Raw genomic sequence first — 72,089 nt, forward strand, 5'->3', positions numbered from 1 at the left:
TTCTTATGTAATGTCAATATTCAGTTGTAACCCAATAAAGGATGCTCCTAAAGCCATAACTTTATATGAGGCAAATTGATAGAATTTCGTTTATGTGTAAAACAGTTATCCAATTTCATTGAGTGGGATAAGATTAAAATATTTCCTTGACCAAATATACATTGTGGGCTAAGTCTCTATTTGTAAAGCATAAATTAGATGCGCAATAAAATAGACACCATCCCCACCTTTTCCAAGTTCACCATCTAGGCGACAGACAAGTAGTTCTACTGGTCCCCATAAATCTGTAACGAACGTCATGTGATCAAATGACCAACATAATGACACAATAACTAAAGTGAACAGACTGCATGAGACCAATAAATAAATAAATACATGGATAGATACATTAATAAACAAACTAATAAATAAAGTAGTTTTGGGGTGTTTATGGAGCGTGAAGCCTTTTGGTTAAATGTTCGCATCATTTGCAAGGTCTAAGGTTTGATAAAAAGAGACGGTTGATTGAAATGGCGTGTGCTGGGTTGACGGGAGCCAGCGAGGGACAAAGCCCCGCGAAGCCATGGCCACTCGAGCAATTATTCCTCCACGCTGAATTTGGATTAGTGCAATGGAAAGAAGCATATGTTTGTCCCGGGGCGATAGTCCCCCCGGCTGCCTTCAGAGAATGCAGGGAGATAGAGAGGCAGAGAGACTGAAAACTAGAATATAAACTATATTAACCGAGAGGGGAAACATTAACACAATTTGAATCCCCTCTTTTTGTATATTTGGGAGACGCAAGCCCATGAAATTAGTCGACCTCCTCTTTTGACAGGTGAAGGAAACGATAGGCGAACAACCGTGCATGAGAAGTCATCACACCACTAACATTAAGATACGATACCAAAGTAAACACATGCCCAGATGCTTCCATTCTCTCTAAAAGATGACGCCATATAAACATGATATTATGTTAACCTTACCGAAACATAATCAAATATCATAGGATAGTATTGGTCTGAAAACAACAATGTCAATGTTCATAAGCCATCTAGTTGAAATATTGTCTTTTGTTGTTAAATTCGTTTTTGTGGACATAAATAAATTGGAAAATCTAATTCTGGGTAAATGCTGAGATTTTTTTATTTACATTAAATAATACATCGGTGGCGTGGCCTGTGCACATACCAATAGGCCTAAAGTCAAATGAAACTTTTGAAACATTGGGCCTATATCTCTGTGTGTGTGTGTGTGTGTGTGTGTGTGTGTGTGTGTGTGTGTGTGTGTGTGTGTGTGTGTGTGTGTGTGTGTGTGTGTGTGTGTGTGTGTGTGTGTGTGTGTGTGTGTGTGTGTGTGTGTGTGTGTGTGTGTGTGCGTGTGTGTGGTCCCAAAGCTGTCACCCCAAGAATCATTAAACACCTATCAACATTTCTGAATGACCCATATTGCGTTGGAAATATCGAATTTTCCGCTTACTCAATAGTCATTTTGTTTATTCAAAGTCAGTTAATGTTTTCTAATCGATTAGCTGATGTCTCAAGTAATCAGGAACGATTTTGTGGAGTCCATGACCTTTCGTGGCTTTTCAGGCCCGGCTTGCACAGCGGGGTGAGGTCAGTGGAGAGGGGGGTGGAGACCGAAATGAGGTTTGATGTCAGACTTGACGACAATTAGCCATTTTGCGCTTCATTGCAAACACGGAGTCACATAATTCGATTGCACCGGTCCCGGTTTCAACTGTCATTTGAGTGAACCCTATATGCATAGACCACATTTTTCTCTAGCCTATAGGCTAGGCTACTTGTCGAATGTCCTGCAGTTTGGAATTCGTAGTTAACAAGAGATCAATAAATTAGCAATTTGATAAACAGATGTGTCCATGCAGGAACTATAGTAAATTAAAATAAATAAACACATTTGTACATGGTAAACTCTCCAAATATTGTATATACATCGTTTGCATGTTGCATATGGAACGTTATACTGCGTGCACGCTTGACACAACAGGTTGTCGGTTCAGAGGTCAATATAACGACCCTCGAGGTTCCTTGTGAAGGCTATACAACACATGGGAAAACAGTATAGAATTTCATCGAAACTGGTTCAAAGCCATAGTTGCACTTGATACATTGCGTTTGTTAATCTGATGCAATTACATTCAAATGCAATTTTCATTATTTTAGGCCTGCGTTAGACTATTATTTCATAATTGCTCCGTTTTGTTAAACCTTGAATTTGTATTTGGGGCCAGTTACATTTGAATGGTCGATGAAATACATTATGTTATTTCTTGCATTAACTGGAATCGAAAAGGAATACATGCGCGCGTTGTATCTCTGCATATTCGTGTATAGCCTATGCAATCAAGGGTGCATGGGAAGATCTGATATCAAATATTTGTATATATATTTTACCATTTAAGAATAGGCTATTTAATAACAACTCGGGAACAGTACACAGCAGACACACGTATTAATTATTATAGTGGAATCAAGTGTAATTGATGTAGCTGAAACCAGGGGTTACGGATTGAATTAGACATATTCAGTTGGGTATTGCTGACTGGCTGTAAAATTGTCATGCCTCTTCGTTGTTGTAAATTACTTTAGCTGTAAGGAATTATGTAAAAGTAGTTCTACCTGTTTAAGATCAAATTATGGCAAAATGTAAATGGAATGTTTGTATCAACGGAAACAAACGAAATAAATACATATATATATAATTTTTTTTTACTTAACAATTTTTTCCAAAAATGGGGCAATGGCATTTAATGTATCATCCCTTGATAGGCAGGCCTATAGCTTAAACATGCTTTCGATAGCTGCCATTGTGATAGATCATTCAGGCTATAATGCGTTCGTTTCGCTCTCAAAAACTGTTTTCATTTATTAAATAACATTAGCATTAATGACACACGTAAGGGGCTTCCTAATACAAATGAATAAATAGGCATACGATTGTTTTCCTTGTGACTATTTTTTTCTATGGAAGGAGCAGCCGGGTATTCCTCTTTATGAGTGAGCTATTGTGCCTGGGGTTAGGATCCCACACACAATCTGAGATGCAGCCAACATAAACAGCCCTGACAGACTATGGCTCGCTTCACCTGCTACAGCACTGCATCGCAATTATGCCAAGGACATGTACAGCTAGGCTTCATTCACCTTATTTGAAAACAACTGCTTCGGAATGAAACAGACTGTCTGGGCTAGAGAAAGAGAAGAGAAGAAGTCGCTCAGTAAATCTCTCTCCACGCCACAACATCAACACGCTAGAACGCTTTCGACTAGAACCTGACAGTGAGAAAGAGACTAGAGCGCAAACATTGGATATTCATAAACATCCACCGACTCCACTCCATGCATCAGTATATATTGATTTCGAGGTGCATGCCATCAATACACAATCAAAACTCAATTTGAATTAGGTTATGTAATGCAATGTTCCCATGGCCTTTTGCACGTAAAACAAGGCTGCATCTGGTGTATTAGCAGTAGCACACGTGATCATCTACATGGATATGACTTAAACGAAGCCTATGGCTATACCGTGGAGATGTGACCAAATATAAGAGATATCCACATTCCGACTTATTTGTCATATCAATTAACTTAATGCAGTTGAAATAAGTTTTATTCCAACTGAATGCTGTCAAACAACACCAATAATTACAGACAGGCTAGTAATAAAACAATATTTGATGCACGTCTTTAAAAAAAACACACAAAAACAGAGTGGTAGGTGTAATAGCCTTCAACACAGCCGTGTAAATCTCACTGATTTTAAAGAACGGTTTCGCTTGAGGGCTGGCGCTTCACACACACATCAAACACCAATGTATTCATTGTTTTCTGTGTCATTTGGCACGGTAAAAAGCTCTGCTGCGGTTTTGAATGATCCTGTGCTATGAACTATGAGTTGAAAGTATATATATATATATATATATATATATATATTTTTTTTTTTTTTACTTACTATTGCCTACTTGAGGGAAACAATGGGTTCAGCTGCTTATTGCAAGGAGCAATTGTCAGGGGACAGTTAAACTCAATTACTGTAACCGTGCTGAATTTTAAAAAACTGCCAAGAACGAAAATACACCCGGGCGTATATCAACCACTGAATAAAAAAATTAAAAGATATGAATACAAATCGACATGAAGCGTATCAAATATTTATTTTTTTCTGGGCAACAAAGGACTATAATACATTGACAGACGTGGGAACTATTGCCAGCAGAGGTCTATGCAATACAGCTAAAACCGCCTCCGATTTGGACGTACAAGATATCAGGTGGTCCCAAATGTTTGGAATTACTTCGAACATAAAAAAAATAATTCTAAAGACAATATCCATTTATTGCTTTTATGGTGCTTCAAGGGAAGAACAAGAGGTGAGACGTATTCTGATTGGCACAACACATAAAGTATTGTGTAAAAACAAGGAAGTAGAAACACAAAATAGTTCTCATCAGGATATCGCGAATGCTCTTTTCAACAACAACAAAAAGAACGGAATGGAATAAGGATGATGGAGAGAAATGATGGTTTATTTCTATTACATTTGTTCACTTGCTTCAATGTCGCCTCAACATGCTACAAGAGGGCTGAATTGAAATATCCCAGAGAGAAAAATACCCCAAACTTCTGTTTTCTAAGAACCGTAAAACCACATGAAGAACTAACCGAATATTTAAACCCACTAAAACAGGAGGCAACAGATAAATAAAAAAGAAGTTTCAACAGACGCACCATATTTACAATTCCCATTAAATTACACATAAATCAATATATACATACATGAACACAGATTCCCTTATATAACCGTGAATCGTGTTGAAATACAAAGTTCAAGTTGGTCGCTTGGAGTGAGAGTCTGCAACTGAAGTCATGACATGTAACTGTGGATTTTTCCAAGAATATTATTCACAATACTGATAGGAATTCATCCTCTTTTAGCTTCTTTTTGTCATATGGCTACAATCATAAATTGAGATATAATGGTCACTGGATTTCAGTCCGTTGCAGCTCATAAAAAGAGGGAGCAGGCCTACATAAAAAGTCCTCCATGTGGCAGAGACCTTTCTCTCTCTGGAGCGGTTCCTTTGCGCCTTTCAAATTTTTTTTCTCTCTCATTAATTATTGTGGGCATCTTGCACGTCGCTTCCCGAAAATCCAAAGTTGAATGGTAGTAAAAACATACATGTAAAATCATCGCGAGATCAGGAAGTGGCACGTTTACTTGATCAATAGTATCTATATGTATTTATAATATTTATATTGGGCTTTCAGGTGAGAATCACTTTCTGTGCTTCTCGTCTTTGTCTCCTCCTTTAGTTCCGCTGTCTGAGTGACTGTTCAGGTACATTTTGTCCATGGCTTTAATCGCCTCCGTCAGATAGTTCTGGAGAGCGGTGAGGGCCGCGCACATGGCCGGGGTCCCGAATCCGTGAGAAATTAGACTGAAATGGGTCAAGCAACTCTGAATCCCTGGCTCAAGAATAGGTTGTGGTCGAGAATTCCCCAAGGGCGTACGGTCCTGGGAAAGCAGGTCTGTGAACTCTTTGCAGATTTGCCTAAAAGGGGAGACAATATATGTGTTAATTACAATAATAATGCCAGTCTGCCCCTAATATTAATTCGGGATACGAGAGGTGGCCAAAAATCCTATTAATTTATATAATTTATATAGTTGGTAGCACAGCATTAGTGTGGCCTATGGCATATTTGCTCAAAGTGACATAGGCTATAGGCTATAGTGTGATAGGCCTACTATAGTGTCGAAATGTTTTAATGCAGTGGGGAAAGGTTATGTTGGAGTTGAACCAGCTATGTGTCAATGCAATCCCAATCACAGCAAACACAATGGTTGCGTGTGGATGAGGCCCGCTCAATCGACCCACCAATGACTCCTGAACAGCTAATCATGGCTACCCGGACTATTTGCACTGCCCCCCCCCCCCCCCCCCCCCCACCCACCCCATCTTTTTACGCAGCTGCTACTGTTAATTATTTATGCATAGTCACTTTAACTCTACCCACATGTACATATTACTTCAACTACCTCAACTAGCCGGTGCCCCCGCACATTGACTCTGCACCGGTACCCCCCTGTATATATAGCCTCCCTACTGTTATTTTATTTTACTTCTGCTCTTTTTTTCTCAACACTTTTTGGTTGTTTTATTCTAATTTTTTATTTAAAATAAATGCATTGTTGGCTAAGGGCTTGTAAGTAAGCATTTCACTGTAATGTCTGCACCTGTTGTATTCGGCGCATGTGGCCAATAAAATGTGATTTGATTTGATGACAGTACACTCCAGCTTGGATAGGCTAATATAGGGCCTATTCGTCCACGTGTTTTATTCTATGCTTACGCACCATTGCAAAAATGTTTGGCATGAATCGAATGAAAAAAACAGTTGGGATTTAAAATTCAGTAAAATATTAGTTGACAGGGTCGAATTCAAAAAGTGTTTGTTCACTGAGCATTTTATCGCGTGCATAACGTCACGTGATGACTCATCCCGCGCATTAGAAGTTAAAATAATTTGACATTAGTCGATACATTTGTATCCAATAATTTGTTGGGCCAGTTGTAACGTGTCGCATTTAATTAGTGGGGAAAAAATACTACAATGTAACCCAAATAGCAAGGCCATAAATGTAACACTAGAAATCCATGTGAAATCTATACAAAAGCCTACAAAAAAATCTACCACGACCATCCATTTGAGTTTGTGTTTGCAAACACTGTCGATGTAAACATGAGAATGACTTGAAAACATTTTTTGGGGACATACGAAATGTGATAACATAACACTTACTTCGTTGCCAATAACATGTTTTTTCTTTGGACTTGTTCGTTTGGGTCGGAATGCTGACGGTTTGTATATTCAGCTACTGCCTTGGCTGGAAACTCAGTCTCGCACACGTAACCAAAATCTCTGGCAAGATGCACCGCTTCGCCTGAGGAGGAAAGAATGGTTTGAGTGTATAATATATTGCTCTGAAATGGTGACATCAAATATAGACCAATTAACACTTCCACTTAACACATGATTCATCTAATGAACGTCCTCGGCCAAAGAGAAGGCCTTCTCTTCGTATCAATGTCTAAAGCAGAAGGCTATATAGAACCTGTAGCATTCCTTCTATCACATTATGGAACAAAATTAAATGTTATTAATACAAGTCAGGCCCCATACGTCATTTTGTGAGAAGAGTTAAATATCAGGGAAACAATTCAAAATGTCATAAAGATCGTCATGCATAACACCATGTCATTCATTAGCCATCTCTAAACATTATTGAAAGTCCAGCAGATAATGCAAAATAGGAAAGCAATTTTAAAAGGCTATATACGTAAATCTCGCTCCTACATACTTTAGCTTTGAGAATTATAGGTTCATTCCATTGAGGTCTGGCTTTTCTGTTGATTTTGGTTTGAATTTCCTGAAACAGTTGGGTTTTTACTGCGGGGCTTCCTGACATAAACCTCAACTCCAGAAGAACGCATGCCCGCCAATTAGCGTCAAAGCTCAAGCCCAGTAAACTCATTTGTCGTTTCCATAAAATGGAGCGGATCATAAACAATAACAGCACTTCGGAAAAAAGCATAGTCTCTTCACTAAATAACCGAGCACCTTCACCCCCCCCCCCCCCCCCCCCCCCCCAAAGAATCATACATTTGTTCAGCCTCATTACCATACATTACCACATTTCAATGAAGCACAATGAATATTGCATTCACTCTTCGGCTGTAATGATTAACAGGAACCAATGAACCATCCCAGGCTTTCACCTTTAAAACCCACAGCTCACCAAATACCACCGCACTGAATAATACGGTTCAACTTTGCAAGCAAACTTGATTTATTCAATAGCAATGGCATCCTCACAGTACACCATAATTGACTAATTTATATTATTTAATAGGCTCACAACATATAGTTCCTCCATAGGTCCGTTCCACTTCCATGACAAAGAAGGAACGAGGCCAGTGTAAATAATAGTGACTAATATCAGTAGCAGTATCCTAGGCCTACTATTATTATTACTACTAGCCTACTAGTACTAGAATAATAATAATAAACGCCTTATAACAACGTTCATGACAACAAGCCACTATAATAAATCAATATAATAAATCAATCGATCCACTTTTGCCAGAGGTGAAACAGCTCCGCACTCCCGCTAGACAATAATTAAGCAAATGCCCATAACCCGGCGTCAACAACGAGCCTAATTCATCTGGCACAAACTAGGCCAGCCAGGCTAACCGACTCCTACCTCAGAGTGTGGTAGCCTTAGGCCCATGCACTTTTACAAAGAGAAGATTGCACACAGGTAGGCTAAATACACAGGTCAATGTTGCGTAAAGCCTCTAGAATCATTACCATCATCCTCTCGCTCAAAAATACACAGGTATCCTTCATGCATTATTTGTTTGCAAGGCAAAGTCTGCCCAAATTACACGGATGTACTGATTTCGAATGTTCCCCCTGAAACCGTTCAAAGCACCTGCTATCGCCGGAACCGGAATTCAGAAAATTTACAATGCAACTTACCTTCGACTAGTGACGTCAGCAGGGTAACGTTTGCGGCCTTGCGTCTACCTGCAGGTAGATTTAATCCGATTTTATCCAATTTCTCTCTGAGGGACCTTCCGCCGTTCTTAGACTTGGCTCTGTGACAAGAAAAAAAAAATAGTTTGTATGAATAGGCTAATTTATAAAATGGCATGTTTCATTTTTTTTCAACCCTCATTGGACACAATATCTGATCCAAAAATAGTTGAATGAATATTCATGTTATTAATCATATTATTTAATCAAAGAGATAGCTATCTTGTTTAAAAAAATAACAATGCCATTTGTTTCTTCCATAAGCTTCTGTAACTATATATCGGTGTCTATAGGCCTATTTGTGTGTGGATATAGGCTATGCATTGTCAACTCACTGTCACTGCTTTATTTGAGTAAATACACAATGTACACCCAAAATACTGGCTTTGCGTCTAGCTTGGAATCAATAGACCGAACATTACAGTGGTTTACTTTTGGTGTAGGCCTATGTGATGTGCTTTAACAAGTGTTATAGGATTGAGGGTAGGGCCAAGAGGCCTACATTAATTTGTGGGCTATACATTGCGAGAAAACAAATTCAGTGCGTGCATAAAGTTAATACGGAATTTAACAGTCTGTCGTCTGGCCTGTTTTAAATGCAGGTGTCACGCTTGGTCGATTTTAATTATTCCTGGGATAAAAAATGAGGAGAGACATTAAAGTCCGGCTCACCTTCTCAGTACCCCGCCCAGCAGTGACGCGTTGAGGCACTCAGGCGGCGAAAGTCGTCTCTGCACTTCCGCCACCGTGACCTTGTACTTTGATGTGGAGCTGAGCAGAGACAGGCGACCCGGAACAGAGCAGAACACTTCGTTGGGGTTTACCACACCGCCAAAAAGACCGTCTTTATTTATCCCAATGGCGGAGACATTGTTGTTCTTGGATAAAGAAACTGGACCTAGGGAACACAAAGACCAAGTTCAGTGAATCTCATTCAGTGTAGACCCTTAACCATATGAGATTCATATCAAACGCATTGTGGGTGTAGAGGCTTACACATCATTTAAACAATGGGTATAGAGTAGGCTATGACAGGCCAAATAATAATGATACTATTCACACGAATATAATAACACCTTATATTAACAGGCCTAATAATAATATATGTATTGTTTTCTCATTGGTGTTATTAGGCCTCTGCACAAAGGGTTAGCCATTGCTAAAAACAATTGTATCGTATTGCAGGCCTTGTTATAGGCCTATAGACTCAATATTTGTTTAGGGTAGGCTATCTATAAAATTTGACCTCTGAAACATGACACATTTTTGAAGACTCGCGCACACTCTATGTTGCAATAGTACAATACACACACATCACGCTGAGAGAAGCTGATTTTCAAATATCCATGGTCCCCCAAAAAATACAGTCGCGCGTGTGATTTCACTTTGCAAGGGTTACCGTTTTGTGTGCAGTAACCGGAGACAAAGGGACTAGCGCTTTTGGATAGATCACTTGTGACATTAAGAGCTCACGGGAGATTAATAGAGACAATAGGAGCTAAACGAACTCTTGAGATTACTAATATAAGAGCCAATTATCATGCTGATGCGGAAAGAGCATCTCTCAAGATTCATCCCCAGCGCATCTAATTTGACTTGACAAAAGACTCCACATGGCGAGAGGAGTAACATTCAACCTGACCATGAAGTAGGCCTCACACGCCCGAAATGGTCATATAGTATAGGAGAAAACAATTGAATTCACACGCAATTATGCTAGGCCCATCTATATAATGCAACACTGAACGCATTATTCAATAAACAACCACAGCTATGTAAAACACTGATGGAATGGGACTCTATAAATGGTTTAGAGACCTTGCCTATTTTTGCAGGCTAAGATTTTTTCCACCTTCATGCAGGATCTGGTATTTTTTCTACATTTTAGTCATTTTAGCAGACGCTCTTATCCAGAGCGACTTACAGTTAGTGAGTGCAAACATTTTTCATACTGGCCCCCCGTGGGAATCCTTGTATCATCCTGATACTTAATACATACGGCATTAACAACTGCCATTTTAGATTTGCTCCTGCAGTGCAAAGAGAACTGCTCACTGGACACAGACGTCAGTTCAACATTTGGTTGCGTTGTCATCTAACGTGAATTCAACGTGAAATCAACATAAAATGTCATTGGATTCAGGTTAACTTATTTTCAAATCCAATCAGTTTTCCACGTTGACATCATCGCATAGATTTGTTTTGGTTGAAATGACGTGTAAACAGCGTTGATTCAGCCAGTTTTACCCGGTGGGTTGCCTATATGACTATAAACGATATCGAGCGAAAAAGATGCAACACAATAACAACGATAGGATACAGCATAGCCTATATAGGACATATTCTCATCTCACTACTTTGAAACGCTGACATTGGCCTTCATCGATTAAAAAATGTGCAGTTAGTTTGATGCACTCGAGCTCAGGTAATAAAAAACACTGCACATGAATTCACTTCAGTGAAGCCCTAGCTACCGCACGGAGCTCCGGAGCAGAGTGGTGTGGTGTGCAGCTTGTGCAAACATGCATGGCATCTCGAAGGAAATTGCTTACCTTTTTTAATTACAGTCTGATCTGGGATGTGAATTCCTTGATCCTCAATATGCTGCAACACACACATGCACAAACACTATTTAATAAAGAATACAATGGAATTAATCTTACATGTCATGCTGTTTGTAAAAGGCTGGCTTGTAGCCCACAATCAGACAATATGGGTGGCCTATAGGCTACCTGTTATTATTTTCAATAAAGGGGAGGGATATTGTCTATAGCTGTTGGGCAGCGTGCGTGGTGCACACCAGATTAAACAACGAAGCTCTGTCACCCTATAATCGTGACCTCGTTCCATCCACAGACTGGCTACTTACGAATAACTATTAATTGTATTATGAATAACGGTGGTGTTACACACAGTGCACGCTAATTGGAGATTAGGCCTTTGTTTTCGAAAAAAACAAAACGCTTCCTTTACTTATTCGATGTCTTCGTATTATCTGCTGAGCGATGGAACTTCATCTAAAACATGGTGCTCAGTTAGTGCGCCTGCATCTGCCAAACTCCCGAGTGGACTATTGTATTATTGCTCACAGACCCCGCTCGTATTCGGGCTTGAGTGAGTATTTTCAATGAGCACAATTAAATTAAAGATGAAGGGAGGATATCCAGAATCAAGTCAAAAAATGACAGGGAATATGAATCAACAACCGTGGTACATCATCCATTTTGTGAGAGGGGTTTGAGATCAAATTATAGTCCTCAGAGCTGCAGTTTTGATCTGTTTGTTTAGGGTAAGTGTTGTTTATAACACTATGCATATTTTCAGTGGAGGGAGGGGGTCAACAAATTATCCCCAATAAGGCAAATAACGTGCAAACACAGCTAGAGAATATAGACTGAATAATCCATGCAAGTAGGCTTGTATAACATGTTTGACTCGAAAGTCGTTTGTAAAATCAAATTGCTGTTGATACATTCATATAAAAAGGCATCTGTCAATTAAATTCAATTATGGACATAATCTTTTGCTATTTCTGCATTTATAAAATTGAGTCATAAAATGTAGGCCGTAACATTTAATACAGAGCTGCCAATTTAGAGCAGCAAACTATAATAGAAGTCTACGCGTGTAATAATAATTTCAAAATAATAATTATAAAATAATAATAATAACAATTATTATGATTATAATAACAATAATGTGATAGTAATAATGTAATAGTAATAATAATATAATTACCAAATAATGCTGAATTACCTGAACATCTTCTAAAGAGTGAGGTATTCCATGGATTGGGATAGAATCTGAGAGTCCCGTATCGATTCCGTGGCCCGACGGCAGGAGCACTTCTCTCCGGTACTCCCTACAGAGCTGATGGGGCAAGCCGCGGTGCTGGTGAAGCAAACTGCTTTCCTGACTCTGCCTCTGACCCGGCCAGCCAGGGTGCTGTGGCTGCGGCTGAGCGTGCAGGGAGTTGAGGGAGTAGGGGTCGTTGACGTGCGAGTAGGGGTCCTGAGACTGGGAGTAGATGGGCTGGTACGGCGGGGGGAAGTATGGTGGTTGGAAGTCGGAGTTTGGGGTATGGGAGAGCGGAGGGGCGCTATACGGAGACTGGCCCACGCCTCCCAGCTGAGGTAGCCTGGCAGTCCCATTGCTGGTACCGTCGTGACGATCCTGCAGGAAAAAGGAATCGGAGAAATTAAACCTATACACCAACCCTCCATTTTACCCGTTTTCACGGGGACTTTTATGGACTGTCAACTACCATTAGGCCTATTGCATGTGTATCCAAATTCGTTGGTTGAAATAAAATCAACTATGGGCACTATTGAATTAAATCAGTTCCCTGTTGAACGGAGCAATACTAGCCTAATAATAATGACAGTAATACTAAAGATAGCAATAATAACATTGATAATTACTGTAGGCCAATAATACATTCGTATTTGATGGTTTTCGAAAAAAAAAATATGAATAGGCCTACAGTTGGAATATTTCGATACTGAAATAAAATGTGAGAGCAATGTTGCATCCTTTTTTTTGTTGTTGCTTAAATTGTCTGTATGATATCTTAGCAAAACGATTTGATAAAAAAATTCAATAATCGGAGTCTGAATGCTGCACGAAGTATAGGCCTATCACAGTCTTTGCCAAGGAGTCCAACTTACCATCGCGGAAAAACTGTGCACTAACATCTGCGACGATTTTCGAGCGATTCAAAATATAATTTTCTGAATAAAACGACAAAACAAGGAAAATGTACGAGCAAACAAAATAAAGCCAGCAACAACACTATTGAAAGATCACGGAGCCCAATGTTCAGATAAGCACCACCGAAGAACGATAATCCATTAGAATTTGGTTAAATTCCCACTGCCTTTCATTCGATTCTAAAATGCAGTGTTTGGTCTTGCGGATTTACGTTTAAAGTTTATTGTGTCCCTGTTCCGTCTTCTGGCTCTATCACTGCTGTTCCTTCGCTTGAGCTCTATTAGCAAAGAGCTGCTTCTTCCCTTGGACTCCTAATAGCAGATATTCATGACTATTAATATTAGGCTACACGAATTCTTAATAAGGGTAGAATGGTCGGAAATCGAGCGTGAACAAGGAACCAACTCGAGGCAGAGTCTGCACTAAATGACGTCCATTGAATGAGGAATCAGTATATCTAATCAGAGACGAGGAGAGAAAGAGGGAGTGAGTGAGGAGGAGAGAGAGAGCGGGAGACAAAAAGAGGGACATTCTCTTGCATCTGACGAATCAGAGAGGGGGGGGGGGGTTTAAAGGTTCGAGGGCAAGCAAAAGTGAAAGAAAGACAGAATGAAGGGGTGACCAGAGAGAGAGGAAGACTCATGGAAAGAAACAATGTGCACCTCTGATTCGTGTGAAAATCCAGCAAACGCTGAGGGCATCTCGGCTGGCACATTTCTACTGTTCAGAGGGCGGTTGTCTGCTCGCCCTGTCCCTTTGTTTTCCACTTTAGATTCCGACGCCTCTCGTTCCATGGCCCTTCCCGAATATCTCCAATGAATGAATCCTCGGTTATTCGACTTCAAACTACGCCAGCCGAGCTAACTTTAACTCGGAGCAAATATATTCCAAAGTTTTCATACGGATAACGCACCTCGCACGCTTATGAAATCCACTTCCCCTACTAACCTATTTGTACGCGACCGTTTTGTCAAATCAGCGAAAGAGTATCCATTATGAAAACACGGTGTAGTTAACATTGATTTCTATTAACAGAAACAGGTACGTTACCCTTAAATTTAACTTGTTTGAGAGAATCACAAATTCAAACACGTGCAGAGAAGCCCACAAGCCCAGCGTTTCTTCCCTGCTCTTGACGTGCCTTTATTCCTTCTCCAGACCCGGGCAAAACATGTTCAACTGGCTGCACCACTCCTAAACAACTCCCTGATATGACTGTTCAACTTTCTGTGTATGCTATAAAAACAATCACTCAGCCTGTGCACAAGCTAAGGGCTCGAAATGCACGACTTATTTCATAAGAATATTAGGGATAGGCATCCCATAATGTTTTATAAATGTAAACACATTATTTTAAACATACCTTTTCGATGACAGTCAGCTAATGCATGTTGAGTATGTCTCCCTAAGTACATTCTCTTACATTCTATGTAGGCCTACATTTAACATATTGTTCAGCAATGATTTTTGATGAGTCCTATTTTACACAATTTCGTTTTAAATTATATAAACATATGTGTCTCTGTTATTGCCTGTGCTTCGGGTTTGACATGTATTACTCTACTTGCTTGCTGTGAAAATGTATGATTATTACTATTAATATGACTGTTATGATGACGATGATGATTATTATTACAATATTTGCACTATAAATATTGAAACTGTAAAATGTATATTTTTACACATTAAAAACTATAATGAGTCCGTATCAAAATAGAAACATATCGAACATATGAAATAAACCAGTATGCATCTTTGTATTCTTGAATTAAATATGTTTCCAGACAACTGCCAAAACAATCAGAGATTTTGACAAAATACAAATAAAACAGTACGCCATTAATGACATGAAAACTGCAATAAATAAAATATGAGCCTCTTACCTCGTAATCTTCATATTTTATATTGTCAGTTAATTTCCAAAGCATTTTCATGGGTTGTGGTGGGTATTGAGAGCGCCTTTCCTTGTTTTACACAGTGAATTGTGCTCTAGCTCAAACTGTTTTAGGTCAACTTGTCTGTCTGCGCTCTGAGATCTCCCTCTAATGGTGGAAGTAAAAGGCTCGCGCACCACTGTACTAACATTCGCATTCCCTCATTAGCATATCAACAGCCGCTTGGTGCCCATTTGCCCAACACCAATGGACAACACAGGTAAAACTGGAGCGAGACTTCACATGTATTTACTTCTCCCACATTCATCATATACAGCACGAACTGAGCGTACATTTTGTAAGCATTAAATATGACAAAGGCAACAACACACCCCGCACCCAGGCAGAGGTGTCAACGTTCATTATGATGGCTATTATCAAACAAATAATTGGATAATACATGTTATATCTTATATTAATATGCTTCATTTTTCGTGCATATTCCTTTTTAACAGGTGTTGTTTCATAAGAAAATGTTTTATAAAACAACCTCATAAAAACAAGTTCCATCATCTCACACAGACATAGCCTAACATATGGTATGATCGGTCTCTCTGTATCTTCAACTTGTCCTGAAGAGCGTGCCACACTATGCCAAATACTCTCTGTCTACTATTCTCTTAATACCTGATTTTCGTAAACTGTTGTTTTAGACCTATTGAGACCATGAGAAGCTATTCTGTCACTGTCATGCAAAAGAGGGACCACTCTAAAGTAGGTATACAGCTCCATTGACGACATGGAAGAGCGCCGTTTTTGGAATGTAAATAATTAACACAACAAAACAGCCTGTTTAATGTGAATGAAGGTCTAAAGTATTTGGGCTCATGCCCGTCGCCGGCGAAGTCGAGCACCAAGGGTTTCGGGTCAAGAACCAGGTCGCCAACTCCAGATTACCATTTTTGGTGGGGTACCTTTACAACCAGTTGTTATTAGAGAGAGGGCCCATGAAACTAGCTCACAATGACAACTATCGTCTAGGTAAAAGTGCCTTAGAAATCGTAGGATGTGTATGTGTGTGTCTGTGTGCTGCGGTGTTGCTTTTAGAGGCGGTGTTCCTTTGGAGAGTGAAACCTAAATGCTCAATCTCGCCATGGCTTGTGTTACCGACCCCAGTTTCACCGCGTTAGAACGTTCTGTTTTAAAATCTACATTAAATTATTATTTTAAAACCCATTGCATTAGGCCAACATTCATCTACACAGTAATACATCGATCGGATAGATTTGTTTCGAACTTTGAGATGACAAGAACCACAACTCCTAGGCGAGCTATGATTTTAGTATACGTAACTTACCATCCCAGAGTCGAATTAAACATATATAATGAAAAGTTGGAGAATCTTATGTAAGACTGTGCTATGTTGATAGATTTTGTTTTCACACTTTAAAACCCCCCAAAGCAAAGCGAAACTTAATGTGTGAGCACGGTGCTTTCAAATAGATGTTTACTGTTCACACATTCCATATAGGCTATTATTTACTTCTTTATAAGGGACGGTTTTCTATATTCTTAAATTGCTTGAGTGGTATAGCCTACGTACAATGCATCATGTTAAACCTACTTTCCCAAAGTTAGCACAACAGCCAACACAGTATTGTTAATCAGGCGTAAATGGAAACATTATTAACGTTTGAGGAAAACTAACACTGTACAAGTGAAAATAATTTAAACTAGGCCTATAGAATATAACTTTATTAATATTTAGGCTAAAGATAGTGCTACTAATTCTACAAGGAAACGTTTATGGCAATGCATTTCCCAATTGTGGCCATAAATTCGACATATTAGCCGAAACTCCTGAAGTATGCTACACATTCAATAATACGTTTGTCTTGAAATAAACAACACATACCTGCCAATCCCCCATTTGGCCAATTATTGACATCATTTTTTCTTCAATCTGTCCGGATATGGTAGCTCGCACGTCGTGTAATGTCATTGAGCCTTCGGTCCCTAAGCCACTTTTAGCTTTAACCTGTGGTGAACGAGATCACCTCACCTGGCCATAAAAACCGTGTGAGCCACCTGGGGGCGCATGCGCAATGGACCGGGTGTGTAAACCTACCTGAAATAGAGGTAATGGTCTTTCGTGAATTTCCATTTGGGTCTCACTGCCTTGAACATATGGAAGAAAAGGGTACAACAGCAACTTTTTAATATGGGCTAACTGTTGTGGATAGGCCTACTCAGCGAGGTCAACAATATAATTTGCATGGCATTTTGACAATTTCTAGATGTAAAATACTAAACTAAATGAAAAATCTATATCTTATTGAATTACAACATGTCAATACGTTGGCTCTGTCAGTTGGTTGTAAAATATATATTCACCTAAAAAATTTAACTAGGATAAAATCTGATGCTTACTGTAACATCATTACTTATACACAATCTACCAGATTCCCTTACGTGCATTGGGGTCATGGTTTATTTATCATCTGTTTATTTCTAATACATACTTATGTAGACTCCTCGGGATAAAAATTAATGAACTCATCTCCACCAGGCACACAAAAAAAAGAACAACACGTGCGCGCGCGGAGTTGATAACGAACGTATTTTCTTTCAAGTTCTAACCGAACACATGTCGACTCTATCTATCCTTGTTGCGGTCAACAACATGTTGGCATTGCACTGTCAATTGCAGAATGGAAAGATATATGGCTCGAGCAATGGTATGTTATTTAGCTGATATAAATATGATAAATAAACCATAATAACAATTATGCCATGTCAAATTCAACAGTGAATTTTAAGCTAGGCCTATATAGCATACTTAAACAACAGGCCTTTACTTCTGAGCATACTTTTCCTAAGAAAACACAGCTCAGTTTGAAATAGACAGTCACACAATTTAAAATGCACTATTTTAAATGACATTCCCTCAATGTTTGACTTCAAAGACAATCGATTTGAGAATAATAGAAGTACAGGCAGGAATACAGATTAAATAGAACAATCTAAAACATAGTTCAGAGCAGCAAGGTGTACTGGAATACTGTGCACAGGAGCGCTGCAGGTGTGTTGTATGAGTTCTGGACAGGATACGTTTCCATGTTAATATCCAACCTGTTAGTCTAAGGGTTTGGTTTCAACCGCTAGCACCCCTATCACTTGCCCCCGGCACAATTTCCGTTAAGCACCACAAAACCGTGCAAGATGCTTAATAGGCAACGATACTGAAACGACTGGTTGCACTTTTTGGGGATTGATATATCTCACAATTTAGCAAGGGTAATGCGCATGTAATGCCTCTTGCCAATAACAACAAAAATGTATTATCATATTTATCATCATCAGTAGTAGTAGTATTTCAGATGTTTACTGAATGAAGAGTTTTATTCTAAAGAAATAATCTACTTCACAACATGACATGTCATAGAATGTTAGAGAAACGCATCCATCCTCGAAGTTAATTCTTATTTAGTGCGTAATTATTATTTACCCAAACCTTGGCGCATAACTTTATTCATTATCGAACAAGTGAGAAGGTATGAAATACTATGCCTTATAGCTAAATAAGAATCAAATGGTTTGAAGCACTATAAATAAGGAGTAAAACAATTTACACAGAATTAGCCAATATTATATTCCTGCACTCATGTGCTTCAAATTTAACCAAGCAAATCTATGGAGAGGCCTCTCACATAATGTTATGAATTCTGTAGTTACAGTGGTGTACTTACCCTATGAATTTCAAGTGATGAAACAATATTTTTTTTCAAATGACGATCTCCAGAAGAACAAATTGTTGTCTGGCGCCATCAAGCGCTAAGAGAAAGAAGAGCACTGCAGAAAGCCAAAGAGTTTCCAATTCAACTGTATTTGAAACCGAATGTATTGTGTGCAAAGGGCATTCCAGTAAGAAATAGTACGCCCAAAGCCTAGCAGGTCAGTGCAGAGCACTTCACTGCAATGATAATTTTGTTTAATGAAATAGGCTATACGCCAAAATTACCTTTATATCAAGAATACGCTTTAATTATTCCCTATACTCGAATTAAACACATATTGTTTTTAATGTACCATTTCGTCTCATCCTAAAACCCTTCATAATGATAATAATCTCAGATTTGGCCCAGTGTTGCCATTTGTGGATGCCAGACAGATACAATCTGAACACAGACATCGGCAGGCATATACCTTAATTGATCCTCTTGCGCCATCTTTAGGCAGAAATCATACAATTTAAAGGGATTCCATTTCCAATGCAAACTAAAACGATTTCCCACTTGGCTGTAGGCCTACTGTAGTCGATTGACCAAGGCCTCGTTTTCCCAGAGCCTTGGTAGCGTTAAGATCGTCGTTAGAGCCATCTTCAATGGTATCTTTAGCAGTCGAGGTGTTTCTCAGAGCGTTAGTAACATGGCTCTTAAAAACCTTCCCACATCTACGAAAAGTGCACCGTTATAGGCTTCTTTTCTGCTTTACCTCACAAGATATCATTCTAAAACAACGTATTTTGTGTGAATGGGCATGATCATAAGATGAGAAATGTTTCATTTGGGTAATGAATAGGATCTAATGTAGGCTGATATTTGAAATATTTATTGTAACATTTTGTCAAGCTTAGTTTTATCCCAAGCTGAATCTTATCTGGTACAAATTGGAAACTATAAATGCCAAGCCATTGTCAGAGGTCAGCCTAAGAAGAAGGATACAGCATGACTGCTATTCAGCACATTGAAACATGAAACCTGTAAGTCTGTGTTTACACAGGCAGCCAAATTATTATGTATTTTTTTCTCACTAATTGGTCTTTTGAACAATCAGATCAACTCTGAAAAATAGCTGATGTGAAAAGATCTGATGTGATTGGTCAATAGACCAATTAGTGGGAAAATTCTCAGAATTGGGCTGCCTGTGTAAATGCAGCTTTATAAGTTTCAAGTTTAATTGTCACATGCACAAGTACAGTGAAATGCCTTACTTGCAAGCTCTTTTCCAGGGCTATACACAGGGACAGTTCTAGGGTCAGTAGCTATACACAGGGACAGTTCCAGGGTCAGTAGCTATATACAGGGACAGTTCCAGGGTCAGTAGCTATACACAGGGACAGTTCCAGGGTCAGTAGCTATATACAGGGACAGTCCCAGGGTCAGTAGCTATACACAGGGACAGTTCCAAGGTCAGTAGCTATATACAGGGTCAGTTCCAGGGTCAGTGCCAACACCATTTTACTCTATGTGCACTAGGTTCACTCTACCTGTTGGTTTCAGAAACACTTAAAAATGAAAGGATGTCACTTTGGAAAATATAATAATTGGGGGTACATGAGATATGAGGCCATAAACTGCTAGGCAGGCTATGTTGCGCTCTGACTTGCACTCTTGTGGGATTGCCTTACTATCTAACTTGTTACCCAACCGACACATTACAATGTACTGAAGAAAATCAAATATATTATCTATTTTAAAATGGGAAACATTGTAGCAACATCAGGGCAATTAACCATAGTGTTCAACTGAGGAATTCAGCTGGGACAGGCTACATTGTTGCCAGAAGATAATGACCCTACCGTTACGCTTGTTTACACTGAGCTGCACTGGGGTCTTGAACGCAATCATGGTTACAATAAGACACTGTGGAGACTGCATGAGATGAGTTGGAAAATGTACCTCAATGCAGGGATGGGATATGCCACTGTACTCCAAAATGTACCTTTATCCGCACTGCTGCATCGATAAGTTTGAAATACTGATAGTTTTCTAGGAAAACTGCACTTTTCGTCCTCATGCTAGCTAGCATTAGCCACAGTAGTTATTATGGAATGGCATGTGGTGTTGAACAACAAAGGAGCTGATTGGCTGACACTGCCATTACATAATGGTTGAGGTGGCTACTGCTAGCTAGCATGAGGATAAAAAGGGCAGTTTTCCGGAAAACTAGCAGTATTTCAGTCTTGTTGATGGAGCAGTGTGGATAAAGGTAAAATTGTGTACAGTAGTATATCCCATCCCTGCATTGAGGTACGTTTTCTGACCCATATCTTGCGCCGGCTCAACAGTGTCTTAATGTAACCATGATTGCGTTCTGACCACATTGCAGCTCAGTGTAAACAAGCTTAACGGTAGGGTTGGTATCTTCTGGCAAGCTACATTGTATCCAAGAGAACAGGGGTGTATTCATTATGTCTTGCAAGGGAAACCGTTTACCGTTTAAGAACAAAACAGAAGCAAATGAAACAGAACCTACCTGAATTTGTCCAACAGAAACTCTTGTTTTAGTTGCAAAACATTTTCCCTTTGGAGTAAAAGGAGGTTTTGCAAGCTGTATGCATTAGTGGAAACCAAGACTGTTCTCAGGGCAGGTCTGCCGGTTTTGACTAGCAGAAGTTACTTTTCGTAACAGGTTAGGAGAATGAATGTGGAAGGTTAGGAGAATGAATGTGGCAGGTTAAAATAATTAGGTTAAGGTTAGGAAAAGGCTTAGGGTAAGCTAAAATGCTAAAATTGTCCCTGATCAAATCAAATCAAATTTGATTTGTCACATACATGTGTTTAGCAGATGTTGTTGCGGGTGTAGCGAAATGCTTGTGCTTCTAGCTCTGACAGTGCAGTAAATAATAATAATAATAATATGCCATTTAGCAGACGCTTTTATCCAAAGCGACTTACAGTCATGCGTGCATACATTTTTGTGTATGGGTGGTCCCGGGGATCGAACCCACTACCTTGGCGTTACAAGCGCCGTGCTCTACCAGCTGAGCTACAGAGGACCAGTAATATCTAACAAGTAATATCTAACAATTTCACAACATATACCCTATACACACAAATCTAGTAAGGAATGGAATTTAAGAATATATACATATATGGACAAGCAATGACAGAGCGGCATGCACTAAGATACAGTAGAATATTATAGAATAGAATACAGTATATACATATGAGATGAGTAGTGCAAGATATGTAAATATTATTAAAGTGATTAGTGTTCCATTTCTTAAAGTGGCCAGTGATTTCAATAGGCAGCAGCAGCCTCTAATGTGCTAGTGATGGCTATTTAACAGTCTGATGGCCTTGAGATAGAAGCTGTTTTTCATTCTCTCGGTCCCAGCTTTGATGCACCTATACTGACCTTGCCTTCTGGGGTGATAGCGGGGTGAACAGGCAGTGGCTCGGGTGGTTGATGTCCTTGATGATCTTTTTGGCCTTCCTGTGACATGGGGTGCTGTAGGTGTCTTGGAGTGCGGGTAGTTTGCCCCCGGTAATGCGTTTGGCAGACCACACCACCATCTGGAGAGCCCTGCGGTTGCAGGCGGTGCAGTTGCCGTACCAGGCGGTGATACAGCCCGACAGGATGCTCTCAATTGTGCATCTGTAAAAGTTTGTGAGGGTTTTAGGTGCCAAGACACATTTCTTCAGGCTCCTGAGGTTGAAGAGGCTCTGTTGCGTCTTCTTCGCCACACTGTCTGCGTGGGTGGACCATTTCAGTTTGTCAGTGACGTGTACGCCAAGGAACTTGAAGCTTTCCACCTTCTCCACTGCGGTCCTGTCGATGTGGATAGGGGGGTGCACCCTCTGCTGTTTCCTGAAGTCCACAATCATCTCCTTTGTTTTGTTGAAGTTGAGTGAGAGGTTATTTTCCTGGCACCACACTCCCAGAGCCCTCACCTCCTCCATGTAGGCGGTCTCGTCATTGTTGGTAATCAAGCCTACTACTGTTGTGTCGTCTGCAAACTTGATGATTGAGTTGGGGGCGTGCTTGGCCACGCAGTCATGGGTGAACAGGGAGTACAGGAGGGGGCTGAGCACACACCCTTGTGGGGCCCCAGTGTTGAGGATCAGCGAAGTGGAGATGTTGTTTCCTACCTTTCACCACCTGGGGGCGGCCTGTCAGGAAGTCCAGGACCCAGTTGCACAGGGGGCGGGGTTCAGACCCAGGGCCTCGAGCTTAATGATGAGCTTGGAGGGTACTATGGTGTTGAATGCTGAGCTATAGTCAATGAACAGCATTCTTACATAGGTATTCCTCTTGTCCAGATGGGATAGGGCAGTGTGCAGTGTGATGGCGATTGCATCGTCTGTGGATCTATTGGGGCGGTAAGCAAATTGAAGTTGGTCTAGGGTGACAGGTAAGGTAGAGGTGATATGATCCTTGACTAGTCTCTCAAAGCACTTCATGATGACAGAGGTGAGTGCTACGGGGCGATAGTCATTTAGTTCAGTTACCTTTGCTTTCTTGGGTACAGGAACAATGGTGGCCATCTTGAAGCATGTGGGAACAGCAGACTGGGAAAGGGAGAGATTGAATATGTCTGTAAACACACCAGCAACCTGGTCTGCGCATGCTCTGAGGACGCGGCTAGGGATGCCGTCTGGGCCGGCAGCCTTGCGGGGGTTAACATACTTAAATGTCTTACTCACGTCGGCCATGGAGAAGGAGAGGCCACAGTCCTTGGTAGTGGGCCTCGTCGGTGGCACTGTGTTATCCTCAAAGCGGGCGAAGAAGGTGTTTAGCTTGTCTGGAAGCGAGACGTCGGTGTCGGCGACGTGGCTGGTTTTCCTTTTGTAGTCTGTGATTGTCTGTAGACCCTGCCACATACGTCTTGTGTCTGAGCCATTGAATTGTGACTCCACTTTGTCTCTATACTGATGTTTTGCCAGTTTAATTGCCTTGCGGAGTGAGTAGCTACACTGTTTGTATTCTGCCATATTCCCAGTCACCATGCCATGGTTGAATGCGGTGGTTCGCGCTTTTTTTTTTGCACGAATGCTGCCGTCTATCCACGGTTTCTGGTTAGGGTAGGTTTTAATAGTCACAGTTGGCAAAACATCACCTATACACTTCCTGATAAACTCAGTCACCGTTTCAGTGTATTCATCAAAATTATTTTCGCAAGCTACCCGGAACATATCCCAGTCCGCGTGATAAAAATAACCTTGGAGTGTGGATTCCGATTGGTCAGACCAGCGTTGAATAGTCCTTAGCACGGGTACTTCCTGTTTGAGTTTCTGCCTTTAGGAAGGGAGGAGCAAAATGGAGTCATGGTCAGATTTGCCGAAAGGAGAGCGGAGGAGGGCCTTATAACCAGCCCGGAAGTTCGAATAACAATGGTCGAGGATTTTAGCAGCGCGAGTACAACAGTCGATATGTTGATAGAACTTCGGCAGCCTAGTCCTCAAATTTGCTTTGTTAAAATCCCCGGCTACAATAAATGCAGCCTCAGGATATGTGGTTTCCAGTCTGCATAAAGTCCAGTGAAGTTCTTTGAGGGCCGTCGTGGTATCGGCTTGAGGGGTGATATACACGGCCGTGACTATAACCGAAGAAAATTATCTTGAGAGATAATACGGTCGGCATTTGATTGTGAGGTATTCTAGGTCGGGTGAACAGAAGGACTTGAGTTCCTGTATGTTACTACAATTACACCATGAGTCGTTAATCATGAAACACACACCTCCGCTTCCCGGAGAGTTATTTATTCCTGTCTGTGCGATGAACTGAGAACCCATCTGGCTGGACCGATTTCGACAGAATATCCCCAGAGAGCCATGTTTCTGTGAAACAAAGTATGTTACAGGCCTTGATGTCTCTCTGGAAATAAATCCTTGCCCGGAGCTCGTCGAGCTTGTTAACCAGAGACTGAACATTAGCGAGTAGTATACTTGGAAGCGGTGGGTGGTGTGCGCGCATCCTAAGTCGAACCAGCAGGCCGCTCCGAGTGCCTCTCCTGCACCGGCGATGTTTTGGGTCAGCCGCTAGAAACAGTTCAATTGCCCTGGGGAGAGCAAACAAAGGATCTGCTTCGGGAAAGTCGTATTCCTGGTCGTAATGCTGGGTTACCGCCGCTCTGATATCCAATAGTTTTTCCCGGCTGTATGTAATGATACAAAACACTTTCTGAGCTAATAATGTAAAAAATAATACATAAAAAAACAAAATACCACAAAGTTTCCTAAGAGCTAGTCGTGAGGCCGCCATCCTCGTCGACGCCAGGTACAATGTGTTATGATGCGACTCAAACATACTTATGTATATATAGTGTATGTGGACACCCCTTCAAATTAGTGGATTCGGCTATTTCAGCCACACCCATTGCAGAGAGGTGTATAAAATTGAGCACACAGCCATGCAATCAGCCATAGACAAACATTGGAAGTAGAATGGCCTTACTGAAGAGCTCAATGACTTTCAACATGGCACCTTCAAAGGATGCCACCTTTTCAACAAGTCAGTTAGTCAAATTTCTGCACAGCTAGAACTGTCCCGGTCAACTGTAAGTGCTCTTATTGTGAAGTGGAAACATCTAGAAGCAACAGTGGCTCAGCCGCGAAGTGGTAGGCCACACAAGTTCACAGAACAGGACCACTGAGTGCTGAAGCACATAAAAATCGCCTGTCCTCAGTTGCAACACTCACTACCGAGTTTCCATGGCCGAGCAGCTGCACACAAGCCTAAGATCACCATGCGCAATGCCAAGCGTCAGCTGGAGTGTTGTAAAGCTCGCCAGTGGACTCTGGAGCAGTGGAAACGCGTTCTCTGGAGTGATCAATCACACTTCGCCATCTGGCAGTTTGGGATGAATTTGGGATGAATTGGAACGCCGACTGCGAGCCAGGCCTAATCGGCCAACATCAGTGCCCGACCTCACTAATGCTCTTGTGGCTGAATGGAAGAAAGTCCCCACAGCAATGTTCAAACATCTAGTGGAAAGCCTTCCCAGAAGAGTGGAGGCTGTTATATCAGCAAAGGGGGGGAACAACTCCATATTAATACCCATGAATTTGGAATGAGATATGACTTTTGGTCATGTAGTGAGTCTGGGTGTCAACTAACTCACAACAGAATCGGCGTAATCAATACACCCCAGCTTAGCAGTTGGCCAGGCTCTGTCGTAGCCGGCCGCGACCGGGAGACCCATGGGGCGGCGCACAATTGGCCAAGCGTCGTCCAGGGTAGGGGAGGGAATGGCCGGCAGGGATGTAGCTCAGTTGGTAGAGCATGGCGTTTGCAACGCCAGGGTTGTGGGTTCGATTCCCACGTGGGGCCAGTATGAAAGAAATAAAGAAAATAATGTATGCACTCGCTAACTGTAAGTCGCTCTGGATAAGAGCGTCTGCTAAATGACTAAAATGTAAATGTAAAATGTTTGTTGTAGCTTTCTAACATATTTAACAGGCACATCGTGGGAGAACTCTCCCAATATGTAGTCAATTCATGACTTGCTACATGTGTATCATCGCCATGTGCCAGTCGTTCTGCAGTGGGTGTGTAGCGAATGGCGATAGTAGCCTAACATTCCCTCTCTTTCATTCGTTACATATTCTTGAATGACTGATTCGTTTGGATATGGATATGCAGCACTCATTGCATCCGGAGGAGTGATGGGCTATGTCAAAGCACATACGTTTATTATTGTGCCATCGTGTTAACCCAATTGAACAGAGTAAATTGCTTTTGAGTCAAATGGATTGCATCATATTTCCAGTCTTGTGACAATGAACTGGTTGGTATATGTGTGTGACAATGAACTGGTAGCTCGGTTTCCACTCTCTCCTGTAGGTCTTTTGGTGTCTCCAGGCAGCGTTCCCTCCTTGGCTGCAGGTCTTCTCTTAGGGGACCTAGCTGGGGTTGGTGCCTACCAGATATCGCAAGATCCTGAAAATATTTGGGTGTCTCTAGGTTAGTAAACCTGTGGTGTTGTCCCTCAGTGTTTTATGAATGTATTCCTCGGTTATGGTACAGTTTCTGTCCCATTTAGACACCCTAACCAAGTGTGCATGCATACGTCTCATCGCCCAGACCTCTCTTGATCACTACTGACTTCTAGCTACTCATGATAATTGGTTTTACAGTAGGCCTACTGTATTGAGTAATATCCCCTGTATCACACAGTCACATCAGGAGCCATGGCAGCTGTGATGGGAAAGAGATTCTACGGCTCCAGGAAGATGATGCCTGCTGGAATGATGGCAGCAGCAAGGTAGCCAATCAACTCCTTCCTTTTTGTTTCAGGAGTAGGTAATGGGAATGAAGATGTTGTCATTACATGTTACAAAAGTTACAAGAGGTAAATGAACGGTTTCTAAGATGGCCGGTGTTTATTTATGTATCTATATAAGCGTAGACTGCCATCATACATAATACAACTGAAGTCAACGCTGCTTTAGCCACTGATGCAGTAAATGGCTCCTCAAGAGATTAACATGAGTGATAAACCTTTACAGAAGAATTTCCTAATTACATTTCCTTTGAGTTTAGTAATGTAAACAAAAGGCTTACAAATAATAAAAATAGAATATATAACTATATTATAAAAATCTAGAATACAAAATTCACCAAAATTCAAATATTATCTTAAAATAATTAAGAGGCATGCCATATCTCGGCATTCAACGGGTTTCAGGACATGATTGTCTATGAGGGATACTTTAGAGCAGGGTTTCTTAAACTATGGGTTGGACCCAAAGTGGGCCCTGGGCACGTGAGAGGTCGGTCGTGAGTTATGAGAATACATCCATAATCGTATACAATTTCTTCTTAAGTTGGAGGACGATTTGAGTCATGGGAGGATTGCAATTTCTCATTTTGGCCTCGAGCTGAAAAACGTTTAGAACCCCTGTTTTATAGCAACCATATCAGCCTGTCAATCAGCAATTACAATAGATAGATCTGTCCTCCTGGCAAATGTCTTGTGTTCATACATATGATGCCAGTATACAGATGATGCCAGTATAAAAAACATGTATTGAAGGCATAGAAATGTCTCTCCTTGTACATCCCTGTACATGTTATTTTTTGGAATAATACATTGGAGGCCTTTCAGAAGTACATGCACTGGAGGGCAGTGAAGTTCAGAGCTACAAAGGGTTTCCTTCTAAGTGCATATCAGACTGTGGCTACACCTGTGAGTTGGGTTTATAGCTTCTCTTGGTGCACTAGCGATTGCCTAGTCTAGTCAGGTTGCCAGAGGTTTTCCCCAGGGCTGAGTAGCTCTGGCTTTCCATTTGGGGCCTGTCCGTCCTCCTCTTCCAGCCATCATAATATGAAAATAAAAAAAGATCTGAGTGATCCACATGCTGAATTTACGATACCATAGCTACAGGACCCCTTCTATAGGGCCAGTTTTCTGGACACAGATTAAGCCTAATTCTGGACTAAAAAAAGCACACCGGAGAATTTCTGTTGAAAGTGCTTTTTGGTCTAGGACTAGGCTTAATCAGTGTCCTGGGAAATTGGCCCATAGTGTGTCCTTTCCAGCCTCAAAGTAACTCTGAGACAGACATCCATGGCAGAACATCCACTCATAACAATGCATCAAAATGGCTCTCTTTAATGTCATGTAGATTAATATTAATGTACAGTGCATTCGGAAAGTATTCAGACCCCTAGACTTTTTCCACATTTTGTTACGTTACAGCCTTATTCTAAAATGGATTAAATAAATACAATTCCTCAGTAATCTACACACAATACCCCATAATGACAAAGCGAAAAACGGTTTTTAGAATTTTGTGCACATTTATTAAATATCTAAAACAGAAATACCTTATTGACTTAAGTATTCAGACCCTTTGCTATGAGACTCGAAATTGAGCTCAGGTGCATCCTGTTTCCATTGATCATCCTTGAGATCTTTCTACAACTTGATTGGAGTCCACCTGTGGTAAATTCAATTGATTGGACATGATTTGGAAAGGCACACACCTGTCTATGTAAGGTCCACAGTTGACAGTGCATGTCAGAGCAAAAACCAAGCCATGAGGTCGAAGGAATTGTCCGTAGAGCTCCGAGACAGGATTGTGTCGAGGCACAGATCTGGGGAAGGGTACCAAACATTTCTGCAGCATTGAAGGTCCCCAAGAACACATTGGCCTCCATCATTCTTAAATGGAAGAAGTTTGGAACCACCAGGACTCTTCCTAGAGCTGGCTGCCTGGCTAAACTGGGCAATTGGGGGAGAAGGGCCTTGGTCAGGGAGGTGACCAAGAACCCGATGGTCACTCTGACAGAGCTCCAGAGTTCCTCTGTGGAGATGGGAGAACCTTCCAGAAGGACAACCATCTCTGCAGCACTCCACCAATCAGGCCTTTATGGTAGAATGGCCAGATGGAAGCCACTCCTCAGTAAAAAGCACATGACAGCCCGCTTGGATTTTGACAAAAGGCACCTAAAGGACTCTCAGACCATGAAAAACAAGATTCTCTGGTCTGATGAAACCAAGATTGAACTCTTTGGCCTTAATGCCAAGCGTCACGTCTGGAGGAAACATGGCACCATCCCTACGGTGAAGCATGTTGGTGGCAGCATCATGTGGGGATGTTTTTCAGCGGCAGGGACTGGGAGACTAGTCAGGATCGAGGGAAAGACGAACGGAGCAAAGTACAGAGCGCTCAGAATGCACTGTAGATTAAGTCCTTTGCTCGTTAGCTATGCAGAGCCCGTTTCTAGGATGCCAGTGTTTATTTGGGCTCTCATTCAGCTTTGGCGTAACAAATAATGACTGCTTCTTATCAGGTTTAATCATGGACTATTGAGTAACAAATCAATCAATCAATCAAATGTATTTATAAAGCCCTTTTTACATCAGCAGATGTCACAAAGTGCTATACAGAAACCCAGCCTAAAACCCCAAACAGCAAGCAATGCAGATGTAGAATCAGGGTGGCTAAAACTCCCTTTCTAGGCAGGAACCGAGGAAGAAACCTAGAGAGGAACCAGGCTCTGAGGGGTGGCCAGTCCTCTTCTGACTGTGCCGGGTGGAGATTATAAGAGTACATGGCCATTTAAGGCCAGATTGTTCTTCAAGATGTTCAAACGTTCATAGATGACCAGCAAGGTCAAATAATAAACACAGTGGTTGTAGAGGGTGAAACATGAAATTAATCAATGAGAGGTATCATATGGTTTTTTCCCCATTGAAATTGTGATTTACATTTTAGTCATTTAGCAGACGCTCTTATCCAGAGCGACTTACAGTTAATGAGTGCATACATTATTTTATATTTTTTATACTGGCACCCCGTGGGAATCGAACCCACAACCCTGGCGTTGCAAGCGCCATGCTCTACCAACTGAGCTACATCCCTGCCAGCCATTCCCTCCCCTACCCTGGACGACGCTGGGCCAATTGTGCACCGCCCCATGGGTCTCCCGGTCGCGGCCGGCTACGACAGAGCCTGGATTCGAACCAGGATCTCTAGTGGCACAGCTAGCACTGCGATGCAGTGCCTTTGACCACTGCGCCACTCGGGAGGCTGGTTCGATTTCCAGGCTCTGTCGTAGCCGGCCGCGACAGGGAGACCCATGGGGCGGCGCACAATTGGCCCAGTGAACAGGTCATTACATCAGGAGTAAATGTCAGTTGGCTTTTCATAGCCAAGCATTCAGAGGTCGAGACAGCAGGTGCGGTAGAGAGATAGAGAGAGTGTCGAAAACAGCAGGTAGCACATCCGGTGAACAGGTCAGGGTTCCCTAGCCGCAGGCAGAACAGTTGAAACTGGAGCAGCAGCACAACCAGGTGGACAGCCAGGAGTCATCAGGCCAGGTAGTCCTGAGGCATGATCCTAGGGCTCAGGTCCTCCGGGAGGGGAGGGAGAGAGAGAGAGAGAATTAGAGGGAGCATACTTAAATTCACACAGGACACCAGATAAGACAGGAGAATTACACCAGATATAACTGGCCCTAACCCCCGGCACATAGACTATTGCAGCATAGATACTGAGGATTAGTATAAATGAATAGACTTAATTGACACATCAGCTACTGTGTGGGTTGGTTCTAAAAGCATGGCGGTAACAACACCAAGGTAGTGGATTCAATTCCCAGAGGGATCACATACATTTTATGTGTGTGTATGTACCAGTGGAGGCTGCTGAGGGGAGGACATCTCATAATAATGGCTGGAACGGAGCGAATGAAATGGCATCAAACACATGGAAACCATCTGTTTGATGTATTTGATACCATTACCGCTCCAGCCATTACCATGAGCCCGTCCTCCCCAATTAAGGCGTCACCAACCTCCTGTGGTATGTACTCATTGTACAATAAGTCTGTTTGGATAAATGTGTCTGAAGTGGCATTTTCTATTATTAGCATTACCTTCAGTGTTTTCCCTCATAGGTGTGATGGAGGTGGACTTTGTCTTGACAGATTTTGGTTTGACATGTTTTGTTATCAGGAGTAGAAAGATCAACTGAGAGAGAGCATGCAGACACGGAAAGAGATGAGTTTATGGTACAGACATGGAAAGAGATGAGTTTATAGTACAGACATGGAAAGAGATGAGTTTATAGTACAGACACGGAAAGAGATGAGTTTATAGTACAGACACGGAAAGAGATGAGTTTATAGTACAGACATGGAAAGAGATGAGTTTATAGTACAGACATAGAAAGAGATGAGTTTATAGTACAGACATGGAAAGAGATGAGTTTATAGTACAGACATGGAAAGAGATGAGTTTATAGTACAGACATGGAAAGAGATGAGTTTATAGTACAGACATGGAAAGAAACTAGAAAATAGAGTGATGGAAAGGCAGAAACAGTGAAAATAAGAGAGAAAGGATGTAATGGTATGAATCCCTCCCCAGTGGTCTTATTTGTGTCTGCTGACCGCTGTGCCGTGTAGACTAAAGATCAGAGCATGTTTATGCCAATTAAAATGGTAAATATGGTACGTCTTACTTGTGTGCTGGCCGGCAAGAGGAGCAAGCTGGATCCTTTGACCCACAGAGCCAACCTCTTTCTTCTGAAAGGAGAGAATATAACCTCCAGCCAGATTGAACTTTGTACTGACAATGTTTCCTGAAAGACATAAACCAGAGATTTAATTAATGTAGACAAACTTTATTCATAACAATGATTAAATACAGACAAACTTTATTCATAACAATGATTAAATACAGACAAACTTTATTCATAACAATGATTAAATACAGACAAACTCTATTCATAACAATGATTAAATACAGACAAACTATATTCATAACAATGATTTAATACAGACAAACTCTATTTATAACAATGATTTAATAAAGACAAACTCTATTCATAACAATGATTTAATACAGACAAACTCTATTCATAACAATGATTTAATACAGACAAACTCTATTCATAACAATGATTAAATACAGACAAACTATATTCATAACAATGATTTAATACAGACAAACTCTATTCATAACAATGATTTAATAAAGACAAACTCTATTCATAACAATGATTTAATACAGACAAACTCTATTCATAACAATGATTAAATACAGACAAACTCTATTCATAACAATTATTAAATACAGACAAACTATATTCATAACAATGATTTAATACAGACAAACTCTATTCATAACAATGATTTAATAAAGACAAACTCTATTCATAACAATGATTTAATACAGACAAACTATATTCATAACAATGATTTAATACAGACAAACTCTATTTATAACAATGATTTAATACAGACAAACTATATTCATAACAATGATTTAATAAAGACAAACTCTATTCATAACAATGATTTAATACAGACAAACTCTATTCATAACAAATAACACTTCACTTGTACATCTTTGATATTTAGCGTTCTGTCATAAAAATGACCATCTATTTAGTAACCTGGAGCGTGGTTCTCGTGTAGGGCGGCAGGTAGCTTAGTGGTTAAGAGCGTAGTGCCAGTAACCGAAAGGTCGCTGGTTCTAATCCCCGAGCCGACTAGGTGAAAAATCTGTCGATGTGCCCTTGAGCAAGGCACTTAACCCTAATTGCTCCTGTAAATCGCTCTGGATAAGAGCGTCTGCTAAATGACTAAAATGTGTAGCAGTGAGTATTTGGGCTCCCTCTCCTGCTGTGTCTTAATTGGCTGGGCTCATTAACATGTTAACCCACACACACACTATTAGGATAATGGTTGCATCTGCAGAAACACGTATTCCACTTTAGTATAGCTACCATTAAACAGTTTAGTAACATGTTAAAGTGTTTATGAAAATCTGGCATTATTACTAATTATACTTGATGATAAGCCAACTAATTATTTTTACTATAGATCTTAGCTAATTGAGAATTCACCAGAGGTCAGCAGCAGGAGAAAGCATGAATCAATGAACATATAAAGACATGAACTTTAAATTCTAAATTTAACAAATAGAGTATCTTTAGCTGAATCAGGTATTATTTCTTTTAGAACAGATTTATCTACAGATTTATCAGAAGGGTTATCAGTGTCTTCTTCTCCCAGTTAAAGACAGGGTGGAGAAGACAATACATTGTACATGCAAGCAGAGACAGAAAAGATAGTTAAAGGAAAGGAGAGAAATGGGTGAAATGAAGCATCAAGTCATCAGAGAAGCACACTGAAATCCAAGTCACAATAGGATACTGTGAATGTTAGCGAGACAGGACTGAGAAACTAGATTTCAGTGAGAAATTAGGCCATTCAGTCCAAAAACTCAAGTTGGGGGCACTTGATCTTAAGCAACTAACTGTCTTAATACTCTTCCTCGTGAATAAGAAAAGTGGGGGGCACAGAGGCACATATTGCGGGTCTGTCTACATCACAAATGAATAATGGAGGCTCCCGTCCCCAATGTGACCCAGACTCTTAAGCATAGTAACCCACACCAAACAGTTGCTTTCTTTGTGCCGAGCCAGCACTAAAAGATTGCAGGGGCGAATCAGGAAATGAGCACTGCAGAACTGAATAGTATGGCGTTTAGGACCTTTGTGAGCTGGATGTGTATGAGTAGGAGGGCACAAAGGATTACCTGCGTTGACTCTGGTGACGGATAAACCAGCTCCAATGGGCCCCGAGGGGTCTACTGTTGACTTTGGTGGAGTGTTCCCACAGATCTTGGAGTGTCGGTCCACTGGGCTCCTTGTCTATAGAGTTCTTGCCGATCAACCCTGAAAGAAAAGAAGAGTTGGGTCGGAAAATGTGGATGGCTGAAACCAACATAAGAGGAACCATTAGATACATGAGAAAATATGCCTCCCAAAAATGACTTACGTATCGCACATGCTATTTGTTTAAAACAAACAAACAAGCTGGTCTTACCAGGCAGATATCTTGATTGGCTCAGGTAATGTTGTCTTGCTGAGGAACCTGGGAGACTGGAGTCCATTTGACCCATGTTAATATTGCTCGGTAACTTGGTAACAGTGCTGAAGGAGTACGTCGTTTTTTGCTCTTTGGATCTGAAAAAACAGCAAAGGGCTCAAACTCAGACAATTCAATTCAGTCGTTTAAATATTTGTGTTAGATTGAATATATACAAAAATATGTGGACACCCCTTCAAATTAGTGGATTCGTCTATTTCAGCCACACCCGTTGCTGAAAGGTGTATGACATCGAGCACACAGCCATGCAATCTAAATAGACATACTTTCAACGTGGAACCGTCATAGGATGCCACCTTTCCAACAAGTCAGTTCGTCAAATTTCTGCCTTGCTAAATCTGCCCTGGTCAACTGTAAGTGCTGTTATTGTGAAGTGGAAATGTGTAGGAGCAACAACGGCTCAGCCGCAAAGTGGTAGGCCACACAAGCCCACAGAACGGGACCGGCGAGTGCTGAAGCGTGTAGCGCGTAAAAAACGTCTGTCCTCGGTTGCAACACTCACTACCGAGTTCCAAACTGCCTCTGGAAGCAACGTCAGCACAATAACTGTTAGTCGGAAGCTTAATGAAATGGGTTTCCATGGCCAAGCAGCCGCACACAAGCCTAAGATCACCATGCGCAATGCCAAGCGTCGGCCGGAGTGGTGTAAAGCTCGCCTCCATTGGACTCACACTTCACCATCTGGCAGTCCGATGGACGAACCTGGGTTTGGCGGATGCCAGGAGAACGCTACCTGCCCGAATGCATAGTGCCAACTGTAAAGTTTGGTGGAGGAGGAATAATGTTCTGGGGCTGTTTTTCATGGTTCGGGCTAGGCCCCTTAGTTCCAGGGAAGGGAAATCTTAACGCTACACTCTAAAAAATGTGGGGTTCAACAAGGGTTCTTCTAAGATCCTCAAAGTTCTTCGAAGAACCTTAGGGTTCTTGGCACTGAAAATGGCCCCCAAAAGGTTCTACCAAGAATCCCATAGGAGGTGGGGTTCATTGAGGAACCTCCTTAGTTGGTGGGGGTTCTTGCAGGAACCTAACTGCCCAACTGAAACATTTGGATTTGAAACGACAGCAGATGCAAGCACTTAACTCAAAACTGTAAAGATCTCCTCAATTTAAGGTAAGGTTTGTCCCTTGTATGATCTAAATTGATATTGTTTTATGATGATACCATCTATCTTTTCATATTTGTGCAATTCTATCTAAAACAGAAAATGGACACAAACAATATCAATCAACAAAGAGGTAAGAATATGTACGGTATAAGAATATGTTGAAGGCTAGATGTATTGGGTGCAGATGACTGAACTGCTCACTTTTGTGTCTGTGTCTGCAGGTCATGTAGTGTACAATAGGGGAAGTGACTGAGTCTTACTGTAGATCACTACGGTCCTTGTGGCCCTTCTCCTCCTCTGATCCCAGGCTGGGTTTCTTGGAGTAGGACACAGAGGTATCAGAAGGTTCTGACTCGTCCCAGCTATCTGTGGCCTTCAACACTGTCTGGCCCCAGCGCCTCTGCCCACTCTTCAGCTCCACCGCTGCACTGTTCTCACTCCCAGTCCCCGCCAAGGCAGACGGCTTCTGCCAAACGGAATACATTTCACAGGTCAAGAGTCCAGTCATGTCCAAATCCAAATAGATACACAGACGTCTCTTTGAGTTAAATTTCAGAGAGGTACGGTGTTATAATGTTAAAATGGTCATATAACTTACTGTTTTTAACATGTTTTGCAGTTATTCCATGTTTCCTCAGATCTCTTTGTATGGATGCAGCCCAGCCACTCACCGTGTTGGAGTTAGTGACTAGATGTCTGGTCAGGCTGGTGGAGGGGCTGTTGGGGGGCCACGTGGAGATGTCTGGTCAGGCTGCAGGGGGGGCTGTTGGGGGGCCACGTGGAGATGTCTGGTCAGGCTGGTGGAGGGGGAGGGGGGGGGGGGGGGGGGGGGGGGGGCTGTTGGGGGGCCACGTGGAGATGTCTGGTCAGGCTGCTGGAGGGGCTGTTGGGGGGCCACGTGGAGATGTCTGGTCAGGCTGCTGGAGGGGCTGTTGGGGGGGCTGGTGAAGGGGCTGTTGGGGGGTCTGGTGAAGGGGCTGTTGGGGGGTCTGGTGTTTGGGGTGGTGGCCCTGGGATGTCTGAACCGAGGAGTCTGCTGAGGAGGTCTGCAGTTCAGCTTTGGGCTCTGATGAGCCTCGGGATTGAGTCCTCACTGTGGCCTTGCGTAACTCACTCCCGGGCCAAGGCCCCATCATGGATGCCATTACCACAGCAATAGTTAGAACACAAATATCTAATTACAGGAAGAAGACAAAATAAGAGCGGTCAACCTGGGGATCGAACCCCTGTCACCGGGGGGGGAAGAGCTACCACTAGACCAGACTCCAGCACATACAGTAAATATGTTGACCTGCATTAACACGTATTACATAAGGAGCACATGGAGGAGGCCCGTGAGGCCTATGGGCTAATCAGACAGTCTCTGTGGGGCATGACTCCCCAGCACACCTAGGCAATGACCATAGGAGTTGACAGCACAAACAGATCTGGGACCAGGCTACAGCACACCAAGCCTCTGTCTGTGATGCCTGTATAGCTGCACGGCCATGGGTCTCTTCTTACGCTCCCACGTGAGCAGATCCTTCATCATGGCGATGGCCTCTGTGCTGGCGTTGGTGATGAGGGTCTTCAGGTAGGTAGGCATGCACTGGGGCAAGCGGGAGTTCATGGCCGGGGCCAGCTGGTAGCCGTCCGGCCATTCAGACTAGTAGGAGAGGTGAGGAGAGGAGAATTGAGGAGGAGAGTTCATTTCACTACTGTATGAGGTTTCAGAATGTATGTTCACTCAGTACCAGATACTTATGCCAATGGATCACTCTCAAGTGAAGAATGGCATATGCATGTATGTGTGTATGTTGAAAGCGATACAGTATATTAACTACTCATGCCCATTACAGCTCATTTGAGTAGATTTAGATTAGAAACACATTCCATTTCAATAATTAAAGACTATTATTCTAATCAGCTCAAATCTGCATAAATAGTTGTCATACTGGATTACTTCCAACATGCGTCACACAGACATTTACACCATTTACCCTAGATACTGTACATAGGCAATCATTTAAACTATAACACCAATATCTCTCTGTGGACAGAGGATTGCTTGCTCTTCTCTCTTACCTTCTTGACTGTCCCCAGAACCTGGCTGATCTTGAAGATCTAGTCCACCTCACTGTTCCTGGGGAACAGTGGTCTGATGGCGTAGAGCTCAGCCACGCGTCTACAGGGGAGCTGTAGTTAGACGACCGTAGCAGCACCTCTGGGGCGCGATACCTGGACACAGAGACAGCACAGTGAGTTTTCAACTTCTTTATGCATTGTATAAAATAAGAGGAGACCAAATGTTGCCACTGAACAACTACGGAGGGTCCCTTACAATCTTGTGGACATGTAGTCCGTGTACGGGGGGCGGGAGCGGATCTCTCTGGCCAATCCAAAGTCGGCTATCTTGACCAGCTCTGGGCCCATGCAGAGCAGGTTCTCCGGTTTCATATCCCGGTGGAAGAATCCTGCCCAAGGGATCAGGGTCATAGAGAACACTCAGCTCAACCTCTTCACAAGTCATCCAGAAAGATTAACTGTACAATTTATATATTTTTTTTTTATTCCTTTTTTAAATGAATCAAGGTGAATCATGGGGTGTTTAGGTGAAGACCACATTTCATATTTGATTATCGTTATGGATATGAGTTTTACATGAATCATTCAGTCAAAATAGATTCAAATGGCTTTAAATTGATAGTTCAGTACATTAATTTGGGATTGAGGCCTATAGATTGATTGTAATGTAGTGGAATCTACACACAACAAGCATACAATAAGGACTTTAGACCACTTTTGAGGAACATTTCTGACTAACGTTGAACCACCCATCCCCTTAAATCACAAGACAATGGAGTGAACCATCCTTTTGAAATGCACCATATGGGGTTGTGCGACATGGAGTAGTATGCTAATTCACAAAAATCCATGTCACACAAACGGACAGAGCAGCAGGAGGACAAAGCATCTTACCATGCCTCTGCACAAACGGACAGAGCAGCAGGAGGACAAAGCATCTTACCATGCCTCTGAACAAACGGACAGAGCAGCAGGAGGACAAAGCATCTTACCATGCCTCTGAACAAATGGACAGAGCAGCAGGAGGACAAAGCATCTTACCATGCCTCTGCACAAACGGACAGAGCAGCAGGAGGACAAAGCATCTTACCATGCCTCTGCACAAACGGACAGAGCAGCAGGAGGACAAAGCATCTTACCATGCCTCTGCACAAACGGACAGAGCAGCAGGAGGACAAAGCATCTTACCATGCCTCTGCACAAACGGACAGAGCAGCAGGAGGACAAAGCATCTTACCATGCCTCTGAACAAACGGACAGAGCAGCAGGAGGACAAAGCATCTTACCATGCCTCTGCACAAACGGACAGAGCAGCAGGAGGACAAAGCATCTTACCATGCCTCTGCACAAACGGACAGAGCAGCAAGGAGGGAGGAGAAAAGAGAGACGAAATGAGAAGAGAGGGAGGAAATAAGGAGAGAGAGACGAGATAAGGAAAGAGAGAGAGACGAGATAAGGAGAGAGAGAGACGAGATAAGGAGAGAGAGAGACGAGATAAGGAGAGAGAGAGACGAGATAAGGAGAGAGATGAGATAAGGAGAGAGAGACGAGATAAGGAGAGAGAGAGAGACGAGATAAGGAGAGAGAGACTAGATAAGGAGAGAGAGAGAGACGAGATAAGGAGAGAGAGACGAGATAAGGAGAGAGAGAGACGAGATAAGGAGAGAGAGAGACGAGATAAGGAGAGAGAGAGACGAGATAAGGAGAGAGAGAGACGAGATAAGGAGAGAGACGAGATAAGGAGAGAGAGACGAGATAAGGAGAAGAGACGAGATAAGGAGAGAGAGAGACGAGATAAGGAGAGAGAGACAAGATAAGGAGAGAGAGACGAGATAAGGAGAGAGAGACGAGATAAGGAGAGAGAGAGAGACGAGATAAGGAGAGAGACTAGATAAGGAGAGAGAGACGAGATAAGGAGAGAGAGATGAGATAAGGAGAGAGAGACAAGATAAGGAGAGAGAGAGAGACGAGATAAGGAGAGAGAGACGAGATAAGGAGAGAGAGACGAGATAAGGAGAGAGAGACGAGATAAGGAGAGAGACGAGATAAAGAGAGAGAGACGAGATAAGGAGAGAGAGAGACGAGATAAGGAGAGAGAGAGACGAGATAAGGAGAGAGAGACGAGATAAGGAGGGGGAGACGAGATAAGGAGAGAGACGAGATAAGGAGAGAGAGACGAGATAAGGAGAGAGAGAGACGAGATAAGGAGAGAGAGACGAGATAAGGAGAGAGAGACGAGATAAGGAGAGAGAGACAAGTTAAGGAGAGAGAGACGAGATAAGGAGAGAGAGACGAGATAAGGAGAGAGAGACGAGATAAGGAGAGAGAGACAAGATAAGGAGAGAGAGAGAGACGAGATAAGGAGAGAGAGACAAGATAAGGAGAGAGAGACGAGATAAGGAGAGAGAGACGAGATAAGGAGAGAGACGAGATAAAGAGAGAGAGACGAGATAAGGAGAGAGAGAGAGACGAGATAAGGAGAGAGAGACGAGATAAGGAGGGGGAGACAAGATAAGGAGAGAGACGAGATAAGGAGAGAGAGACGAGATAAGGAGAGAGAGAGACGAGATAAGGAGAGAGAGACGAGATAAGGAGAGAGAGACAAGATAAGGAGAGAGAGACAAGATAAGGAGAGAGAGACGAGATAAGGAGAGAGAGAGACGAGATAAGGAGAGAGAGACGAGATAAGGAGAGAGAGACGAGATAAGGAGAGAGAGACGAGATAAGGAGCGAGAGAGACAAGATAAGGAGCGAGAGACGAGATAAGGAGCGAGAAACGAGATAAGGAGAGAGAGACGAGATAAGGAGAGAGAGACGAGATAAGGAGCGAGAAACGAGATGAGAGAGAGACGAGATAAGGAGCGAGAGACGAGATAAGGAGAGAGAAGAGATAAGGAGAGAGAGAGAGACGAGATAAGGAGAGAGAGAGAGACGAGATAAGGAGTGGAGAGACAAGATAAGGAAAGAGACGAGATAAGGAGAGAGAGAGACGAGATAAGGAGAGAGAGAGACGAGATAAGGAGAGAGAGACGAGATAAGGAGAGAGAGACGAGATAAGGAGAGAGAGAGACGAGATAAGGAGCGAGAGACGAGATAAGGAGAGAGAGACGAGATAAGGAGCGAGAGAGAGACGAGATAAGGAGAGAGAGACTAGATAAGGAGAGAGAGACGAGATAAGGAGAGAGACGAGATAAAGAGAGAGAGATGAGATAAGGAGATAGAGAGAGAGACGAGATAAGGAGAGAGAGACGAGATAAGGAGGGGGAGACAAGATAAGGAGAGAGACGAGATAAGGAGAGAGAGACGAGATAAGGAGAGAGAGAGACGAGATAAGGAGAGAGAGACGAGATAAGGAGAGAGAGACAAGATAAGGAGAGAGACGAGATAAGGAGAGAGAGACGAGATAAGGAGAGAGAGAGACGAGATAAGGAGAGAGAGACGAGATAAGGAGAGAGAGACAAGATAAGGAGAGAGAGACAAGATAAGGAGAGAGAGACAAGATAAGGAGAGAGACGAGATAAGGAGAGAGAGAGACGAGATAAGGAGAGAGAGACGAGATAAGGAGAGAGAGACGAGATAAGGAGAGAGAGACGAGATAAGTAGAGAGAGAGACAAGATAAGGAGCGAGAGACGAGATAAGGAGCGAGAAACGAGATAAGGAGAGAGAGACGAGATAAGGAGAGAGAGACGAGATAAGGAGCGAGAAACGAGATGAGAGAGAGACGAGATAAGGAGCGAGAGACGAGATAAGGAGAGAGAAGAGATAAGGAGAGAGAGAGAGACGAGATAAGGAGAGAGAGAGAGACGAGATAAGGAGTGGAGAGACAAGATAAGGAAAGAGACGAGATAAGGAGAGAGAGAGACGAGATAAGGAGAGAGAGAGACGAGATAAGGAGAGAGACGAGATAAGGAGAGAGAGACGAGATAAGGAGAGAGAGAGACGAGATAAGGAGCGAGAGACGAGATAAGGAGAGAGAGACGAGATAAGGAGCGAGAGACGAGATAAGGAGAGAGACGAGATAAGGAGTGAGAGAGAGACGAGATAAGGAGAGAGAGAGAGACGAGATAAGGAGAGAGAGAGACGAGATAAGGAGAGAGAGAGACGAGATAAGGAGAGAGAGACTAGATAAGGAGAGAGAGAGACTAGATAAGGAGAGAGGAGACGAGATAAGGAGAGAGAGATGCGATAAGGAGAGAGACGAGATAAGGAGAGAGAGACGAGATAAGGAGAGAGAGAGACGAGATAAGGAGCGAGAGACGAGATAAGGAGAGAGAGACGAGATAAGGAGCGAGAGACGAGATAAGGAGAGAGACGAGATAAGGAGTGAGAGAGAGACGAGATAAGGAGAGAGAGAGAGACGAGATAAGGAGAGAGAGAGACGAGATAAGGAGAGAGAGAGACGAGATAAGGAGAGAGAGACTAGATAAGGAGAGAGAGAGACTAGATAAGGAGAGAGGAGACGAGATAAGGAGAGAGAGATGCGATAAGGAGACAGCCCCAGAATGCATTCAGCCCATAGGACATGTGGAAACCGCGGTGGTGTTGGACAAGCACAGATGGAGTTAGCGTGGTGTGTGTGAAGAGAACCACTCTTGCCAAGTCACTCACATGACGCTATAACAGGCCAGATGGACTAGAATCCATAACAGGACCTCCTCTCACAGACTGAAACCTGTTTACCTCAGAGTTTAACGTGTTCTCACTTTTCAGCCCTGGGTTGCACACGTCAGGTATCCACATATCCGTTCACCAAAACAGCAAGACAAGACAACGGAGGTCTAACCAAGGCCACAGCCAGCCAGGTGCTAGCTAGCGACACTCCCATCATTTTAGTTTGACAGGCTAAATATTTGTCAGTGTTTACAGACAATAGCCAACTCTATGAATGGTGGGAGTGCCAGTGACGGTAGCGACCTCTGTTGCCCCAGTTGTCCTTGGTGTTGTCAGATGAGAGAGTCAAGTGGTTCTTAGGGGAGACCTACCATGTTTATGAATAAATTATAGGCCTTGTAATATCTGATAACGTATGTTTCTAATCGCTGACTCAGGGAACAACTTGTTTCGGCAAATGAAGAATTCATAGAATTGTCTGTATATGAAACTTCTAATTAATTCTGGGTTGTGTTAGTTAGGGAACACAACATTTATTTTTTATTTTTTTTGTTTTGCAACAGAAAACGAGTAAAAGCATTTCTTATAGTCCTTCCCTGTTTCAGTCCATTTACTTCCATTTTGTTGCCTAATGAACACACCCCTGCTGTTTCCCACTCTTAAATACATGATTTGGCAAGGAAATGGGTATATACTGTATATACTGTATGCCCCACAAGCATTATCTAAACAAAACATTTTCAGGGTTTTGTAGTTGGAAATGAGTCACCCTTACCTGTCCTTCATGAGCTGATAGAGATTCTCTTTCATGTATTCAAAGACAAAGTACAGGTGGTTCTCTTTGATGACAGCGTTGGCATGATTCAGCTTTTTCAGTGACTGTGGACATTCATCATGGGGTGAAGAGATAAGTGACAAACATTCTTCATAATATAATAGTCATCGATTATCATCTGAAATTGAATAATTGAATTCCATGAGAAAGATACGGTTGTTGTTGTTGATAATTGTGAGCACTTTCAGTTGTAGCTGATGCTTTCACTTTTGTAAACATGAAATGTACCTAAAACATTATGTTAACCATGTGTTGTGTTCCAATCTTTACCCTCACTTCTCTCAGATTCATGCACTCTCCCCACGAATAAAACTTCCTCTTCATTCTGTAAAAGACACATGGCATGATATTTGGGCGGCAGGTAGCTTAGTGGGTAAGAGCGTTGTGCCAGTAACCGAAAGGTCGCTGGTTCTAATCCCCGAGCCGACTAGGTAAAAAATCTGTCGATGTGCCCTTGAGCAAGGCACTTAACCCTAATTGCTCCTGTAAGTCGCTCTGGATAAGAGCGTCTGCTAAATGACAAAAATAAAAATAAATATTTACTGTTGCAATCCCATGTTTGACACTACAGGAACAACCAGGGATGCTTTACTTTGCAGCCAACTATTGACAGAAATCCCATGGTATTACGTAATTACATAATGAGCTGTCGTTTCTTACCACTGCATAGTATTTGACGCTAAGACATCAATTATTATTAGGCCTAATTATTGTGCCCCAAATGTATCCTTAATAGTGACCACATCTTCTCAATAAATATCAGGTAAACACGAACTGAAACAGGACTGTAAAACAAGGCGTTAATGCATTAACTTGTTTGTCATTTACGGGTGTCCATGAAATGAACCCCTTCTCCGTATTAATACTGAGGTGTCCATTACATGTCAGCTAATCCATATTGCTGTGTACAGTAGGGAGTAGGTCCAGCTGGTATAACTGGCACTCTGGCACAACCTAACGCCTCCTCCCGGGCATCCTTCAATGCCTCTCTCAGCGGCAACACAACACTGCGAACTCCTTTCACCGTCACCATGGCTATCGCTTTGCATGGTAACGAAGCGCTATCAGACGTCCGTCCCCCCCCCCACCCCCCCACCTGCACCGCCACATCCATTATTCAACCTACCCTCCATGATGAAAGACAGACTTGTAAACTGGCTTGCCTTAGTCATGGGGAAACCTGAAGTGAGACTTCAGCCGGATTTGTTTGTAGTTAGGGAGTTTACATACAGCTGGCAGATTTTGTATGGTTCTGGGTGGTGGTTAACACTATGCATAACCTTGACCCAGGGGTTCCCAAACTTTTTTGGCCCACGACCACATTTTGATATCAAAAATGTTTTGCGACCCCACCAAAAGTTATGTAATCAACGGCCAATGTTTACTTTTTTAATTTGGGCTATGACAATCTATTAGAAATCAGTTTGATCTGACAGTATTTTTTACAGTATTTCAATCTGAAGACGGTATGGTTTGAAGTGACTGAAATTAAGACTGTGGCGGTCACGAAATGTCGTCAGCCGGTGATTGTCAAGCAAATAACTGTCGGTCTCACGGTAATAAACAGTTAATTAACATAAACACATTTAGCAGTCTATTTCAGAAGAAAATAATAGCATACTCTGAGTTGTCCTGATGTGGCTATGCCAAATGGCTGTGGGCTACACTAGTTCATTTAGCAGACAAGATTTGCTTATAGTTAAGTGGCATTATTTTATATTATTTTATAGTATGAAGAATACAATTGAACAAAGCTGAATAAAATGTAAATATTTTCTCCAAACGATCTTCTTATCCAGAGCGACTTACAGTTAGTGAGTGCATACATTATTTTTTCATACTGGCCCCCAGTGGGAAACGAACCCACAACCCTGGCGTTGCAAACGCCACGCTCTACCAACCGAGCTACATCCCTGCCGGCCATTCCCTCCCCTACCCTGGGCCAATTGTGCGCCGCCCCATGGGTCTCCCGGTCGCGGCCGGCTATGACAGAGCCTGGATTCGAACCAGGATCTCTAGTGGCACAGCCTTAGACCACTGCGCCACTCGGGAGACTAAACAAATAACAAATAAATAGGTACTCCTATATGCTTAATTTAGATGTATTAATGTAACTTTAGTTGTTCTACAAACGTTGGGCTATATGGTTAGATTTTTAATACATTGTAAGTCTGTATGATGAGACACTAATGATGATTTGAAAAAAGTTGCTTGAAAGGCATGAGCTCTGCTTTGTTTTTTTGCGCAGGCTGTACACACTCCAATAGTCTCTCATTCACAATTTGACAAGCACTTGATAATGCCTTGAATTTCACGGCGGCCTCCCCTTTGTGGCCGTAATGCACCCTAAAAAGATCCATGCCTTTTTGCGGCCCGGAGTGCTGCGTTGTGCCCTTCTCCCTGAGTGTGCTGCGCAATCCGAAGCATCTCTCACTCACATGGCTCTCCGTCAAGTGATCGGGTCTTTCTCACTAGCTACAAGTGAAGACAGACACATTGGGGACGCAACTGTGCACGTCCTTATCCAATTCCGAGGTGCATATTGAAGATATTGGAAGAACTGTCCACATTTACTTTTCGTCAGCCAACAAGATGAGTAGACCTAACGAACAGCAAAAGCACTAGCCTATGTCTACTATCCCCCATAGTACAAAAGTCGACTTATTCTATACTGTGCGAGAAATAAATATTCCAAACATAGTCTGGGACAGTTGTGGGATGCGATAGATCCTAAATGAATACAACCACTAGCATCAAAAACCTTTTTTATGCAATGTGGCTGGCGCAACAGATCAGAACGTTTCGCTTAAAATGTTGATAAACTATTAGGCTATTTCTTCACATTATAAGCACAGCAATGCGCACATGGCAGTAGGCTATAAGCACGAATGTTCCATTAGCGGAAAACACCATTATCAAAAGTGACCACAAATTCAATTATGCATGTAATGCTTTTATTATAAAGGTGCATTTTTATGGTGAAAATTATCTTCCCCAAACTTGAAACTCATGCGCTGCTTATATATGTATGCCAGTTAGGCTCCAAACCCCTTGTAAAGCAGATGAATGTGCTTAATTTTAAGAAGTTATTTGGCCACTTTAGTTATTATTAAAACAAATAGGCTAATGGGCTAAGTTACATGAGGTGTGCGACTATGATTCGAAAAAGTCGTAAAACAAAGGCATGGTTTCTTATGCTGGGCATCATACACAAGTGATAATATATAATTCACAAATGATAGGCTAATATTTTCACCCATCAGACTATTCTTGATTTAATCTTGTCTTTACATACAGTTGAAGTCGGAAGTTTACATACACTTAGGTTGGAGTCATTAAAACTCGTTTTTCAACCACTCCACAAATTCCTTGTTAACAAACTATAGTTTTGGCAAGTCAGTTAGGACATCTACTTTGTGCATGACACAAGTAATTTTTCCAACAATTGTTTACAGACAGATTATTTCACTTATAATTCACTGTATCACAATTCCAATGGGTCAGAAGTTTACATAGACTACGTTGACTGTGCTTTTAAACAGCTTGGAAAATTCCAAATGATGTAATGGCTTTAGAAGCTTCTGATAGGCTAATTGACATAATTTGAGTCAATTGGAGGTGTACCTGTGGATGTACAGTGGGGAAAAAAGTATTTAGTCAGCCACCAATTGTGCAAGTTCTCCCACTTCAAAAGATGAGAGAGGCCTGTAATTTTCATCATAGGTACACGTCAACTATGACAGACAAATTGAGAATTTTTTTCTCCAGAAAATCACATTGTAGGATTTTTTATGAATTTATTTGCAAATTATGGTGGAAAATAAGTATTTGGTCACCTGCAAACATGCAAGATTTCTGGCACTCACAGACCTGTAACTTCTTCTTTAAGAGGCTCCTCTATCCTCCACTCGTTACCTGTATTAATGGCACCTGTTTGAAGTTGTTATCAGTATAAAAGACACCTGTCCACAACCTCAAACAGTCACACTCCAAACTCCACTATGGCCAAGACCAAAGAGCTGTCAAAGGACACCAGAAACAAAATTGTAGACCTGCACCAGGCTGGGAAGACTGAATCTGCAATAGGTAAGCAGCTTGGTTTAAAGAAATCAACTGTGGGAGCAATTATTAGGAAATGGAAGACATACAAGACCACTGATAATCTCCCTCGATCTGGGGCTCCACGCAAGATCTCACCCCGTGGGGTCAAAATGATCACAAGAACCACACGGGGGGACCTAGTGAATGACCTGCAGAGAGCTGGGACCAAAGTAACAAAGCCTACCATCAGTAACACACTACGCCGCCAGGGACTCAAATCCTGCAGTGCCAGACGTGTCCTCCTGCTTAAGCCAGTACATGTCCAGGCCCGTCTGAAGTTTGCTAGAGTGCATTTGGATGATCCAGAAGAGGATTGGGAGAATGTCATATGGTCAGATGAAACCAAAACAGAACTTTTTGGTAAAAACTAAACTCGTCGTGTTTGGAGGACAAAGAATGCTGAGTTGCATCCAAAGAACACCATACCTACTGTGAAGCATGGGGGTGGAAACATCATGCTTTGGGGCTGTTTTTCTGCAAAGGGACCAGGACGACTGATCCGTGTAAAGGAATGAATGAATGGGGCCATGTATCGTGAGATTTTGAGTGAAAACCTCCTTCCATCAGCAAGGGCATTGAAGATGGAACGTGGCTGGGTCTTTCAGCATGACAATGATCCCAAACACACTGCCAGGGCAACGAAAGAGTGGCTTCGTAAGAAGCATTTCAAGGGGGCGCTAGAGAGCGTGCTATGGAGTAGACGTGCATTGCTAGAGCTCCGCTCAATTTTGAAACAAATTAATATTTATCTTAACCTCTCACAACCTATAACTTCAAACAAATATGACAAAGGGAAAAGGCAACAAAAAAGGGGGCGCTAAACAAGATAATTGGAATGAGATAGACAACGAACCAATTTCAACGTCGCCGACCCACGAGGAGCTAGCTGAAGAGGCTAGCTTCCAAGAGTTCCCCACAGATCCTACTCAAAGTGACATACTGGCTGCCATAAACGCACTAAGCAAGAAGGTGGACACAAGGTTGGCTGATATCTCAAAGAGTATTGGGACTTTGGCCGAAACTGTGAAGGCAACTAAGGGAAGGGTGCACGAGGTTGAGCAGACGACAATCGATCACGAGACCAGGCTACAGGACATAGAGAAACAGTGCGCAACGCTCAAAAATGACAACAAAACCCTGAAGGCCTGACTGGAAATGCTCGAGTCGCATTCAAGACGCCAGAACATCCGAATATGTGGGATCCAGGAGGACACGGAGAAAGGGAAACCCACTGAATTTGTCTCGGAGCTGATACCGGCATTGCTGGGGAGTGAACACTTCAAAACGGCCATCCTGATCGACCGCGCACACAGAGCACAGGCAACGAAGCCGGTCAAGGGCGGGCCACCAAGGCCATTCATTGTAAGGCTGCACTATCCCCACACCAGGGATCTCATCCTCAAGCTGGCTAGTCAAAAGTTCCCCCTTAACTACAACGGAGCCAGGGTGTCTTTCTACCCAGATCTTACCTTGGAGGTGAGGAACCAACGGAAAGAGTATGATGAGGTACGCAACAAATGCAGGGCGGCCAACATCCGATATGGATTCCTCTTCCCAGCCCGGTTTAAGGTGACAGTCGAGGGATCAACACGTACGTTTGACAACGCAAAAGAGGCAGATCTGTTCTTGACAAGCAAGCTCCCCGGCTGAGGATACAGAACGGCTGTGCCAGCAGGCTAAATGGCCAAATACAGGCCAGGAATGTGTGTGAATTGAATTTCCGGCCTATGTCTTTTCGATCAGAAGATCAGAAATTGGGACTTATAGGATAGGTGAGATGTTGTGGCTAATATAGCATTGTTTGGCATGTCATGTTTTAGCGCCACTCACCCCCTAACATGAGAGTTAAGTTAAGTGTTATTTAATATTAGTTTATATGCGGAGCATCTATAGACGACGAGTTAGTTCAAGCTTTATGTCTAGACACCCTAACGTTTGTGTGTTAGCCAAGGAGTGCTTCGTTTGGGGAAGTCACTCAGTAAAGGGACGGGAGGGGGGTTGGGGTCTGTGTTTTATGTTCACGTTTATTAGTACAGGTGGCATGACAAGCTCCCGCACGGCGGGACGTTTTTCTTCTGGGTTTTGTATGACAGCAGCAATTTGCTTTAAAATAAGAAATGCCACATAGTGACCGAGCACAGAGTAGACCAGGTGGAATAAAGATAGTCAGCTGGAACTGTAATGGATTAGGGCATGTCGTGAAACGAGCTAAGGTTTTTTCTCATCTTAAATCACTGGGTGCTGACATAGTGCTTCTTCAAGAAACTCATATTAAACGCTCCGCGCAGGCCAAGCTACGAGTCGGCTGGATCGGTCAGATATACCAGTCTAACTTTGATGCAAAAGCGAGAGGGGTAGCAATCCTGATAAGGAAAAACATTCCTTTTGTTTACTCAACCTCGATTTCAGATCCTAATGGTCGGTATATTATTGTGGCTGGTACACTGAATTCAAAACCAATAACCTTGGTCAATTTATATGGACCCAACTTCGATGATCCAGTATTTTTTCAAAGGGTATTTAAGGCCATACCAAATATCTCGGATACAAGTGTTATTGTTGGAGGTGACTTTAACTGTACGTTAGACCCTCTTTTAGATAAACAGCTATCAAGGTCACTTCAACAATCAAATGCCAGTGTCTGTCTAAATACATTGATGACAAACCTTAACATTGTCGATATTTGGAGACTGACGCACCCAACAGACAGGGATTATTCTTTCTTCTCATCAGTTCATAAATCATATTCCAGAATTGACTATTTTTTGTTGGACTCCAAACTAATCTCAGCAGCTGAGTCGGTTACCTATCACCCCATTCTAATTACGGACCACTCTCCTCTGTCCATGGTGCTGAAACTCGACAATATGTCGACAGGTCGGCGACCGTGGCGCTTAGACGCATACCTGTTGAAAGATGAGGCTTTCTGTCAGTATTTGGAGGAGCAGATTGCCTTTTTCCTCAGTACTAACGACACGGGGGATGTTGACGACTCCACCCTTTGGGAATCTCTAAAGGCTGTGATTAGAGGTTACATTATTTCTTATACATCAGAGAGGAAGAAACGTGCCAATACTAGGCTGAGAGAAATTGAAAGAGAGTTAGGGGAACAGGAGAACGTTTTTAGGACAAATTCCTCGTATACAGTCCTTGAGAAGATCACAAAGTTAAAGTATGAATACAATACCATCCTTTCGAAACGGGTGGGCTCTTTACTTGCTAGAACGCAACAAAGTTATTTTGAACTGGGGGACAAACCACATAAATTATTAGCAAGACAGCTAAGGCATGTACAAGCATCTAGAGCTATTCACAAAATAAAAGACAAGAAGGGTAAAATAGTAACAGATCCGCAGGACATTAATAAATGCTTTGCACAGTTTTACTCAGAGCTATACCAATCAAAATGCGATGCTACTGATCCACAAACTATGGAACGCTTTCTCGCTGATTGTGAACTTCCTAAACTAGACAGGGGGGCAGCTGCCGCACTCGATGCAGGGATAACCTTAGATGAAATTAACACAGCGATAGCACAATTTCCAAACAGCAAGGCCCCTGGGCCCGATGGATATGTAATAGAATTCTATAAGAAGTACTGCGCTAGTCTATCTCCACTTATGCTGCGAATGTTTCAACAATCCAAAGAAAATACCAAACTCCCGCAAACACTGTATGAGGCTACAATAGCCCTGATCTTGAAAAAAGATAGAGATTCCATGGAGATGTCGTCGTATCGCCCCGTGTCGTTACTCCCCATAGAAAACAAGGTGTTGACAAAGATATTGGCAAACCGATTGAAAAAATATATTTCCGACATCATACACCCTGACCAGACAGGTTTTATCCCGGGCCGACATATATACTACAATTTGAGACGCCTTTTCAACGTAATGTATCATGATCATAAAGTTGAGGCAGTGGTAATAGCTCTTGATGCAGAGAAGGCGTTTGATCAGATTGAGTGGAAGTATATGATGTCGGTTCTGGAGCATTTCGGATTTGGAAAGGAATTTATTAATTGGATAAGAATTATTTATGCACACCCAATGGCGTCCGTGGTGACCAATCAGGAAATGTCGCAGTCATTCCGCCTGTTCAAGGGGTGCCGACAGGGGTGCCCTATTTCGCCTGCTCTCTTCGCTATAGCCATGGAACCCCTTGCTACGCGCATTCGGGCATGTGCCGATATAGCTTCTGTTAAAATAAAAGACACACAGCACAAAATTTCCCTATATGCAGACGATGTTCTTTTGTTTTTGTCCAAGCCTAAAACGTCTATTCCACCATTACTTAACTTGATAAACACATTCGGCTCCTTCTCTGGCTACAAGATAAACTGGCAAAAAAGTGAGATGATGCCAATATCACGGCCTGTGGATATGCAATTTCTGCAATCTACCCCGCTTAGAACAGTGAGAGACAAGTTCACAAGCCTTGGCATTGTAGTGACAAGAGACCTTGACCAGCTATTGAAAGTGAATTGGGACATGAAAATATATCAGCTTAAACAAAATATCGATTTCTGGAAAACTCTGCCTATTTCCTTGGTTGGTCGTATAAACGCTATTAAAATGGTTGTCCTACCCAGGTTTCTTTACCTCTTCCAATGTCTACCCAATTTCATACCACAAAGCTATTTTAAGAAACTGGATTCAATAGTAACTCCATTTTTATGGGATAACAAGGCAGCCAGAATTGCAAAGAAGCATTTATGCAAGTACAAGATAGAGGGGGGCTTTGGCCTTCCTCACTTCAAACTGTATTATTGGGCTGCTAATCTGAACATTGTGTCTTTCTGGAGGGAAAGTTTACCTGAGATGAGACGGAAGGATATGCCTTCATGGCTTTTGATTGAGCAGGCCTCCTGTCAACGTTCCTCACTCCCTGCACTTGTTAATAGCCCATCATATGTGAAAAAAGCCACTTATGACTCCAATCCAGTCATTTGTCATACTCTTAGGATCTGGAAACAGATTAGGGATTTTCTTAACATACCCACTGTGTACATAGACAGCCCGATTAGCCGGAATCATGCTTTCCACCCTGCAATGGATGATGTGGTGTTTTCACAGTGGAGGGAGAAGGGGCTCACAACAATTGGTAATCTATACATAGATGGTCAGTTAGCTTCATTTCAACAACTACAGGCAAAGTTCAACATGCCAACAACACATTTTTTCAGATACCTCCAAATCAGGAATTTCTTAAGGACACACATCCCACAGTATGGCATGAAGCCAAATAGTCCTACATTAGATAGCTTGATCCTTGTCAAACCCCATTCAAAAGGGTCGGTCTCCAGACTGTATGATGTGCTACAGGCCCACATAGAGGTATCCACAGACACCATTAAAAGGGCTTGGGAACAAGAACTTGGTTCAGAAATCTCAAATGAGGACTGGATAGAAGCTCTCAGGAATATAAACCACAGTTCAGTGAATGCCAGACACAACCTTGTACAGTTTAAGGTGATACACAGGTTACACTACTCAAAAGTAAAACTGCATAAAATATTCCCGGACACCTCACCACTGTGTGAGAGGTGCAAGCAGGAGGAGGGGACGTTGTCCCACTTATTCTGGACATGCCCTAAATTACAGGCTTACTGGGCTCTCATTTTTGATTACTTATCTAAGGCCTTTGATAGAGTTCTAGCCCCAGACCCATTGATCGCTCTGTTTGGTACAGTTGATGGGAATAACCAGGAGGGGAAAGCTGTCTCTCTTTGTACTCTATTAGCCAAAAGGCTCATATTGCAATTTTGGAAAGTGGAGACTGTACCTACCTTTGAAATGTGGTTACGGGATTTAGGGAATGTAATCCATATGGAAAAGATTCGATACAACACCTCCAATAGAAGTCCATTGTTTTACAAAATATGGCAGCCAATACTGGATAAATGGTCTAGTCCCGCTTCATAACTGGGCTGACGATCTGCTGCTACTCTGTGCTGTACTCCACTCAATATTTATTTTTGGCTGAACTACACTGCTTGTAATGACTATATGCTGTCTTCTTATACACGTACCACCTAATAGGATTTTGTTTTATTTTGTGTATGTGTGAGTTAACTTTTGTTTTGTCCTCTAAACTGGCCATCCCATCCAACAGTACAATGAATGTCATTGTTTGTATTGCTGTCTCTTTTACTTTATTTTTATTGGAAAATAATAAACATATTATAAAAAAAAAAAAAAAGAAGCATTTCAAGGTCCTGGAGTGGCCTAGCCAGTCTCCAGATCTCAACCCCATAGAAAATCTTTGGAGGGAATTGAAAGTCCATGTAGCCCAGCGACAGCCCCAAAACATCACTGCTCTAGAGGAGATCTGCATGGAGGAATGGGCCAAAATACTAGCAACAGTGTGTGAAAACCTTGTGAAGACTTACAGAAAATGGTTGACCTGTGTCATTTCCAACAAAGGGTATATAACAAAGTATTGAGAAACTTTTGTTATTGACCAATACTTATTTCCACAAATAAATTCATTAAAAATCCTACAATGTGATATTCTGGAATTTTTCTCATTTTGTCTGTCATAGTTGACGTGTACCTATGATGAAAATTACAGACCTCTCTCATCTTTTTAAGTGGGAGAACTTGCACAATTGGTGGCTGACTAAATACTTTTTTTCCCCACTGTATTTCAAGGCCTACCTTCAAACTCAGTGCCTATTTGCTTGACATCATGGGAAAATCAAAATAAATCAGCCAAGACCTCAGAAAAAAATGGTAGACCTCCACAAGTCTGGTTCATCCTTGGGAGCAATTTCCAAATGCCTGAAGGTACCACATTCATCTGTACAAACAATAGTACGCAAGTATAAACACCATGGGACCACGCAGGCGTCATACCGCTCAGGAAGGAGACGCATTCTGTCTCCTAGAGATGAACGTACTTTGGTGCGAAAAGTGCAAATCAATCCCAGAACAACACCAAAGGACCTTGTGAAGATGCTGGAGGAAACAGGTACAAAAGTATCTATATCCACAGTAAAACAAGTCCTATATTGACATAACCTGAAAGGCCGCTCAGCAAGGAAGAAGCCACTGCTCCAAAACTGCCATAAAAAAGCCAGACTACGGTTTGCAACTGCACATGGGGACAAAGATTGTACTTTTTGGAAAAACGTCCTCTGGTCTGATGAAAAAAAAATAGAACGGTTTGGCCATAATGACCATCGTTATGTTTGGAGGAAAAAGGGGGTAATTGCAAGCCGAAGAACACCATCCCAACCGTGAAGCACGGTGGTGGCAGCATCATGCTGTTTGGGTGCTTTGCTACAGGAGGGACTGGTGCACTTCACAAAATAGATGGCATCATGAGGAAGGAAAATAATGCGGATATATTGAAGCAACATCTCAAGACATCAGTCAGGAAGTTAAAGCTTGGTCGCAAACGGGTCTTCCAAATGGACAATGACCCCAAGCATACTTCCAAAGTTGTGGCAAAATGGTTAAGGACAACAAAGTCATGGTATTGGAGTGGCCATCACAAAGCCCTGAGCTCAATCCTATAGAAAATTTGTGGGCAGAACTGAAAAAGCGTGTGCGAGCAAGGAGGCCTACAGACCTGACTCAGTTACACCAGCTCTGTCAGGAGGAATGGGCCAAAATTCACCCAACTTATTGTGGGAAGCTTGTGGAAGGCTACCCGAAACGTTTGACCCAAGTTAAACAATTTAATGGCAATGCTACCAAATACTATTTGAGTGTATGTAAACTTCTGACCCACCGGGAATGTGATGAAAGAAATACAAGCTGAAATAAATCATTCTCTCTACTATTATTCTGACATTTCACATTCTTAAAATAAAGTGGTGATCCTAACTGACCTAAGACAGGGAATTTTTACTAGGATTAAATGTCAGGAATTGTGAAAAACTGAGTTTAAATGTACTTGGCTAAGGTGTATGTAAACTTCCGACTCCAACTGAATACTAAATAATATATGGGTGACATTTGTTTTGATTTAGAATGGACCATTATCATGCACCTGTATCGAAACGGGCAGCGGGAAAAAATAAATGTCATCTATGCACTTAAATAGCGAATGGAGGACACATTTCCCCGTGGTTTATTTTCATGCCAGCCAGGTAGGCTATACTCCTCTGGTAAATATAAGCAATGTGCTTAATATTAGGAAAGTTGAGAAATAAATATAGTAGGCCTAGCCTATAGAAAGCTCATGGGATCCTCCTCTTTTTATTAGCGCCCATCACTCTGTTTCCTTGCGCAATTGCATAGCCTATAGAAATGTTACGCAATATGAGCTCATGGGCTCTCATAAAGGGTTTGATTAGATTTTCAAAAAACGTTTGCATTGATGTCAGAGTGATTAGAGGGACAATAGAGTGCTGATTACCAGGCAGTTAGCAAGTTTGGTAGGCTACTAATGACCAGCAGCAGCATCGGAGCTTGGCCTAATTACCGCAACTAAACGGCCATGTGGAATTTGACTGCCTTCACGACTCGTGACCGCCGGTGTGGCGGTAATACGGTCACCGCAACAGCCCTAACTGAAATGCATCAGAAAGGTATTGGGAAGTTCAGAAGATCATCAGGCAATAATGTTGTATGATCTTCTGTGAAGAAAAGAACATCATCATTGATGTTCTTTTCCCCCCAGTCTGATTGAATGCCTGGTCTTGTCCACTCGGTTCTAAAGGCTTGTGAGCATCGTAGAGGGAAACAGGACATACATACATGTTATCTTTCAGCGATGGGGTCATAATATGTAGTTTTAGCTTAAATCGTTCAAAAGATAGAGCCACATTCATAGGAAAAAAACAGAAAAAAAACGTTCTGTTTATTACAACCGCATCTAGCGGCTACCGGAGGTTACTGACGTTACCCCGGTTCTATGAACCAAGCGCACATTTTCGCGCACGAACCCATTTTCAAATCAGGCGACCACACATGGGGTCGCAACCTCTAGTTTGGGAAACCCTGCTTTAACCCTACCTTAACCTTAACCTTAATTTCCTTATTGCTAATGTTTTGCCAGACAGGAAGGTGTATGAGTCATCATAAAGGTGATTTTTAATGATGGTAGTGAACTGTTGTGCATCAAAATGCCCCCTTGGAAATACAAGTACCCATGGCCTCTCAGAACAAAGCCATGCTAGTAAACAAACAAGGCTAAGCCATGCTAGTAAACATCGAGGCTAAGCCATGATAATAAACAAATGAGGCTAAGTCATGCTAGAAAACAAATGAGGCTAAGCCATGCTAGTAAACATCGAGGCTAAGCCATGATAATAAACAAACGATGCTAAGCCATGCTAGTAAACAAATTAGGCTAAGCCATGCTAGTAAACCGACGAGGCTAAGCCATGATAATAAACAAATGAGGCTAAGCCATGCTAGTAAACAAATTAGGCTAAGCCATGCTAGTAAACAAACGATGCTAAGCCATGCTAGTAAACAAATGATGCTAAGCCATGCTAGTAAACAAATTAGGCTAAGCCATGCTAGCAAACAAACGAGGCTAAGCCATGCTAGTAAACCGACGAGGCTAAGCCATGATAATAAACAAATGAGGCTAAGCCATGCTAGTAAACAAATTAGGCTAAGCCATGCTAGTAAACAAACGATGCTAAGCCATGCTAGTAAACAAACGAGGCTAAGCCATGCTAGCAAACAAACAAGGCTAAGCCATGCTAGTAAACAAACAAGGCTAAGCCATGCTAGTAAACAAACGAGGCTAAGCCATGCTAGTAAACAAACCACCCAGGCCATCGACAAGTGGAGAAGTACCTCTTGATGGCCACCAGTGTAGGACTATACGTACCTCTTGATGGCCACCAGTTCTCCCGACTCGTTGCTTTTCCCCATGAGCACACTGCCACAAGTGCCATCTCCCAACTGATTCAGCTGCGTGTAGCGATTCATTGTCTCAGAACCATCAGCTTGAAGGAGTTGCAGGATATTTCTCTCTCCTAAATGGTAGTACTAGTCCTCTAACTCTCTTGGTCAACATGTGGAGATGTGCTTCACTGATGGGGTTCATAGAAGGTCACACAGGAATAGTGCTATTGCTTTCTCCTGATCATCACCACACTGGAGGTTAGCCAAATGTTACACTCCATCCTCATCCTGGTATATCTTCAACAAGATAGAAAAAGATACTACCAACAGTAATTCATAAATAACAAAAAACAGGACTTTCACTAGTGTAAGCTTCGAGAGTATAGGCCTTACTTTCTCCATAGAAAATAACATCCTCTCTTCCTCCTCGATGACAAAGAGTTGAGGAGGAGGATTAAGTGTGTGAGATCAGAGCCTGAGCTGACGCCTTCGTCACACCACACAGGGACATGACACAGCTGTGGCCTGCAGGTAATTAGGGTCACTGGGATGTTAATAGGATGTTACATCACCGCCATGCTTACCACTTAACAGCACTCACTCTGTCCCAAGCTCCCGAGTCATGAACCTGACTGGCAATAGGATTTCAAGTGACACAGTAACAGTAGTCAGCATGTAGGCTACTACAGTACAAAGACCTGTGTTTGAGGTAAACGTGTCATGTCATGCTTACTTACGACATGGACACAGCATTGCCCACTTAAGCTATGACCCCAGAGCCTAGCTGCTTTGTTTTGTATTCTGAGGGGCTGATACAACTCAAAGCAGGTTGTTTATCTGGATTACACATTGGACAATCGACTAGGCCATTTGGTCACTTAGGCTGATTTTCAGACTTTTTATTTTGTTGGTTGTTCAGGGTGATTTCAGATGCATACAGTTATAGGCAATCATTGTGAATGAAAGTTTTAATATTCATATCACCAACAACTTTCTAAAAAGCCATATTTGCACAACAAAATTGACACATCTAGGATAAATAATCATACCAAGATAAAGTCTACTGAGTTTACAAAACATTAAGAACACCTGCTCTTTCCATGACATAGACTGACCAGGTGACAGCTATGTCCCTTATTGATGTCACTTGTTACATCCACCTCAATCAGTGTAGATGAAGGGGAGGATTTTTAAGCCTTGAGACATGGATTGTGTACGTGTGCCATTCAGAGGGTGAATGGGCAAGACAAAATATTGAATTGCCTTGTAACGGGGTATGGTAGTAGGTGCCAGGCGCACCAGTTTGTGTCAAGAACTGCAACGCTACTGGGTATTTCACGCTCAACAGTTTCCCGTGTGTATCAAGAATGGTTCACCACCCAAAGGACATCCAGCCAACTTGACACAGATTTCAGATTTCAGATGCTAAATAAGATTGATCCATTCAATTTAATTTCAAGACACAGGCAAGAGACCGCTCTCCATCAAATAAGACCATAATGTTTTGAAAATACTTTGCTATAACAACAAAACTAATTTTCTTAAGCTAATATGCTTCAGTCTAAAACAGGTAGTGAATAAATGGCGAGCAGGGTTGCGACCCGATTGCTATGTAACAGATTGCTGGAGTCTACTAAGCTTTCACAGTATTGTAATCGTTTAGAAACGGGTTAGGAGGAATTACAAAGATGTATGGAGGGTAGATGACATTAAAAAGCTACTGAAGGTCAATAATAAAGCTGAAATACTCACACATGCCCCGTGATAGCAATAGCGATAGCCTAATAACCACAAAGAAATGTGAGTTTTGAATGAGTCTGTCCTTTTTGGCACTGATAGGAGTCTATGGGCAAAAACAACTGTCACTGACATATAATTGGACACAGGCCTAATAAGTTAGGATGTCTTGCATTTAAAATGAATAAAACTCGATTTAACTTTACATTTAAAGCTATGTTGATATCAATGTCTCACATATGTATGATTAAATAATATTGAGGGATAGAATAATATTTTAATTTGACAAACACCTGGCCTTCAATTATTAGAGACTGTTATTTAGCCCTATTTGTGATTTAGAATTAACCTACACAACACTGTATTTTTTCAATCATGTCCACAATATGCCCATATTTATAGTCCGCTCAACTGTCCCTCTTGTTCAGGCAAGACGTTTCTTATTGCTGGTCTTTCTTTCTTTTTTAAATATTTTCTCAGAACTCACAATTTTAGGGTGTTGTTCCTCGCCTTCTGAGCTTGTACACAGCGCTTAAGATAAAATGCAAGAAGCGTCCTTAGTGTTTTGGTAAAGTGTGCGCTAGCCTCTTCTCCTTGGCAACGTACCCAGACCAACGCGTGAACTGGCCACGTGGAAACGCAATGGTTTGTGGGACTTGTTGTCGCGTGCCTGCCTGCTACTACTGACTATCAGGCAGTGAGGTAGGCTGTTGCTGAGTGATTGCGTCAGTGAGTGGTGGGGAATGGGAGGACCGGAGGGCTGTGTGTGTGTTGAGCACAATCATTGTTGTTGAGAGAGCGCTGCAGCAGGCAGTCATGACAAGTGATGTGATAACAACAAACTAATTAACTAGCACTAGCTAACTACATACTTCTCCCCCATAATTCCTGTTTGCCTCATTCGTTGTATCTGACTGCCCCAGTCCTATCACTCATTAACCTACTAGACACAACACAGCAAGGGAGAGAAACTGATAAATAATCATCCAACCGTTTCAGAGAGGGAGAGAGGCTCGAACAATGTGCTTTCTCTCGGAGGATGTAGACAGGGCTCCCAAGGACGATAAAAAAATATATATGTCTGGTATGGTTCAAACAGACTCTACGACAGTTCTTGGATGATAGATCCAAAATTCATACAAAAAAAGCAATTAAACTAATACAACAGATCAGAATATTGATAAACTATTATTTTCTTCACATTATAAGCACAGCAATGCGCACAAGGCAGTAGGCTACACGCAAATGTTCAAGAATGCAATTAGCGGGAACACACTGTTCTAAAAAGGGTTCCATGTGACAGAGATGAAAATATCCATTAGAAATTTAGAAAGAGGTGAGATCTAAAGATGTAACAACTAGCATGGGTTTCTAATATGACTAGGTCTTTGCCTGCTGGACAATGAAAGAACATTGATTTGGAAAACCAATAGAACAATAGAAAATGCTGGTTTCAATAGCATAAGGAAGTGTTTATAAAATAATTAGCTCAACATATGGTCTGATTTTAGCTAACCTACTTTGAAACAAGGTAAAATGCTTCATAAAATGTGTGCGGTACACAACAGGCAAACCTTTTATTTATCCCTTTTTCGTGATATCCAATTGGTAGTTACATCGCTGCAACTCCCCTATGGACTCGCGAGAGGCGAAGGTCGAGAGCCATGCATTAATTTTAATCACTGGACATTGATCACCGGATATTCGGCCAGTCTGCACAGCGCGTTATCGACCCAGAACATATCAGTTTTTCCGCCGGAATCACTGAATCACTGGACCTTTAACTCCGGATTCGTCGCTACCAGCTAGCTACAACAAAACGGACGCTGTGGTCTGGCTAATCATCCTGAGCTAGGCCCATCTCCCGGCTATCTACCTCTCTGTCAACCGGACGGGACCACCTAGTGTTGACACGGAGCCCCGCCGATCCTACACGACTGGTCTGCCGACGAAATCGTCTGATGTGGTTACGACGTTAACCACGAAGATTCCATCCATCTGCTAGCCCTGGCCCGCTAGCACACGCTAGCCGTGGCCTCTTACTCACTAGTACTTCACCACCGGACCTTATGATAACTCAGCTATACAGCTGATATCTGCTGGACTGTTCCTTTTTATGGTACTACATCCTGTTTATGTTTAGCCTCAGCCCAAACATGGTTAGTTTATTGTTGTTTCGGTTATTTCTAATTGTACTATATCACTGTAGACCCCCCAGCCTAGCTAAACCTGCCTTAGATAGCTCCTTTGCCCCTCCCCCAATACACGCGGAGACCGACTCAATTGATGCCTCCAGCGATGCTATCTCTTTCATTGTTACCCAACGCTTAGGTTTACCTCCACTTTACTCATATCCTTCCATATCCTTGTCTGTACATAATGCCCTGAATCTTTTCTATAACACCCGGAAATCTGCCCCCTTTATTCTATGTACCCAACGCACTAGAAGACCAGTTCTTAAAGCCTTTAGCCGTATCCTTATTCTAGTCCTCCTCTGTTCCTCTGGTGATGTAGAGGCTAACCCAGGCCCTGCAGCCCTCAGTATCACTCCTACTCCCCAGGCGCTATCATTTGATGACTTCTGTAATCGCAAAAGTCTTGGTTTCTTGCACATAAATATCAGAAGTCTACTTCCTAAGTTTGAGTTATTCACTGCGTTAGCACACTCTGCCAACCCTGATGTTCTAGCAGTGTCTGAATCCTGGCTCAGGAAGGCCACCAAAAATTCTGAAATTTCCATCCCCAACTATAACATTTTCCGTCTAGATAGAACTGCCAAAGGGGGTGGAGTTGCAATCTACTGTAGCGATAGCCTGCAGAGCTCTATCATACTATCCAGGTCTGTGCCCAAACAGTTTGAGCTTCTACTTCTAAAAATCCACCTTTCCAGAAATAAGTCTCTCACTGTTGCCGCTTGCTACAGACCCCCCTCAGCCCCCAGCTGTGCCCTGGACACCATATGTGAATTGATTGCCCCCCATTTATCCTCAGAGTTTGTACTGCTTGGTGACCTAAATTGGGATATGCTTAATACCCCAGCCATCCTACAATCCAAGCTAGATGCCCTCAACCTCACGCAAATTATCAACGAACCTACCAGGTACAACCCTAAATCCGTAAACATGGGTACCCTCATAGATATCATCCTGACTAACATACCCTCTAAATACACCTCAGCTGTCTTCAACCAGGATCTCAGCGATCACTGCCTTATTGCCTGCGTCCGTAACGGGTCCGCGGTCAAACGACCACCCCTCATCACTGTCAAACGCTCCCTAAAACACTTTAGCGAGGAGGCCTTCCTAATTGACCTGGCCCAGGTATCCTGGATGGATATAGATCTCATTCCGTCAGTAGAGGATGCCTGGTTGTTCCTTAAAAGTAATTTCCTCTCAATCTTAAATAAACATGCCCCATTCAAAAAATACAGAACTAAGAACCGATATAGCCCCTGGTTCTCCTCAGACTTGACTGCCCTTGACCAGCACAAAAACATCCTGTGGCGTACAGCATTAGCATCAAATAGCCCCCGCGATATGCAACTTTTCAGGGAAGTTAGGAACCAATATACACAAGCAGTCAGGAAAGCAAAGGCTAACTTTTTCAAACAGAAATTTGCATCCTGTAGCACTAACTCCAAAAAGTTTTGGGACACTGTAAAGTCCATGGAGAATAAGAGCACTTCCTCCCAGCTGCCCACTGCACTGAGGCTAGGAAACACTATCACCACCGATAAATCTACAATAATCGAGAATTTCAACAAGCATTTTGCTACAGCTGGCCATGCTTTCCATCTGGCTACCACTAACCCGGCCACCAACTCTGCACCCTCTGCTGCAACTTGCCCATGCCCCCCCCGCTTCTCCTTCACACAAATTCAGACAGCTGATGTTTTGAAAGTGCTGCAAAATCTGGACCCCTACAAATCAGCTGGGCTAGACAATCTGGACCCTTTCTTTCTAAAACTAGCCGCCGAAATTGTCGCTACCCCTATTACTAGTCTGTTCAACCTCTCTTTCATAACGTCTGAGATCCCCAGAGATTGGAAAGCTGCCGCGGTCATCCCCCTCTTCAAAGGGGGTGACACTCTAGATCCAAACTGCTACAGACCTATATCCATCCTGCCCTGCCTTTCGAAAGTATTCGAAAGCCAAGTTAACAAACAGATCATCGACCATTTCGAATACCACCGTACCTTCTCCGCTATGCAATCCGGTTTCCGAGCTGGTCACGGGTGCACTTCAGCCACGCTCAAGGTCCTAAACGATATTATAACCGCGATTGATAATAGACAGTACTGTGCAGCCGTCTTCATCGACCTGGCCAAGGCTTTCGACTCTGTCAACCACCGCATTCTTATTGGCAGACTAAATAGCCTTGGTTTCTCAAATGACTGCCTCGCCTGGTTCACCAACTACTTCTCAGATAGAGTTCAGTGTGTCAAATCGGAGGGCCTGTTGTCTGGACCTATGGCAGTCTCTATGGGGGTGCCACAGGGTTCAATTCTTGGGCCGACACTTTTCTCCGTGTATATCAATGATGTCGCTCTTGCTGCTGGTGACTCTCAGATCCACCTCTACGCAGACGACACCATTTTGTATACATCTGGCCCTTCATTGGACACTGTGTTAACAAACCTCCAAACGAGCTTCAATGCCATACAACAATCCTTCAGTAGCCTCCAACTGCTCTTAAACACTAGTAAAACTAAATGCATGCTTTTCAATCGAACGCTGCTGGCACCCGCCCACCCGACTAGAATCACCACTCTCGACGGGTCTGACCTAGAGTATGTGGACAACTACAAATACCTAGGTGTCTGGTTAGACTGTAAACTCAACTTCCAGACTCACATAAAGAATCTCCAATCCAAAGTTAAATCTAGAATCGGCTTCCTATTTCACAATAAAGCCTCCTTCACTCATGCTGCCAAACATGCCCTCGTAAAACTGACTATCCTACCGATCCTTGACTTCGGCGATGTAATTTACAAAATAGCCTCCAACACTCTACTCAGCAAATTGGATGTAGTCTATCACAGTGCCATCCGTTTTGTCTCCAAAGCCCCATACACTACCCACCACTGTGACCTGTACGCTCTTGTTGGCTGGTCCTCACTACATGTTCGTCGTCAAACCCACTGGCTCCAGGCCATCTATAAATCACTGCTAGGCAAATCCCCGCCTTATCTTAGCTCATTGGTCACCATAGCAGCACCCACCCGTAGTCTGCGCTCCAGCAGGTATATCTCACTGGTCATTCCCAAAGCCAACACCTCCTTTGGCCGCCATTCCTTCCAGTTCTCTGCTGCCAATGACTGGAACGAATTGCAAAAATCTCTGAAGCTGGAGACTCTTATCTCCCTCAATAACTTTAAGCATCAGTTGTCAGAGCACCTTACCGATCACTGCACCTGTACACAGCCCATCTGAAATTAGCCCACCCAACTACCTCATCCCTATATTGTTATTTATTTTGCTCTTTTGCACCCCAGTATCTCTATTTGCACATAATCTCTTGCACATCTAGCATTCCAGTGTTAATACTATTGTAATTATTCTGCACTATAGCCTATTTATTGCCTTACCTCCATAACTTGCTACATTTGCACACACTGTATATATATTTTCTGTTGTATTTCTGACTTTATGTTTTTTACCCCATATGTAACTCTGTGTTGTTTTTATTGCACTACTTTGCTTTATCTTGGCCAGGTCGCAGTTGTAAATGAGAACCTGTTCTCAACTGGCTTACCTGGTTAAATAAAGGTGAAATAAAAAAATAAAATCCTCCGAAACACGACCCTGCCAAGCCTCACTGCTTCTTGACACACTGCTTGCTTAAACCGGAAGCCAGCTGCACCGTCGGAGGAAACACTGTCCAGCTGGCGACCGAAGTCAGCTTGCAGGCACCCGGCCCGCCACAAGGAGTCGCTAGAGCGCGATGGGACAAGGAAATCCCGGCTGGCCAAACCCTCCCCTAACCCGGACAACGCTGGGCCAATTGTGCACCGCCTCATAGGTCTCCCGGTCACGGCCAGCTGTGACACAGCCTGGGATCGAACCCGGGGCTGTAGTGATGCCTCAAGCACTGCGATGCAGTGCCTTAGACTGCTGCACCACTCGGGAGGCCTCAGGCAAAACTTTTAAAAACAGAATCAGCTTAATGTATAGCCTACACTGTAAGACTTTTCTGTAATTTCAACAGTAAAACCCTGTAGAATGCACAGCAAAATACCATAGGCCTAAATGTGTTTTACAGCATTAATGTGTTGTAGATTGCACTGCATTATAGGTAAAATGCTGAAAAATACTGTCATTAACTGTAATTGGAAGCGTCCTATAAAAATGACTCTAACATACTGTATTTCTTTACATTAATAGCTTATGTCTACTGTATATTCAAATGATCCGTTTCAGGTGCCAACCTCATGCTGTCGGCTGAGAGACATTAAACTCAGACTGTTTTAGTAAATATCTTCTTGAAGCTGCTGTGAAGTGGAATACTATTTTCAGAAGCTGCTGGGTAGCTACCTTGATTTGTTTATAAATATCTTTATTGCTAGACAAGGTTGAATCGCTGCATGTGTTCTTAGCTAACCTAGCTAGCTGGCTAATGTTTGCTAGCTAGCTGGTTAGCTAGCTCAAGTTAACAAGCCATTTCGGTCTGCTCTAAATTCCTCCGAAATATCTTGCTGTGCAAGCTGGATTTTTTTTTTGCTTTACACATCAACCAGTGGTGATTTTAGCATGTCAATCTTGGTGGGGCAAACTCCCCCCCCAAAATGTTGATGCATGCCAGCAAAGCCGCTACCAACACAACACTAAACAATACATTAATTGCACTATAACAGTGAGAAACGATGCCCACAAACTGTTAGGGCCTACATAAAGCTGTCCCAACAGCAGAGCTTTCTTTTCAGCACCATGGAGTGAATCCTTACCACTGCTACACCTGGCTATCAGCAGAGCCTGGTCTGGCAGAGAAACAGTTCATTCAGCCTCATTTATGGCCTTTAAAAAAAACATAGCTGATATGGCTGACTTGCTTAAACAAATGTGGTTTCTACTGACAATTGAGATGTACAAACTATGGCATAATGGAACAATGAGCGTATAAGAGGCAATCCGTAATTTCAATTAAGACATTAATGAGCGAGCTAGGACGGACATAGTCAATATAACTATTTGTTCAGCACTTTTGAAATGTACAGCAACAGAAATCAGAACATGGGCCGTTCTTACAGTATTCTCCCTGTACACCAAGTCAGAACCGTAGGATAAATAAAGGGTGCATATAAGCAGACAATGAAAGCTCTAACAATATTTGATGATTACATTTCTCTAAAACAGGCTATAGGCTACATGTGCACCACCAAGTCAGAACAGTAGGCTAAGTTATGAGGGGGAAAGGGACCAAATTATTAACGTGAGGCACATGGGCTAATAACAGCTTCCTACACAACATACACTTAGTATTACTTTCTTAGCTACAGTATACATATCTCCCTGGTATATTACATCATTTTTGCAGCAGCATACAATACATTTTTGGACTCACCTTGTGCTGTGCTCTAATGAACAGGAAGGTAGCGCGGCGGTCCTTCTTGTGGGAAAATTTTGTCATCAAACTTTGTCATCAAAGTCTGGCATTCTCTGGGTTTATGGTGCTTTCAAGGCAACTGGGAACTCTGAAAAAAACAAGGTTGAATCATGAAGTCAGTGATCGTCAGGTCGGAGCTCTAGAAAGAGGCCCGAGTTCCTAACATGGAATTCCGAGTTCAATGACCATTAAAAACGTATTTTCCCAGTCTGAGCTCGTTTTTTTTTCAGAGTTCCCAGTTTTCTTGAACTCACTGAAGTCTGAGATTTCCCAGTTCAGAGTTTCCAGTTGTTTTGAACGTGGCAGAAGTCATGCTGGATTATTCAACCTTTTCTGCCCCATGGCATGTGAATGTTTATCCTTTTAAGCTTGGAAAATAGACCCTTAAACCCAGACTTGGACCACACCCCCACTCCACTGAGTAGCAGGCTAGTGATTGCTTTGCAATGCTTGCAGTTAACCACTGATTCCTAACAAACCACTCATTGTTGAATTTGCGATTTCCAACTTGTGTAATGTTGATGTCCAATGGCCGATGAGCACTGATACGTTTTATCTATAATTTCTCTTCATATGACAAGCATTGAAAAGGATTTGCCAGTAGATTGTCGACTTGATTCATGATGATTCATGATGATGACAGTTTGTCTAGCTTGCTAGCTAAGATTTTTGAAAGTATGATGTTGACATGATCAGTCCAATCAAAGGTAAAGTAGATATAACGTGATTTATATTGATTTGATTTGATGTCCTTTTATCTGTGGCCAATGACCTTGAACATTATTGGATGGGCACTAGATTTTGTGGCGATGTAGTGTCCCCATGAGTGACAGAACACTGAGCCAATCACTGCACAACTAGAGAACATAACCAACCGCTATAGACAAGTTTTTGAGCCGTTTCCGCTCTACTTCCTGAACTCCTCCCGTCGATGCAATCCAGTTCCGTTCTGCCGGGCTGGGTTTGTTTTGCTAGCTAGCTCCGTTGTGCCGACAAAGCACTGATATCGCAGTGACAAAGAAGATATAAAAATTACAATTACAACATGAAGAAAAGTGGTTCGGGAACGACGTGTGGGGTAGTTGGTTGCAAAAACTCGAGAAAGCACCTGAACGAGTGATTAGATAGAGAGTGCTATGACCACAAACCAGCTACAAAGAGGCAATGTCCATGCGCTCCATTGTTTACATTTTTTCGCAAGCCTGATACCGACTCGGAATCAAGGACCTGGCTGAAGGCATTGAATCTAAAGAAACCACCCCTCAACGTTTTTGTTTGTTCCTATCACTTTGTTGACCAAAAACCTACCAAGGATAATCCTTTCCCAGAGTTGTGGTTGGGATACAATCGCCCTCCCCAGCCAAATAGGCGTCAACTCACCCAGCGGACCACTGCCTCCTCCCAGATAAAGAAACGCAGACTTGAATCTGAGGGTAAGTTCAGCAACTTTAGCTATGAAGCTGACAATACTGTTAATTATGAAGAAGTTGTCATACATCAACATTGCTACCGGTATTTTGCTAAGGCAGTTGATTGTTTTGGAGATGGGACAAACAATGCCCACGATAGCTACATCATTAATTGTGTGTGTGTGTGTGTGTGTGTGTGTGTGTGCCTGCCTGCCTGCATGTGCCTTAGTCTACATCATAAATACAATGCAAGGTGGCAGGCTGTTGTGATGATGATTGTGTGTGTGCGTGTGAGTGCAATGTTGTAGTACACATTTTTCCATTGTGATGTTTGTAGTGAGAGGACTCTATGCCTGCATTAATTTTGCTCCATCCATGTTTTCTCTTCCCCTTTTTAGATGCTCCAGAAACCTGTCAGCCTGTCTGTGAGGCCGAGCCTGCTACACCAAAATTTCGAGATGCCCAGACCCAATGGGAGGATCCGTCACATATTGATCACATTTACTGTTCAACACAGTCTGTTAAAGTAGACAAGGCCACACAGTGCGAGGCAGAAATGGGTCCTACTGTGACCAGCACCACGGTCATTGATGATGCTATGTCCCGGCTGTATACAGGAGTGCTTATGGTTCAATTCTTCACCCTGGTGACGGTGTTGTTGCCTTTCAGTAAGCCATCAACTACCCTTCCTGTTGTTGACCAAATACTTATGACGTTGATGAAACTAAAACTAAACCTAATATTAGGAGATATTGCTCACCGCTTCAATGTGTCTACATCCATGGCAAGTATTGTGATTAGTCACTGGATTGACGTGATGGGTGAACAGTTCAAAGTCCTGATCCCCTGGCTTCCAAGAGAGACCATTCGTGCCACCATGCCCTTGTCGTTTCAGAGGAACTACCCTCGAACCACCTGCATCATTGACTGTGCCGAAAGTGCCATGCAAAGAGCCACAAACCACGACTCAAGGAGTGACACTTTCAGCCAGTATAAATCACGCAACACTGTGAAATATCTCGTCGCTGTGGCCCCTAATGGGCTAATCATGTTTATATCTGATGCCTATGCTGGCAGAAGCAGCGATAAGTTTATCACCATGGACAGTGGGTTCCTAGACTGAGGGCTGGTGATGAGGTCATGGCGGACCGTGGGTTCACCATTCGAGACTTGCTTGATGAGAGAAGGGTCAGTTTGAACATCCCTGCTTTCACCTACAGGCGCAATCAGTTGACCAATGAGGAGACGACACGCACCAGGCGAGTAGCCAATGTCCGCATACATGTGGAAAGAGCAATCCAGAGACTGAAGGTGTTTAAGATTTTATCCCAGAATGTTCCCATCAGCATGGCACCGAAACTGGACAACATCTTAACCATCTGTGCTGGCCTAGTTAACCTGAAGAGTCCACTGATCAGTGAGGTTTAGAATCTTGCCCTGTGTCCCTGTCTACCAACACCCAGCCATGTTGTTCATTAAATACAGATAAACACAACAAATACTGCGTGCATTGTATTTTTTTATATTATATATGAATATTTTCATAGTGATGTAATTGTGTGGGCTGCTTTTGTATTTTACTTTTTAATACCTGTTAAGATTAAACACGCAATCTTTCTTGTTGAAGCCATTTGTTTAGTTTCCTCAAAACAATTAATTAATCCAGTGTTATTTATGTACAGTATGAGCTTACTATGAATTATGAACTGTGTTAAAATAAATTGTAGCACTCTAAGGATTGAAATTACATCAAACTTTATTTTCACTCAAACAGTAGGCACACTGATATATTGCACAGCATAAAGAGATCATGTAAACAATGGACATCTGTTGGCTCCTGTGGGCATGACCTAAATAAGGCAGTTTATTTTGGTTTTAAAATGCTGAGATATTTACTGCAGAACTGTAACCTTCCCTCAACAAAATCATCAACAATTTTCGGGAGCATGTGGGCAAAGTAGAATGTGCGCAGCCTTATGATATGCCCCTGGACAAAGCCTTGGTCGTAGGGTACTTCGATTTCTAGGTGCTCAGTTTTGTTCCAGATCACCAACTTGGAGTGCTGAAGCCCTGTGAAGTGCATCCCAATTTGTACCTGCATGTAGTAGCCTTTTGGACCATTGCAGGCAATATGGTAATCTACCCTATCTCCGTTTGCCAAAGTTGTGATTTCGCAGTTCTTTGTTGCCAAAAATTCTGCAAGTGACTTGTTTCCCATCACAGGTGATTTGATCTCCAACAGAATGTCGTTGTTTATCACTCCATCGGGAGATGCTGCAAGCCACGGTTCCTTTTCGCACACCACTAAGCCTTTGGTTTCAATGCTGTTGCCCAGAGTTTCCAAATAGTCCCTTGCAAGTTCCTCCCCCTCCGCTCCTTGACGGGTTGCGGCATTACCACGGAAGGATGGGTGTAAGTGTTCTGACAAAAACTTGTCAGGCGCCGTGGTTGAGCGAATGGGCACCTTTCTAGCTGTAGTAGTAGTAGAACCGTGTTCCCAAGCTAGCGTCGACATCGCTGTGTTTACACCGGCAGACGTTGTGCCAAAAACTTCCGGCGGAAATGAAATGCATTTGTGTAGAGTTATGGCGCCACCCGGGATACAGCGCGTAAACTTGTCTATACTCCATATTTTCAGCTGGCTTCCCCACCACCATAGAAAGTACTGAGCTAGGCTGAATCACCTGCATTTTGGAGCTGCCTTACTCAAGAAAGAAAAACAAGAGATCATGTTTGTATGCTATGTGACACATATTAATACCCAAATAACATGCAAAACATGCGTTTTTGTTGTTGTTGCTTAACAGGTCGGGCTCAAAACAAGTTGGGGCTCTCAACTGCCCTGAATGACCGGTCGCCACTGACATCAACAACCATAGCTTTATATAATAACAAACACAATAAAATATATGCGCCCCACTATGACGTGTAGCCTATTCTTAGCGGTATTCGCCCTACACAGTGCTTAATTTGAGCCCTTTGGACTGTTTCGTTCCAGAACCTATTTGCAATGTACAAATTCTAATAAAAGCGAACTAAGTTCATTCAAGTTGCCTCTTCGTTGATTCGGGTTGGGCTGGACCGGATTTATAGTTTGCGCAACATTGTAACCTATGTTTGAGACCAACGCGTGGCCATAGCTGTGTGAGAAGTGCGTCTGTATCTTTCACAGAACTAGAATGCGATTAACTTTATTTGATCTCTCTCCCTCTCTCCAGCGTTGCACTTCTTCATTTATTTCCTTATAGATTCATAGCCGCGTGGATTGTTCTGGTGGAGCTGCAGCACCCGTGATCAATTGAAATACATTTGCCGAAGTTATATAATTACTGCTGTCTGTTCAGAAATAAATCCAGAATGGCCTACTACACCATGAGAAGGCCTATAATTTAGCCACAGAGGATCAATATCTTATTTTTAGAAATAGCCGAGCTGTGGATTGTGTGTAACCCAATAAAAAGGCATAGCCTCCTGTCTACGTGCAGCAAATCTGTCAACAGTATGCAGACAAAACAGGCCTTACGCAATATTTCAAATACAATCCAGGCAAAACACAGGTTGAAAAGTAAATGGCTCCTGCTGTAAAGAGAAGACTCTAATCCATATGCTGTAGGCTACCAAAATATTGGATCAATTCACAAATAATGTTTTACAAAGTAAAACAAGAGAGAGACAGGCTTATGGCACGAACTTATCAGCCATCACTCGGGCCATCACCAGCGAGTGAGCTGCGCATTATTGGGTGAGTCAGTGAAACTGGAAAGCATTTTTTGAACTATAATTTCCTATCACACAATGACCGTGTAATGCAAATGAATGATAACCGAGTTAAAGTTTATTTACTTGTTTTAACCCTTGTGCTTTGCAGATTATTATTTTTTTACATCCAATGTGGTATGGGTCAGATTGACCCGCACAGTTTAAACACACTCAAGACAGTCAAAGAATCAAGTAAAAACAGCCAAAACGTTATTTTGTACACTCCAGCTAATATTAGCAATCCAATGTATGCATGCAAGTCAATCCGATCCAGTGGCTTCCAGTTCTCTTGAAACACACAGCTCCCCTCCAAGTTGACCATGTCCAGTACAATCTTCTCTATTGCTTGGGGTAAAAAGAGCTCAAAAGCTGATTGTATATCATGGACTTGAATAACAGCAAATCGTGTAGGCCCTGGATCAATTTTGATTACATTGGAAGCTGACAGTCTACCTTGACTTCGGATAAAAGCGTCTGCTAAATGGCTTATTATTATTATTATTATTATTATTATTATTATTATTATTATTATTATTATTATTATTACTTCGTTGTGGTGAAGGTGACCATTCTATATTACCATCTTTAGACTTCCATGTCCTCTCTTCTCTGGATGACCGTTGTTGCATGCTCTCTCTCATCTGATGGAGAGGATGGTATGTCAGACTCCTCCTCTGAATCCTCTTCACCAAAGAGAAATTCACAATCTGGATCATCAACAG

The 72,089-nt window shown here is 42.4% G+C and overlaps 1 protein-coding gene and 1 pseudogene across 10 annotated transcripts; both read right to left on the reverse strand.

Annotated features, from left to right (window-relative positions):
- Positions 1 to 3,951: 3,951 nt before the first annotated feature.
- LOC311108876 (transcription factor AP-2-alpha-like) lies at positions 3,952 to 17,233 on the reverse strand (the record flags this gene model as incomplete). 9 transcript variants are annotated; one of them, XM_084151666.1, is made up of 8 exons in its annotated part: positions 3,952 to 5,557; positions 6,810 to 6,951; positions 8,553 to 8,671; positions 9,282 to 9,507; positions 11,162 to 11,213; positions 12,366 to 12,782; positions 13,277 to 13,303; positions 15,203 to 15,253. In XM_084151666.1, the coding sequence occupies 8 exons, from the start codon at positions 15,251 to 15,253 to the stop codon at positions 5,281 to 5,283; spliced, it is 1,311 nt and encodes a 436-aa protein (XP_084007792.1). In that variant the 3' UTR covers positions 3,952 to 5,280. The 9 variants fall into 9 exon arrangements, with proteins under 9 accessions (XP_084007792.1, XP_084007787.1, XP_084007786.1 ...); XM_084151661.1 differs by lacking the exons at positions 13,277 to 13,303; positions 15,203 to 15,253 and adding an exon at positions 17,109 to 17,233; XM_084151660.1 differs by lacking the exons at positions 13,277 to 13,303; positions 15,203 to 15,253 and adding an exon at positions 17,109 to 17,233 and having other exon boundaries at positions 12,348 to 12,782.
- Positions 17,234 to 28,140: 10,907 nt separating this feature from the next.
- On the reverse strand, positions 28,141 to 56,944 carry LOC311109251 (serine/threonine-protein kinase MAK-like; annotated as a pseudogene). The gene is made up of 16 exons: positions 56,844 to 56,944; positions 43,218 to 43,272; positions 42,888 to 42,991; positions 42,484 to 42,590; positions 37,757 to 37,889; positions 37,501 to 37,653; positions 36,920 to 37,081; positions 36,289 to 36,502; positions 36,108 to 36,178; positions 35,697 to 35,902; positions 34,268 to 34,407; positions 33,978 to 34,116; positions 33,367 to 33,441; positions 31,894 to 32,013; positions 31,307 to 31,400; positions 28,141 to 28,265 (listed from the first exon to the last, which is right to left on the reverse strand). The product of its transcript is annotated as a serine/threonine-protein kinase MAK-like (transcript).
- Between the last annotated feature and the right edge of the window lie 15,145 nt (positions 56,945 to 72,089).

This window comes from Coregonus lavaretus, assembly GCF_964263955.1.
Source record: "Coregonus lavaretus genome assembly, chromosome: 34".
Lineage (NCBI taxonomy): Eukaryota > Metazoa > Chordata > Actinopteri > Salmoniformes > Salmonidae > Coregonus > Coregonus lavaretus.